The 71383-nt window shown below is 49.3% G+C and overlaps 1 protein-coding gene across 4 annotated transcripts; it reads right to left on the reverse strand.

Annotated features, from left to right (window-relative positions):
- Nucleotides 1–2219: 2219 nt before the first annotated feature.
- On the reverse strand, nt 2220–41333 carry SMOX (spermine oxidase). 4 transcript variants are annotated; one of them, XM_024239026.3, is made up of 8 exons: nt 41131–41333; nt 14861–15094; nt 12576–12802; nt 7679–7852; nt 6807–7566; nt 6001–6161; nt 3116–3205; nt 2220–2677 (listed from the first exon to the last, which is right to left on the reverse strand). In XM_024239026.3, exons 2-8 carry the CDS (start codon nt 15066–15068, stop codon nt 2540–2542), a joined length of 1758 nt encoding a protein of 585 aa, XP_024094794.1. In that variant the 5' UTR covers nt 15069–15094; nt 41131–41333; the 3' UTR covers nt 2220–2539. The 4 variants fall into 4 exon arrangements, with proteins under 4 accessions (XP_024094794.1, XP_054397669.1, XP_024094795.1 ...); XM_054541694.2 differs by lacking the exon at nt 41131–41333 and adding an exon at nt 23579–23695; XM_024239027.3 differs by lacking the exon at nt 3116–3205.
- Between the last annotated feature and the right edge of the window lie 30050 nt (nt 41334–71383).

Genomic DNA, 71383 nt, shown 5'->3' on the forward strand with positions numbered 1-71383 from the left:
CCAGCCTAAGCAACTGAGTGAAACTCCGTCTCAAAAAAAAAAAAAATTCATATATATATATTTAGACATTTTTCAGCTATGCCAGCAGGTGCGTATGAATCCCTTGATATAAGCTCCATGAAGATTTCTGGCGGATCAACCCTGGCAAAGCAAAATGTCTGAGGTAGGTGTGTGTGCATAAGTGGATGCAGGTAAGCATGTGTGTACGTGTGTCTGTGTGTTAGACATCTCCATCACAACCTACCAGCCTGGGCAGACACTCTCTCTACAAAAAAATAAAAATAAAAATTAGCCAGGCATGGTGGCACATGCCTATAGTCCCAGCTACTCCTGAGTAAGGAGGATCATTTAAGCCCAGGAGTCTGAGGCTGCAGTGAGCCATGATCACACCACTGTACTCCAGCCTGGGCAACAGAGTGAGATGCTATCTCAATCAATCAATCAATCACCTGGGAGGAGGAAGGGGATGTCATGTCCTGTCAAGGGCAGGGCCCTAAATGTCCATGAAGGGGACCTGACCTAAGCTCTTCATAACTTCTCCCCATCACCCCACCCCTTCAACTCTATAGAATTCAAATTTCATCACTAGAAATCTAGGATAACAAAATGACTAAGTGTTCTTTAAGATGACTGGAGACAGTGTGAATGGGGACATTTTAGTGTATTCTTATATAGCTTTTGGGCTTAAACCACATGGACAGATCCATGTGGATCTGAATTCAAATTTCATCACTAGAAATGTGGAGTAACAAAATGACCGTTCTTTAAGGTTCTGTGTGTGTGTGTATGCAGGTGGGTATATGTGTAGGGTGTAGAGGTGAGTGTATGTAGGTGTGTGTACCTGTATATGTCATGTGGGTTATGTGTAAGGTGTAGTGATGAGTATATGTAGGTATGTGTACCTATATATGTAGGTGAGTATACATAAGGGGGTAGGTGTGTCTTTTTACTCAGCAAAAACAGAAGAAAAAGAAGTTTTTCTTTTTTTTAGAGACATCTGTAGAGATGGGGTCTCCCTGTGTTGCCCAGGCTGGTTTCAAGCTCCCAGGCTCAAGCAATCCTCCTGCCTCAGCCTCCCAAAGTGGTGGGATTACAGGCATAAGCCACCATGTCCAGCCTAGCACCATTTTCTAGATGCCTAGTATGTAAAGGAAAGTCTTGATTGCTTTATATTTGGTGTGTGAATTATTCCTTAACACTGAGATGATTGACAGCTTACATGTAAAGGATTACAAATAACACCTTTTATTTTTCTGAGACAGGGTCTCACTCTGTCACCCAAGCTGGAGTGCAGTGGTGCAATCATGGCTCACTGCAGCCTCAGACTCCTGGGCTCAAGCGATCCTCCCACCTTAGCCTCCCAAAATGTTGGAAGCACTGAACCCAGCTGAAGAGAAGAAAAATCTATCCCCCAATAAATGGCAGGCCTTAGGATATTCCCCCTGCCAAAAAATAAAGCCCAGAATGACCATCTGCCCAGAGGTTCAAAAGGAGGCCACCCCAGGGGCCAGACCCACAGCCCAGTGGCAGGGTGACACTAATTAACAATGATGAGGCCAGGCGCAGTGGCTCACGCCTGTAATCCCAGCACTTTGGGAGGCCAAGGCAGGTGGATCACCTGAGGTCAGGAGTTCAAGACCAGCCTGGCCAAGATGGTAAAACTACAAAAATACTAAAAATACAAAAATTATCCAGGCGTGGTCGTGGGCGCCTGTAATCCCAGCTACTCAGGAGGCTGAGGCAGAGAATTGCTTGAACCCAGGAGGCAGAGGTTGCAGTGAGCCAAGACTGCGCTATTGCACTCCAGCCTGGGCGACAGAGCAAGACTCCGTCTCAAAAAAAAGCAATGAACATACCTAGGCTTGGCATGGAGCCACCACCACTGGGGTCCCCCCCCACAGAACTCCTTTACTCCAGGCAGCGTGTCACTCAATTAAACTCAGAGAAGTCCAGCAAAAAGGGCCAGCAGGCAGACTCAGGCCAGACCTGAAGGAGCAGGTGTACAATGAGAGGCCCGTATTCCTGAGGGGCCTTACTGGCAGGAAGGTAAACACCCCAACAGATGGGGGGAGGGGACACCCCTTCCAGTAAAAGCAGCACCTTCCCTCTGGGGACACAGCCAGGCCAGGGCTCCCCAACCTTCTCCCTCTCACTCAAAGGTGGTGTGACAGAAATAAACACACACACATACACAGAGGCTGAGAAAACCAGAGAGAAGCTGAGGGGCAGGGGAGGGAGCCTTTTTTATTATCCCAAAATGCAAAGTATTGAAGGCACTTACAATAACAAGGCGGGACAGAGGGTAGGCAAGGGGGGCGCACGATCCAGCACAGAGGTAACTCAACGGCCCACCTGCTCACGGCCCAGCCTGGAGAAAAAGAAAAGCTACAGGGCCAGGTCTGAAGGCAGTCAGGGCGGCTAGCTCTACAGAAGATTAAAAATCCTTTCTACAGAGGATCAGGAAGGCAGGAGCACACGGCAGCAAGGGGCAGGCTGGAGGTCACAAGTTAGTGGCTCTTCTCAGCAGCGAGGACAGCCCTCAGGTCCCCTGCTGGAAGAGGTCTCGGTACATCTCTATGAGGCGGGCAGCCTCACGCTGGCCGGAGAGCAGAGCACCGTGGGTGGTGGAATAGTACTTGCGGTGGGTGGCCTCACCGGAAAACAGCACCTGCATGGGCTGGGGGGCGGGGATAGGGAGGTCAGGGTGGAGGAGCAGCAAAGGCCAGAAGGCCACAAGGCCACCCCTCTCCACCAGAACCTCCCATCCCAATGACAAATTAGAAAGGCTCTGAGACGCAGGTGCTGCTGCTTCCACAGGATGAAGAGCTGCCCATCCTATCTGGCCACTTTCCCCTGCTTCTTCCCTCGGCTCTTTCTGTCTTGAGGCCATTAGGAGTCCCAGCTCTGTGGTCTCAAAGGCTCTTTGTGCCTCTTACTTGTGAACTTGAGGCAGGTGGTTTAACCCTCCCTAAGCCTTGCTTTTCTCATCTTCCAAATGGGTTTACACCACCTACTTCAGAGGGTGGTTGTAAGGATTAAGGGAAATCATGTATCTAAAGCACTTAGAACCTGGAAGAACAAAGCACTCAATAAAGTCGGTGGTAATTTGACAAACCTTTACGGCGCCCCTGTTAGCATCCAGGGGCTGTTCTGGGCACTTGGAAGAGAAAAGGTGACCAGGCTGCTGCTTTGTGGAGCTTCCATGCTGGTGAGGAAGCCAGACATGAAACCCAATTACTAAACAGCGTCATACGTGATGGAATGGGTGTTTGCACAAGGCGCCGAAAGCCCAGAAAAGAGGCCCAGTGTCAGGGGATCCCACAAAGCTTCCCAGAGGACAGGACCTTTGAACTGGTTCTCGGAAGATGCTGAGTGAACAGACAGAGGGAAAGGTGGGGGCAAAAATGTACCAAAGCAGGCCTTGCTCGGGGGACAGTGAGAATTTTGGTACAGCCAGGGCTCTGCCTTGAGAAAGCAGGCTGTCTAGGTGAGGTCTAGGCAAGGTACAAGTTCTTGCACCCCAAGTTTGCATTTGGACTTTATCCTAGTTCCTCTCAAATTCAATGTGCAAGGCACCAGCTGTGGATCCTGATAAAATGCAGTTTTTATTTATTATTTTTGAGACAGTGTCTCACTCTATTGCCCCAGTTGGAGTGCAGTAACACGATCACAGCTCACTGCAGCCTCAACTTCCTGGGCTCAAGCAATCCTCCCATCTAAGCCTCCTAAGTAATTGGGACTACAGACACATACCACCACACCTGGCTAATTTTTTTTTAAATTTTTTGTTGAGATGGGGGTCTTACTTTGTTGCCCAGGCTGATCTTGAACTCCTGAGCTCAAGCCATCCTCCCACTTCAGCCTCCCATAGTGCTGGGATTATGGGCAAGAGCCTGCATCCCTGGCCAGAATGCAGAGTTTTTAATCCAGCAGGTCTGGGGTGGGCCGAGAGTCTGCATTTCTTTTTATTTATTTATTTATTTGTGTGTGTGTGTGTGTGTGTGTGTGTGTTTAGAGCGGGAGGGGTTGTTGTTTTTTGGTTTTTGTTTTGAGACAGGGTCTCGCTCTGTCACCCAGGCTGGAGTGCAATGGCATGATCTCAGCTCACTGCAACCTCCGCCTCCCGGGTTCAAGCAATTCTCATGCCTCAGCCTCCCAAGTAGCTAGAACTACAGGTGTGTACCACTATGCCTGGCTAATTTTGTATTTTTAGTAGAGACAGGGTTTCGCCATATTGGCCAGGCTGAGAATCTGCATTTCTAACTAGCTCCCAGGTGAGGCTGGTACTATCTACCTACCCTGAGTAGTGAGGCTGTATCCCACCACCAAGGAGCCCACAGAGGCTGTTACACTGAAAGGGGAGTTGTATGCTGTGTCAGCCTTGACCTCCTGGGCTCAAGTGATCCTCCCACCTCAGCCTCCCAAGTAGCTGGGACCACTCCCACATCCACCCATTCTCCTCTTTCTCCTCAATAACAAAGTCCTGATTTTTAACTGGGTCCATTGCCATCCAGAATAAAAATGATACTGCCCAGCCTCTCTAGCAGCTAGGTACAGTCATGTGTCTATGTTCTGGCCAATAAGCATTAAAGTGCACTGTTGCTTAGAGACACAGCTGACTCAGCTCCAAGGGCTCCCTTCTTGCCATTCTGCCTTTCTTCTTCCTTCCAGCCTAAGATGCAGATGTGAGAACTGGAGCTCCTGCAGCCCTCTTGGATCAGAAGATGGTCTTAAAGATGAGAGCCAGGTGCTAATGATACGGGATCCTGCTGCCTGCCTCCAGATTTCCTTTTGATTTTCCTTGTTTAAGTCACAGTTGTGTTTGCTTTGCTTTGCTTTTTGTTACATGCGCTAGTCCTAACTGACGCAAGTGAAAAGAGAAGATTTGCTTTTTAGAAGGATGGCTGTGGCAGCAGAAAGGGCCTTTCTGAGGACCTCTCTCTCTCTTTAAACACCAGCCCTTTTCTCTCTCCCTCTGAGCACAGTTGGGCAGGCACAGTAGATGCTGGTTGACTGAACTCTTCTTCATCAATTATACCAAATAATTGTTTTAAATATAACTCTGTTGAGTTTTAACATTTACTGTGTGTGTCTACTTGATGGGGGAAATTCAAAATCCACTTTATGGGAGCAAAAATATATATTTCAGATTTTTTTTTAAGTGTACAGTGGCATAATTGTGGAGCATCAGTAATCTAAACTTTATTTTCTAAAATATTTTGGGAAAACATTTCCATTGAATCGGTGCTGTCCAATAGGACATTCCTATCACTATATAATTTACTAAGGTAACCTCTAGCCACATGTGGCTATTGAACTTGAAGTGTGACTAGTGCAACCAAGGAACAAAAACTTTACTGTATTGGCCAAGTGTGGTGGCTCATTCCTATAATCCTAGCACTTCAGGAGGTTGAGGCGGGAGGATAGCTTGAGCCCAGGAGTTCAAGACCAGCCTAGCAGTATGATGAAACCCCGTCTCTACCAAAAAAAAAAAAATACAAAAATTAGCTGGACATGGTGGCGTGCCGGCATGCCTGTGGTCCCAGCTACTTGGGAGGCTGAGGTGGGAGGATCACTTGAGCCCACGAGGTCAAGGCTGCAGTGAGCTGTGATCGCACCACTACACCCCAGCCTGAAGTATAGACAGAGCAAGACGCTGTCTCAAAAAAGAAAAAACAAACACTGTATTAATTTAAATTTTTATAAATTAATTGAAATTGAAAGCGGCCGATAGTTACCATGCTGGCCAGCACAGCACAGAATAGCTCAGTTTTCATAACATCAAGAAAACATTTTAAGTTTCCATTTGATTCCATTTTTTCTTCCAGATATTAAGTGCACAGTTTTCTCCTTGTGTTCTCTCTCATTCAGAAGCTACTCTATCCCTGCCTCACCTGAGCACCCCTTAGTGAACACTACCCTAGCCCTCCTCACCCTGGACCAGACACACATACAAAATACACCCACAGCTCCCCTCCTCACCCCAAACGCCCTGCTTACCGCTGTCTTTGAGCTCTCCGTGTACGGCAGGGGCTTGGCCAGCTTCTCCACATCTGCCCCGCTGGAGCCCACCTGCGTGTATGAATAGGAGCCGCGGAAGCAGGGGTTGCTGCCCCAGGCCGAGCGCAAGATTCGCCGAGGTTTTGGAATGTTGGGGTTCCCTGATGGGGAGTCAGAAAAGCCAAGAGGAGGGAGGATAAGAAATGCCTGCATATGGAAGATGACCCCAAAGGGACAACCCCCCCACCCCACCTCCAGGGCTCCGGGAGGACTAGACTGCCAGGGGTAGGCATGGAGGATAGAAGAGGAAGGAGGGAGGCTGGGGCTCGAGCTGTGTACCCACTCAGCACCTCCTGTGACCCCCAGCAAAACACTCCACCTTACTTTTCCTATCTATCTGAAAACACATGACACATAATCATGTTTCCCCGCCTAATGTCAGGGGTTCTTGTGAGGCCCTCCTGGAATAGTGGGTGAAAAAGGTTGAGCTGAAAGACTCAGAGAGTAAAAGGCATATCCAGCTCTTAGCAACAGAGCACAATGGGCGGTGATCTCTGAGTGTTTTACCATCAGCCCTTAGAAAGAGGGAAGAGACACAGCGCCCATAATTCTGAGTGTTTCAAGTTCTAAACTGTCAGCAATTGAAGAGCCTTTGGCTGAATGTGGCACCCTGCAGTGGCTCTCCCGTGGGGCACAGCATCCGAGCTTCTCCTCTGGGGAGGAGAGAGCTGCCATGGGTCCACCAGAGGAGGGCAGGTGAGGAAGAAGCAGGGTGGGGGAAGCGGGTCGTGGGGCACGTGGCGCACCTGTGAACTGACGCAGCATCTCCGTGCAGATCTCGGCCACTGCCTCGTCATCACACTTCTCCATGACGAGGGCCTCCTCCCCACAGATCCAGCCGCTCAGTACATGGCCATAGCGCTCAGGCGGGTAGAGGACATCAAAGCCACAGATTTTGCGGTACCAGAGCTCAGGTGGGTAGGTGAGGGTGTGGCTCTCCGCTTCGTCCTCCCACACAAACTGTAGGCTGTTGCACTCAGGGCCCCAGAAGGGCTCCTCGAATTCCAGAAAGATCTTGTCGGTGGTGCCAATGCCCAGGCGGTGGATGGCAGCCACCTTCTCTGTGGGCAGGCCTGGCCGGAAGAAACTGGTGTACTGCCTCTTCAGCACGCCCAGCGACACGGTCACAATCACATGGTCCACCGGGATCAGCTCACAGTCCTCGCACTCCACCACCACCGGCCACTGCTCATCCTCATCCCACCTGCCCCCCCGGGGCTCCTCTCCACCCTGGCCACCCTCCCCAGTGTCGTGATTGTGGTCACCCTCACCCCGGGGCTCAATCTCAGGGCCTCTGGGGCGGGCTGAGGCCTGGTCCCAATGAATGCAGCGGACAGGTTTCCCTAGCTGGATGACGTGGGCAGGGATGCCCTCCGCCAGCAGCTCCACAACCCGCATGAAGCCCGAGGGGATGATGTGGTGAGCGCCGGGGATCTCGGTCCACTCCCCGAAGGCGCTCAGGGACACCTCGTCCATGCTGTGTGAGCTGCTCTCACAGCTCTCCACCTGCGGGAAGACCCAAGGAGAAGCCAGGTGACCGCCAGGGTTGGGCAGGGGTAGGAGCAGCGCAGCCCTCCTCAGACCCAGACGCCCCCAGAATCCGTCTTCCTCAAGATACCTTCAGGTACTGCTGGATCATGGCGAGCTTCAGGCGCTTGGTAGCCTCTGGGTCATCAGGGTCATTCCTGATGCGGTTACGCACCTCCTCTCGGGTGAACACCCCCACGCTATTTTGACTTTCAGCATTGACTGGTTTATCGTGCCGGAAGAACTCCTGGGTCAAGTTATAGACCTGCCAGAGAGACCCCATGAGACTGAAAACACCTCATCACACCTCCATCTCAAACAGAAGGCCCCCAACCCAAACCCACCAGTTCCCAGGTGTCCCTTGGATGCACTGAGCCCCTGGTCTCTGTCCCTTAGGGATCTGATGTTGCACTCAATGCTGCACCAACAGTCAAGGCCCTGGGCAGCCACCTCCTCGCCTCCGGCCTGTCGGGGAGGTGGGATAAGCCCCGGAGGCTTTCCTGCTGGGCTCTCGCTTAGGACAATGTGAAACATTTGGTGCCCATACAGTCTGTGGGAAAGAAGCCACCCCTCATGGACTCTGCATGGGCCTCCACGGGCTCCACCTCCCACTGGAGGATGGGCATTTGCACACATTTACCTGTTCCAAGAACCATACACACACTTTCCCTGCCACCCCCGCCCAAGTGTGTCTGCTTTGCCTGCTCCCAAGAGGGCAGTCTGGAGCTGTGGCCTGGCCAGCAGAAGGGCCCCTGAAGACTGGAGACACCTCCCTGGGCCTGTACAGCTCCCTACAAAGCACCCCCTTTGCTTCAGGCCTCAGCCACGAGTAAGGAAGCTGAGATGCAGTGGGGAAGACAGGAACACAAAAGCCAGGGTCTCAGGAGGCCCCAGTGTGCCAAGGAAGGGAGATGCATTTCACGGGCACATTTCAGCAAGAACTCCAGCCCACACCTCATCAACAGATAACGATGATCAGTCGCTTGGAAAGGGGTCTGACTGCCCGCCCGACCCCTGTGCCTGCTTCATATACAGCCCCCACTAAGCACTGGGCAGAGCTCCCTGAAGGAAGTAAGCCAGTCCAGGGATCCCCAGAAGCAACATGTACTCAACATTTACTGGGCTCTGTGCAGGACACAGCTTGTAATGTGGGCGAAACAGTCCCTGCCCCTCCCCTCACTCCAGCTGGGGAGACAGTCCACGATTGGGCTGCCGTGATAGGAAAGAACCCGGGGCTGTGAGGTCAATGCAGACAACCCTGGGCAGCTGGGAGACAGCCAGGGTAGAGAGGAGAGGGAGAAGAAAAGCATTTCAGGCAGAGGGAACAGCAACCTCAAAGATGGAGAAGCAGTCAGGAATCCTGAAGGGGTTTAGTTTTGCTGGAGGGGGCAGCAAGGAGAGAGGATCTGAGAGCCGACTTTGGAAGGGCAGGCAGGGTCCAGGGCATAAAGGACTGAGAGTTATTCCAAGTACTCTGGATGTGATCCAAGGCCCTGGCATCGCTGGAGGGTTGTGAGCAAGAAGGCGGCAGGATCACATGCCCACAGCTGTCATTCTTCCCAGGACACCAGCTAATGGAGGCTCCTTGGCTGAGCCTCTGTGGCTGAGCTGATGAATGGTTTGTTTCCCTTCCTAAAGTGAGTGTGGTCAGCACACATGTCTGGGAATGGTGTCTGCCCTGTCCCCCAGCCCTGGGCTAGGCCCTGGGGCCACAGGGTGAAGGAAGATGGCAAAGCACAGTGATGTCCACCACCCGCCGCCACCACCATCTCACTCAAGGGGAAGGCCTCCACCTGAGACACAGACATGAATTAAACTTATCTCTGGAGACTAAATTATAAAGAAGAAAGTGAGGGAAATTGTTTTGTCTTGCCTCCCTGCAATCAGGAGATGCTGAGTGGTGAGCCTTAGCTGGAGTCCTCAGCAAATTCTTCACCCAGGACCACTGCCAAGGGTCAGGCTTTCAATTTGCCTCCTCCCTGGGTTTTTCCCTTGGGCGATAAGCAACATGGTAGCCAGTCCTTAGCTTATGTTAACTAGAGGCCAAAATGCCCAGCTGAGGAGTAACGAATTTAGTCCATCGACATGACTCTTTGTATCAGCCACCAACTAGGGCAGCCTTCACCGAACATGGGTGTATCACATGGCACAGTCTCCTCTCCTGGGTTATTCGACACCTTCCCAATGTGACCCAAGGAAAATGGGACAGGTCTGTGACAGCTAATAATACTCACCCCAATTCTCATTAAGCACTTATCATTGGCTCTCATTCAATCTTCATAATACTATGAGGTAGGTACCACCATGCCCATTTTACAGAAGAGGAAAGTAAGGCTCAGAGAGGCTCAATAACCTGCTCAAGATTCCACAGCTAATAAATGGGAGAACTGGTATTTGATCAAGGCAGTCTTACTCCAGAAACTAAGCTCTAGATGATACTATTGCACAAACTCATTTATTTGTTAATAAATAAAATACATTCAAATGAGTGGCTCTTCAACGTCATCATCTTTGGGGGCTGCATATTTATTATGAAGCTACACTGAGGCAAGGTTTCACGTGCTTAGAGCACACCTCCTCAGAATGGGCTCTAGGATTGGTTAAAAGCCACACAAAGAAATCTTGACATCATGGTTACGCCTTATCCTTTTGACTCAAAACATCACCACCGAGATAATCCACCATATCCACTCCATATCCACAATGCACACTCTTGACTTTCAAAAATCAAACCCACCAGCAGAATTTGATGTTGATCTACTTTTAAAGACATTTAAAAGAACAAACCATGGGCCCTGAAAGTCATTTTCAAGAGGCATCCATGTTTGAATCACTCACAATAACCTGGGAATCAGGCTGGGGCTGATTTCCAGCAGAACAGAAAGGTCTACTTTGAAGAATACTAGTTCTTATTTGACCCATTAACAATTCAGTCTCTTTGCACATGAGTGAGAATGCACATTACAATGGACTGCACACAACGTACCTTGTTGGTGCACACACACAAGACACTGAGTGTGCCTGTCCTCCATAGAGCAGGGACCACCCCAAAGCAAGGGTCATGTCTCCTTTCTCATGCCCAAGAGATTAGAAAATGCACAATAGGCTGGGCGCAGTGGCTCACGCTTGTAATCCCAGCACTTTGGGAGGCCGAGGTGGGCAGATCACCTGAGGTCAGCAGTTCGACACCAGCCTGACCAATATAGAGAAACCCCGTTTCTACTAAAAATACAAAATTAGCTGGGCATGGTGGTACATGCCTATAATCCCAGCTACTCAGGAGGCTGAGGCAGGAGAATCGCTTGAACCCGGGAGGCGGAGGTTGCGGTGAGCTGAGATCGTGCCATCATACTCTAGCCTGGACAACAAGAGCGAAACTCCGCCTCAAAAAAAAAAAAAAAGAAAGAAAAGAAAACGCACAATAGGTGTTTGCTGGCCAAATTACTGACCTGGAGTGAAGGATCATTACACCATAAATTACAAGCTATCAGATGACAGGGCCTACACATTACTTTGCTTGTTCAGTGCGGTTCACACAGCTAAAGAATACTAACAATATTAATAATTTTTTTAAAATCTGAATAAAACAAGGATGTGTGCCATTGCCACTTCTATCCAACACTGCACTGAGATACTAACCAGTGCAATAAGGCAAGAAAAAAAACTGTCTACAGCTGTGCTATCCAACACAGTAGCTACTAGACACCTGTAGCAATTTAAAATTAAGAAATTAGGCCGGGCATGGTGGCTCACGTCTGTAATCCCGGCACTTTGGGAGGCCAAGGTGGGCTGATCATGAAGTCAGGAGTTTGAGACCAACCTGAACAACATGGTGAAACCCTGTCTCTACTAAAAATACAAAAATTAGCTGGGCATGTCACGCGCCTGTAATCCCAGCTACTCAGAAGGCTGAGGCAGGAGAATCGCTTGAACCAGAGAGGTAGAGGTTGCAGTGAGCTGAGATTGCGCCACTGCATTCCAGTCTGGACGACAGAGCGAGACTCCATCTCAAAAACAAAAAACAAAAAAAAAAATTAAATATTCAGTTCCTCAGTTTTACTTGCATCATCTCAAGTGCTCAAGAGCCAAATGTGGCTAGTGACTACCACACTGCAGAGCACAGGTCTAAAACATCACCATCACTGTGGAAAGTTCTATCAGATAAATGCTGGTCTAATGACTAGAAAGGAAAAAAAGACAAAATTCTCATTTTTTGTGTAGAGTTATATACATAAATTCCAAAATATTATTAGAATATAAATTAATATAATTAACATAATAGATATATTATTAGAATTAAAAATAATTTAGCAAGGTAACAAATCAATATATAAAAATCAATTCTATTTCTATATATCAGAAACAATTAGAAAATAAAGTTTTTCAGAATTACTATTTATGGCCAGGCGTGGTGGCTCACACCTGTAATCCCAGCACTTTGGGAGGCTGAGGCAGGCAGATCACGAGGTCAGGAGTTCAAAACCAGTCTGGCCAACACAGTGAAACCTTGTCTCTATTAAAAATACAAAAATTAGCCAGGCATGGTGGCACGCGCCTGTAATCTCAGTTACTTGCTTGGGAGGTGGAGGCAGGAGAATTGCTTGAACCCAGGAGGCGGAGGTTGCAGTGAGCTGAGATCGCACCACAGCACTCCAGCCTGGGCGACAGATCGAGACTCCGTCTCAAAAAAAAAAAACTACTACTTATAAGAGTATCCAAAAACAACAGCAACAACCATCACCACCACCCCCACATACCTAGTAATAAATCTAACAGAAGATGTTTAAGGGCTTTTTAAAGGAATATTTAATCACACGTATCAATAATCTCTTGCCTAATACTTTCCCACTGAATATCTTCATTTTACCCTCACATTATCCTGGTTTTCCAAATGCAGGGCCCAGAGAGTGTGCAGAGACACGACCAGAATCACAGACCTCCCAGGTCTCCCCATGCCCTTATGCCCAGCTACTCTGCTCACACCTCACCTCGTTGTATAAATCGCTGAATTCCTCAACCACGTCCTTGGGGATCCTGCGGCCGTGGTTGGTAAGGTAGCAGGCCACGCCATTCTTGGAATAGAGGCTGATGCGGCCCACGCTGCGTTCCCCATCGGTTGTCTCTTCCAGGAGGCCGTTGGCTTCTGCTAGATGATAGATAGGATTCCCATGGGAGCCATGGATCCAGGTGGCTCCCAGCTCAAAGGTGGCGTGTCCTGAGGGTGACAACAGCAGGCCCTTAGAGGCTTAGGGACTTCTCCAGAGAGGGTCAGCACTGCTTCCCCCTTCTTCCTCCAAGAGGGTCTTTCCACCCCTACAACAGGGCAGGAAAGAGCTTGAACTTCCACTGCTGGCAACCAACGAAGGTCCTCAGTGAAAAGTTCCCACTGAAAACCACCTTATAGCTAAGATAACTGCCACCTTGGATGACTCTGTGATTTGTCCCAGAGTCGCCTTACTGGACCAGTTAGAAGGCTCTTCTTTTTCAGTCCCACCTTTTTCTCAGGTAACACCAGATATCAGACCCCACTTCCTCACTGGTGCCTCCTCACCCGGGAGAAGCACTGTGGGTACCTGAGGGTCCCCACCTGGCCTTTTTTCAATTCTCCAACATCCCCAGTGGCTCCAAGATCTAAAGCATTTCCCAGACAGAAAATGGCCCCCTCCAAATTCAGCATAGGGCAGGAGAGAAGTCCAAACATCCCAGTTTGCAAGATTCCCCCAAAATGCAATCTAAAGCACACTTTCAGGGAAAGTGAAGCCCTCTACATCCTTTGACACAGTACAAAAAACCCTGAGAGCCGGACTGGGGCAGGGGACATCTCGTGGGTCCAAGTTGGGATGGCCTGGGAACTAGGTCTACTACCCCATCCCCAGCCAAGGTATCATATACTCTGAGGCAAGTTGCCTCTGTGCCTGGGCCTCAGTTTCTTCTTCTGATGCTGCAGAAACTGTCTCCTTCTCCCATTCCTCTCCATCCCTACCTAGCTCCCAGGGAAGCTGAAACAGTGAAAGGAAAATAGAAATTTTGGGGGGTGTTTTGTTTTGTTTTTGCAGGCCTGCTTCAAGATATATGTGGTACATTTTTTGCCAAGATAGTCACAATGATTCCTCCTATCTTTGTACACACACCCCTTTGCAACGTGACTTTGCCATTCCTCCCATGAGAAGGTGGAGTTTGTTTCCCTGCAGACACTCTTGTGTGTGCCAGGGGAAAAGGGACAACTTTAGGTATGCCTTGGAGGAAATGCTGTAGGGGAAGACACTTAAGGTGATCCAAGTTTCTACAAGAGGCCCAGGCAGGCGGATCACCTGAGGTCAGGAGTTCAAGACCAGCCTGGCCAACATGGTGAAACGCTCGTCTCTACTAAGAATACAAAAATTAGCCAGGCGTGGTGGCACACACCTGTAATCCCAGCTACTTGGGAGGCTAAGGCAGGAGAATCTCTTGAATCCCGGAAGCGGAGGTTGCAGTGAACCAAGATCATGCCACCGCGCTCCAGCCTGGGCGACAGAGCAAGACTTTGTCTCAAAAAAAAAAAAAAAAATCCTCTAGAGGATCAATGTAGCCACACATTCCAGGCCATGTGTGGTCTCACTGGGTCATTTTCATGGTTTCTACCCACCCAACCCCTCAATGGTCAGACCTCCTCCCCCCGACCCCAGTTGGGAAGCTAGGGATTTCGGGCAATTTCCCCACTCTCTGAGATCCCTGGCAAAGTCTGCCCACCCCTAGGGCAAGTCTCTTACCTGGCTGCTTTCTCCAGGGTCCTCATTGCTCTGCAACCTAGACAGATCCACTTCCCAGATAATCCCAAGACCTGCCCATCACACACATGGAGGCCCAAAATCCTCTTTCATCTCTGCTAACCCAGGATCCTACTGCTCCAGGGCTAGCTCTCAGTCATGTTATACTAATTCACAATCAAAAGTTAACAACTACTAGGACCTTGCAGAAGAATTTCACTTCTTGTGAAATAGAAACTTGCCCACTCAGTACCAAGAGAGCTTGGGTGTCCACTCCCTCCTAAACACTGTGAACACTAGGTCAGAAGCAAGCCAGCATTCTCCACAAGTGAAAGTCAGGGCCCTACCATGCCCACCTCAGAGGGCTGCCACGAGGAGCGAAGGAAGCTTCTGGAAAACGCCCAGGCAGGATGCATGATGGAACATTTATCCCAGAAGCTAAAATAATGAGATTTCAGGCAGAGCCGGGAATTAGGAGACTAAAGGTGACCTGGGGAGGTGGCTAGGCTGGACTGGGTGGCACTTACCAAGTTTCACACTCTGCACACGGCCTCCGATGTGGCTGGAAGCCTCAAGCACAGTGACATCCGTGAAGCCCTGCTCAAGAAGCGCTTTGGCTGCAGCCAGGCCAGCCAAGCCGGCACCGATCACCACCACACGAGGCTGTCCCCTTCTCCGTAGGCCACGACTGAGAGGGTCATCCGCACTGTCTCCACTGGATTCACAACTTTGCATACCGTCCGTGCTCACCTTCTAGGAACCTGCAGGGGGAGGAGGTGTCACAGCTTAGTGGCTCTGCCTTCACTTCCCACCTGCCCCAAGGGACACTCAGGGCTTTCATCACACTCTGCCCTCTGTTGTGGGTGGGGGGACCTGGAGTCCTCTCCCTCCCTCTCTGAGGACCTGGACAAGAAGAGCCACCTCCAAAGGAGCAGGGAGGGAGGAAAGAATAAATAAGGGAAGGTGGCAGGAAGGGAGGAAAAAAGGAAGAAAGGGAGGGAAGGAGAAAGTAAGGGAGGGATGCATTTTGGGTCCCCACCAGCAGGCAGGAGACCTGGGAGCCCATCTTAAGCCCCTGAAATTCTCAATCCCACCCCCAAACTTGTTAGGCACTGCTTCTTCCCTGATCACAGGCCCCAAAGTGGAGATGAAAGGCAGCCAGTGAGGAGATGACCAAGAAGGCTACAGTCAGGAGAGACTAGGGCTTGGGGCTGCTGATTCTGGACCAGCTCAGCATGGCATAACTGCTGTGGTCCACCTGGTGCCAATACCAGGATGCTCACACAGACCCCGGATACTTGCCTGGACCCCAAGATACTCACACAGACCCCCCCAGGATACTCACACAGACCCCAGGATACTTGCCTGGACCCCAGGATACTTGCATGGACCCCAAGATATTCACACAAACCTCAGGATACTCACACAGACCCCAGGATACTTGCACACACAACCCTGGACCCTCTGCTCTCTCTCCTTTGCCTGGCTTTTCCCTGGCACTCTCTCTCTCTCTTTCCCTTGCCCCTTCTCTTGTCTCTGGCTTTCTGTTGGTCTTTCACAGCCTCAACGAAGTGGCAATTTGGTGGGCAGGACATAGTCCCGCCCTCCGCCAAGAAAGTGCCACGAGGCCTGCAACCAACAAGCCTGCTATTCCGGGTAGGTTGTTTTCCCAGCCACCCAGTCCCTCAGCCACCACAAAGCAGCAAGGAGCCCAGGAAACAGTGGACCAAGAGGACCCATGGCACCAGAGGCCAGACATGAAATTGACAGTTACACTAAGCCAGTTTGCTCAGAGACGCCAGACTAGGGGAGCTGATGGCTGGGAGGCCAAGGGGGTCCCCAAATCTGGCCCCAGGGCTAGGAGAGGCTGCTTTTCTCTTCCCAGAATGACCCGGGGGGTTTGGAGGTATCTGGGGGCCACCCTGAGGAACAACTCAGCTCAGATGCTGTCCCTATTCCTTCCCCGATTCAAGCAATTTAGATTCCAGTTGTCTTTGCTGAGGTTTAAGTGGCAGAAGTTGCAGAATCTAATAGTATCCAGGATCTAACAGGGAACAAATGTGGGTGGAAGGTGGCTGCCGGACAGCAAACAAGGGGCACTGTCACCCATACCTAATAAAGCTGCGCATAACTGTTCCCATGACATAGCAATCCCACTCTTAAGAATACACCCAACAGAAAGAGGGCACATTCCACCAAAGACACATGTTAAAGAGTGTGCACAGCAGCTATATTCATAACAGCCTGAAAATAAAAACATCCCACAGGTCTATCAGCAGGAGAACAGAGACATATACGGTGCTGTATGTAGCATGTCCATACCACGGACTATTCTTCAGCAATAGACAGAACCCAACTACTGATACTCCCAACCACACAGATGCACCTCAATCACACACTGAGCAAAAGAAGCCAGAGACAAGGGCACGGACTGTATGACTTCATTCACACGAAGCTCAGGAAGAGGCAAACCCAATCTGTGAAGCCAGAGGTCAGAAGAGAGGTTAGGAGGCAGGGAGATGACTGAAGGGGGCAGGAGGGGCCTTTCTGGGGTAGAGGGAATAAATATCTTAATCTGAAGGGTGGGTACCCAGTGCACGTATGAAGATTCGCTGAGCTGCACAGTTGAGATATGTGTAATTCACTGTATGTATCTACATAGACCTCACTAACAAGATAGTCATTCCTGCCCTCCAATCAATCCGTCAAAGGCTGCCACACTGACTTTCTTCTCCATGCATTTCAGGGTCTGACCACCGAGGTTTCTATACCGCTTGGAACCGCAGCGTCCTTAACATCACTTAAGTGACATGGGTGAGCAAAGGAGGCTTTTTTCGAAATACGCTTAGGCTGAGAAGCTGCTCTTTGTGCCTCCCCCGCCCATTCCACCTGCCCCTGCGATGCCTGGGCCTGGACGGGAATCCTCCCTCCACCCCCCCACCCACCCTCCAGCCCCTAAAAGTCCTCCAAGTCCCCCTGAGACCCAGGCCCGCCAACTCCGTGCAGAATCGGTTCCCAAAAGGGCCGGTAGGTGGCGCCCGAGACCCGGAGCCACATCCGGGCAGCCTCCAGTTCGGAGGCAAGGGCTCCCGCTCCCCTTCCCAGACAGCGGGTGTCGCGCTTTCGCTGGGGATGAGGCCACGCCGGGAGCAGGGCGGCTCTGGCCCTTTTCTCCTCCCTGCCTCTGTCCTCTGACTCCCGTCCCTCTCCTCCCTCGCCCCAGAGATGCTAGGTCCTGCCTCTCTCCCGGGAGGACACGGATCAGGGCTGGCTCCAGTCCTCCCACACCCTACCCCAGGTTCTCCTTCCTGCAAACTAAATTTAGAGGTGAGGATGTGGCCGCCTGCATGGGGCGGGCGGGGAGGGTCAGCGGTGATGCCGCCGGATGTCTGCCAGCCGGGCCGGGACGCTGCGTCAGGTCGGTAAACACGCGGCGTGCTCCGGAGGGGCCGCGCCAGCTGCGACGGGGACGCCGCCACCCTGGGCACCCTGGACTGACGTGGCGCCGCAACCCGCCCGGCGGGTCTGCCCCAGGCCACCCCACACACAGTCTCCTATCCACTACGGAAAGGGATGGCTGCAGTGGCTCTCACGCCTTACTGGTGGAACCCCTTCTTAAAAAGCTGCTATGGGGGTCAGGGTGTAGCAGGTAGTAAATTGGGGGTCCCCCTCACCCCAGGCTCCCTGGAGCACCACCTCTGAAAACCAGGGGACCAGATAAGCTCCAGCGTTGGGAATTCAGGATAAAGGAACAGCGCTCGGTGCCAGCAGGGCCGTCCCAGCCAGCTACCTGCCTTCCCTGCTCCCAGAGCCATGCATGGCCCGCTTGTCCTCACCGCTCCGTTGTGACCGTCAAATAAGGCCCTCCATGGATGTCACAAGACTGTCAACATTTTCAAGGGCCTCGTGCATGAAAATAATTTGTCAAGTGCAGAAGCTACATCATGAGCAGACTGTCTTTGGAACAAGCTGTGGAATGGACCGTGGAATGAATGCAGGCAGCCACTCTGCCTCCAGCACAGAAAGAACCCCCAGCTCCCTGCACCTGGTCTCAGAGACTTTGAACTCAAACAGACATCGCACACGGAATGCCACGCAAGTAAGCAGGGGCCATGTGAGTCCCCTGCATCCTGACCCTCACAGCTAATCCCACAGTCCTGTCCCTCCTCAGGCCCTGTCCCAGATAAGCCTGTCAATCCCCGATGCCTCCAGGAAGCCAGAGGAGCCCCCTACACAGCCCACAGAGGGCAGAGAAATGAGTCTGTCCTGTGGCCCTGATATCATCCCATGGAGCCAGCACACCCTGGCCAGCAGCGTCCTTAACATCACTTAATCATCCCGTGGAGCCAGCACACCCTGGGGTCCAACTGAAAGGGAGAGAGAGAACATAGTCAGGACACCTACTGTGTGCTAAATGCCTGGTGGGGAGTGGGGGCACTAAGGGGCAACTTGTTTTCTGATGGTTTGTGTCATCGTCTCCTTTCCCTTCTGGGTTTTGTTTTTTTATTGTTGTTGTTTTAATGTATGAGAAACTGCCTTATTGAGGAAGGAGAATCGCTTAAATGGTCCTCGGTGCCTGCCCTGTCCTTCTCTCGCCTTGGGGAAAGAAAGAAAGAAATAACATCCGCTCCTTGATCTGTATGCACAGGAGAAACAGAACACCCTGTACTTTTTGAGCAGATAAAGGAGAGAAGAAAAAAGTGCTGGCTCAGCCAGGCAGGGAAGAGGAGGAGGGCGGGCAACAGACACTTGCCTTCTTGCTCCTGCTTCCATGGCAAAGTGGGGGTGTGAGCCTCTTGCCCAGTGCCTGCATCCACGCCTTGAGTTTATTCTCCATGTCCCCAAGCAGGCAATGCCTGGGACTGCCAAGAAATCAGGCCAGCCAGGGCATGAGTGCACCCCCCGGTCCCCTGGCAATTTCATCCAAGATACCACGCAGCCAGTTCTCCAGCCTGCAGGCCACCGCCTCCCCCAGCTGTCCAGAGCCGCCACCACCCTGACTGAAGTGTCCCAAGACGCCACACTGGACACAGGAAGGCAGCAGGGTATGGAGAGAGGAAAAGAGGGAGGAAAAACCCCGTCCTGTGGCAGGGTTGCCAAAGACGGATGAATAGAATAAAGACTCAGCGGTCAGGTGACCAGAGTGGGCACGAGCCACCAAAGTTTGTGTGAACTGCCACTTCTTCATCCCATCCCTGGAACATCCTCCCCAATTTCATTTTGACACCCTCAGAAATTTACACTCTAGTTGCAGTGAGCTGAGATGGCACCACGGTGCTCCAGCCTGGGCAACAGAGTGAGACCCTGTCTCAGAAAACAAAAGTGAAGAAATTTACACTCCAGCAAGTACCTTCTAATGGCCAAATACTAGAGACACGTGTTAGTCCTGGTCTCCAACGTTTGACCCTGCCAAGCCCCGCTTGGAAATGCCCAGAACTAAACTGGGGGCACCGCCTAACTCCTGGCACTTTCCTCACTGAGGTCAAATTACAGGACCACCAAGCAGTCCCTAGGCTCAAATCTGGAGTCACCCTTAGTGGGAGACCCTCCTCATTCATTGGGTCAAGCCATGGCAACCCCACAGCCTGAATCATGTCACCTCTACCCCCAACTGCGCCAGAAGCACCCCACACCCCGCCTCCTTTATGTGAGCCTCATCCATGTGGGTCTCAATCTCCCAGCCCCACCCTCCAAGGACAAGCACAGCTGGGCATCTCGCTGGCCAGGGAATATAATTCAGCAATTCACTGAGCACCTACTATGTAGCAGGCCTGGGGAAGATCTCTGCATGTCAGCCTTGCCCTCTAGACCCAGCTGGCCTTTCTAGCTTCAGTTCTCATTCACAACTCCCCCCCAAAACATACACACAGACCCCCAACTTCACCAAAAGTCTGGAGCCTCCCCAGCCCAGCCCACCTGAAGGCCTGCAGGAAACAGCCTCCCTCATACACATCAGAGAAGCTGGTTGTGGGTTCTCTTAACATATGCACAGCCTTATGTGATTTCAGGGCTGGGTGTTGCTCGAACCACCAGCAAGGCCTGCTCCATTACTGTTTCCTGAAGCAACAGACACCCTTGAAATGTCAGTCCCTCGTACTGGTTCTGCACTGTCACCTGACCCCCAGCCTACCCCCAAAGCACAGGCATCTCACCCCAGGAAATTCTGTGGTCTGTTATCTCAAGAACGAGGCTGAAGCCCCACAGCCACGGAGCAGGGCTGACGTCCCTGGCTAGACTGGTGAGCCCCTGCCCAAGGTGAGCGCGGCCAAACCCTGTGAGTGAACCACAGTGGAATCAATCACCCAGCTGGGTGTGCGGTGCCCTTTCTTTAACATTGAAGCCCACCTCAGCATCGCCCAAAAATCAGCACATCACTCCCTTTCCAAGAGTGGCTACTGAAACAAAACAGTGCCAGGAGAGGCCAGCCTCCCGTACCCCACACCCTTCCAAGACGCCCCTCACAAGAGATAAAAATCTGGCCAGGTGTGGTCAGAGCCATTACAGGTAGTTCATGCCTGTAATCTCGGCACTTTGGGAGGCCAAGGTGGGAGGATCACTTGAGCCCAGGAGTTAAGAGACCAGCCTGGACAACATAGTGAGACCTAGTTTCTACTAAAAATTAAAAATTGCAAACATATTCAGACTATCTGAAACATAAACAATAAAAATAAAATTTAAAAAATTAGCCAGTTGTGGTGAAATGTACCTGTAGTCCCAGCTACACCGGAGACCAAGGAGGAAGGATGGCTTGAGCCTGGGAGTTCAAGGTTGCAATGAGCTATGATAGCGCCACAGCACTCTAGTCTGGGCGACAGAGCAAGACCCTGTCTCTAAAATAAAATAAAATAAAATAAAATAAAATAGAGCATTAATTTTAAAAAGAGAGAGACAGCCAGGCATGGTGGCTCATGCCTGTAATCCCAGCACTTGAGGAGGCCGAGGCAGGCGGATCACTTGAAATCAGGAGTTTGAGACCAACCTGGCCAACATGGTGAAACCCTGTCTCTACTAAAAATACAAAAATTAGCCAGATGTGGTGGCGGGTGCCTGTAATCCCAGCTACTCGGGAGGCTGAGGCAGGGGAATCACTTGAACCCAGGAGGTAGAGGATGCAGTGAGTCAAGATCGCGCCACTGCATTCCAGCCTGGGTGACAGAGCGAGACTCCGTCTCAAAAAAAAAAAAAAAAGAGAGAGAGAGAAACACAAAACTCCTACCCATCTCTGGCCCCCTCTGAACACAGGCTATTCCCAAGTGTGCCTGAGCCCTGCCTTTTTCTCAAGGTCACCCCAGGATGAATTTCCTAATCCATTTCCCAGAGAAGAAGAGTGAGGCTCCCAGGAAATTGGCCCACCTGGCTCACTTTGCCTGGCTCCCCTTGGGGCCCAGGACTCCACCAGCTGAAGTGCCCCAAAATAGACCCAGCCCTTCCACCAGCCTCCTCCCTCCTCCAATCCCACATCTGCTCATGAGACCTGTTCAGGGCTGTGGTGCCCTCGGCAGTAGGGGACAGCTCACTTGCCCCCTTCCCAACCAGCCTCGGGGACTTTAAACCTCTCTTCCCAATGGAGACTTCTGGTCCCTGAGGGCAGCAGCCCCACCTCAGTTTCCCCATGCCCCCTCCCCACCCCCCCCACCCCCTGCCCCGCTCTTTCTCAGGTTTCTAACAGGAGGAGAGGGAGTGGGAAGGAAGCTGGGGAGCTGATCCAGGGGCACATCTTTGGACTGCCTGGAAGTCTGGGGAGGGATTTGGATTCTTGAGGCCCCCCAGACAATGCAATTATTCTTCAAATGTAAAAACGCCCAGAAATCCCAGACCAGCTGCTTTGCACAACGGCCCAGACAAAGGGGCTCTGTGTCTGCGGTGAGGCTCCTCCCACCCCTCAACCAGGGAGGGGCTGGGCCCCAGCTCCTCCCAGCCAGACCCTCCCCAGCCTCCTCACTCAGGCCGGCCAGGAAGTAAAAGGACTGCTGGGCCAGGCTGGGCTGCCACGGAGGGAGAAGCGGGGTACAGGTGTAGGGAACACAGCAGGGGCAGCTCATGAACCCAGGAGACAGAAGAGGAGGGAGAGAACACTGGCCCAGACCTGGGAATCAGGCCCCAGCTCAATCTCTACTTTGCCAGGTGACCCCTGGGCCAGTGTCTTCCCTTCTCCAGGCCCCACTTGGCCAACACCTCTGAACTCACTGCAAGGACGCACCCTCTGTACCCCACCACCCAGGCACACTTGTCTAAGCCCTATCTGATATTTAAAGGCTTCCTTTGGTCTTCAAGCTTTCCCATCTGTAAAATGGGGATAGGTACAGCTGACTTGTAGGAAGATTAAATTAGCACAGGTAAAAGGTGTGGCCACTGCAAAGGTCATCTCGGAGAAGGCGGGAGAGGGAGGAAGATCCCCAAAGAGACCAGTATAGAAGTCACATTTCCTAGGGCCCAGAGCTCTGTCCCACTTATAGAAGAACCCCAATCTTCATCTGAGCTCAGAACCCAGCCTTCACCTTGGCCCCAACCCTACTATCAGGCTGGACCTTGACACTGACATCATGCAGGCACCTCACATCTGTATCTGACTGACCCCAACCCAATACTGACTCGGCCTGACCATCCTCCCCATTGTTGAGGGGAAGGGGGCATCAGAGGTGGTGGCCATTAGCCAGCTCCAAGCTCATGAAAGGGAAAAACTGTGGGAGCCTCTTTCAGCAGAGCCCCCGCCCCCAGCAATGTCCCTGGCCCTCACAGGCCAAAAACAGGGAAGGGCTCCATCATCCTGCCTGGCACCCAGACTTCTTTCCAATTACATTGTCATTGCTACCCACATTTCTTCCCTAAAATCATAAAGTCCCTAAAAGCACAACTTTAAAAAGGCTTTGTAAGCGAATTTCAGATGAGAAGAAGTGAGCCAGGGGGCCTTGGCAGGCATGTGTTGCAAGGAGAAGCAGCCATTGATTCAGTGCATGGAGGGACAGAGCCAAAGACACGGCCCCGACAGGCACTGAGAGGCAAGAGCGGGAGGCCCCCCGGAGAGGTGAGCACTCTGGGGCCGTCTCTGTTTCCCTTGGTGTCCTGCATACCACCGAGGTTCATTGTTTCAGAACCCTTTTGCCTGGGAGGCATAAGGTGATTTTATAGCTCCCTGTAGGGGCAGACCCAGGAGACTACTCAACTAGAAACCTAACTGGGGGTAGAGGAGGGGAAGAAAGCTCAGAAAGAAGCCAGAGAGGCAGGGAGGGCACAGTGGCTCACACCTGTAATTCCAGCACTTTGGGAGGCCAAGGCAGGAGGATTGCTTCAGTCTAGGAAGTCGAGGCTACGGTGAACCATGATCACACCACTGCACTCCAGCCTGGGAGACAGAGCAAGACCTTGTCTCAAAAAAAAGAAGTCAGACAAAGGGCAGGGTCTTTATGAAAGCTCACTGAGGGCCTTGATGACAGTGTCAGAGAAAGAAACAGGTAGAGATGAGCCAGAACAGAGCTTGGTACTGCAATTACTTCCCCAGGCCACACCCCTGCAGCTTTATCCCAAGCCCCACCCTATAGGTCCCACCTTCAGCAAAAATTAGCAACTCGATCACACTCTGACAATAGATTAGATCAGGCGCTGGGCACAATTGCTCTGAACACCTCCTGTGAACTTTACAAGCTCTGGGCCAGCCCCACCAACTAAGTTTCCACTTCCAGGCTCCTCACACCCCATGCCCTGCTTCCCATCTTTGTGTATGTCTATCTGCAGATGTCCCTGGCTTGCCAGATAGATAGTCACCTCTCAGCAGGCAGAACCCACATTCTTCCCCTCAGATTCCAGATCTTCCAGAGGTAGGCAAGCTCCATGCCCTCTCAGCAACCAGAGATCTGCTGGGAGGACTGTGCCACTCCAGATGCTCCTAGAGAAGATGAACTGCCCAGCAGCAGCCTCTGCCACTAACCAGTGTGGCCTTGGGAGAGTCTGTTAGCACTTGAACCTCATTTTCCCCATTTGTCAAATGGGGAAAATCACCCCTACCCTGAGAGAGGCCAGCCCTGACTCCCGAACCTATTCACCAGCCTCCTGTATCCCCAGCAGAGTCTACTGCAGCTCCCTTTAGTGGCTCTCAGGATAAAACCCCATGGTCTGGATTCCCTCCCTGTGAGCAGGACCTAACATCCCAACTCTGAATTCCCCTCCAGGAAGTCATCAACCACAAAGGTGTAAGAAAGACCAGGCCCAGAATGGTGGCTCACGCCTGTAATTCCAGTGCTTTAGGAAGCTGAGGTGGGAGGATTGCTTGAGGTCAGGAGGTTGAGACCAGCCTGGGCAACATAGCAAGACCCTGTCTCTGCAAAAATAAAAATTTAAAAGTTAGCTAGGGCCGGGCACGGTGGCTCAGGCCTGTAATCCCAGCACTTTGGGAGGCCGAGGCAGGCGGATCACAAAGTCAGGAGTTCGAGACCAGCCTGGCCAACATGGTGAAACCCTGTCTCTACTAAAAATACAAAAATTAGCCAGGTGTGGTGGCGCGTGCCTGTTAATCCCAGCTACTTAGGAGGCTGAGGCAGGAGAATCACTTGAACCTCAGAGGCGGAGGTTGCAGTGAGCCAAGATCACCCCACTGCACTCTAGCCTGGGCGACAGAGCAAGACTCTGTCTCAAAAAAAAAAAAAAACTTAGCTAGGGCATGGTGATGCACAACTGGAGTCCCAGCTACTCCAAAGGCTAAGGTGGGAGGATCACCTGAGCCCAGGTGTGTAAGGCTGCAATGAGCTATGATCATGCCACTGTACTCCACTATAGGCGACCTTGTCTCTAAAGAAAAAAAAACACCACAGAGCCGGTCACTGCCCTGGTGAATACGTTGGTGCAAGACTGCCCTTGGTAACAGCAGACCAGGCCACTGGCAGGGGAGGGCCAACAGGCGATGGTGCTCACAGCTGCTCGCTTCCTTATAAAAAAAAGTCTCCTGACACAGCGGAAACCCAGAGAGGGAATACTAGCTTCAAGACCAAGGTATCAGCCCTGTTTCGAGGCACCCAAGTCACCACAGCCTTCGGCGAACCCCAGGAAGAGACACTTCTCTTACACACACACACACAAATCATGAAAGCATATTTCCTTATGTTTCATTTGACGACCCAACTTAATAAATAGTCCCATCCTTTGGGAACACCTTATAGTACCACGGTTTTCACACAGGTCCTGGGGTCTGATACTGGCTTTGAATACCAGTCATTTGAATCCCCAGCACTTATTAGATGAGTGATCTAAGCCTCAGTTTCCTCATCAGTAAAATCAGGATAAAGTGTGCCTACCTCACAGGGGTGTGTGACAATGCATGCAGAGGGCTTATCCCAGAGCCAGGTGTGTAGCAGCAATAGCCCTTATGTTTTCCTACAGGCCCCAGTCTGCACACTAGTGGTAGTCACCGCAGGTAAGATCGGGCCGGGTGACAGGCAGGGGTGGGGATGAAGGAAGCCCAGCCAGTAGACAGATCACAGATCGCCCTGCAGAATGATTCCAGAGCAGGGCCCCAGGCCTCAGAGAGAGCCACCCTACCCCACAGAGGCACTGTTATGGAATGACAATGGGAAGAACAGGGGATCAGGATAGAAGGGTCACCCCACTATCCTACTTGGTAGGGGTGCTTGGACTCCCAGGCTAGGGCTGTGAAGCTGCAGGTGCAACAACAGGACAATTTGTGTGGCCACCAGCCTCTAAGATGCCCCTCAATGATCCCCATCTCCTGGGATTCATGCCTTGGTGTAGTTCTCTCCCAAGCTGACCACTGCAGCTAACAGGATATTGCAGAAATGATGGAATGTTACTTCTGAAACTAGACATAAAAGACACTGTGGCTTCCACCTTGCTCTCTTGGGCAGCTTACTCTGGGAGAAGCCAGTCACCATGTGGGGAGGACACTCAAACAACCCTGGGGCAGCCCACAGGGCACGGAACTGAGCCCTCCCATCAACAGCCAAACAATCCTGCCAAGCATGTGAGCACACCATCTTGGAAGCAAATCCTCCTGCTCCCTTCAGACGACTGCAGCGCTGGCTGACACTGTGACTGCAACCTCATTAGAGACCCCGAGCCAGAACCACCCAACTAAACTGCTACCAAATTCCCGACCTACAGAAACTGTGAGCATAATAAATGCTTACTGCCATTTTAAGCTACCGGTTTCGGGGTCATTGAACAATAGGTAACTAAGAGTTAGCATCTCTCTCTCTCCCCAGAGACTCCCCATAGTGGAAGTCCCCAGGTAAACACTCCCCCAACCAACCCCACTCAGGGCCTCAGACCCTGCTGTTCTGAAATGCAGAGCTAGGATGAAGCGGGCAGGGAGCCTGGCCCAGGCCCTACAGCTTACAAGGCCCAAGAGAGAGGAATTTCTCCCAACCAGTACATTAGACTCACCTGGAGATTTTTACAAATAACCCCTACCTATACCAGGTCATCTAAATTAGACTCTCTGGGGTGGGGCCCAACCATGGATTTTTTTTTTTTTTTTTTTTTTTTTTTTAGGGACCTACACAATGCTAATGTACAGCCAAGGCTCAGGTTCCAGTTGCAGCCTCCTGGCCAGCCCAGAGCCACTGAGGTCTGACAGTGCAGGAGAGGAGGAGGCAGAGAGAGCCACAAGGCCAGGAAGTGCCCAAGCTCCCTCCACCCTGGGCTTAGGCTTGGGTCTCCCTCCACCCCACTGCTTCCCAGCTCCCAAAGCCCTCTGCTCTCCAGGCATACAAAGCACCTCAGGCCGCACAGATGTCCTTGCCCAACCTTGCTCACACACCACCACACACAGCCACATCCTCCCCGTCTTTCTCTCTGCATCTCAACACCCTCTTCAGGTCCAACCTCTGCGCTGGGACTGCTCTCTTGGAAGACAGGAGCCAGGAAGCAGGAATGGGGTCTAGCTCTGAGTGATCTTGGAAAGACCGTTTCCTCATTCGCAAAATGGGAATGACCATCACATCTGTTCTGCTCTCTGCTGGGTCCAAGCCTCCTCATCAGAAGTCCTTAGAGAGACCTATATTTATATGTTTTGTCTCCCCCAAGATGCACCCTTGCCTGGCCCTGCATCAGCCCCTGGAGATTCCGCAGCAATGGATTAAAGAGACAGGGCCCTGCCCTGAGGCTCACAGCCAGTGAACTCAAAGGTACAGAAATAAGGATCATGAAGAATTCAAGAGACGATGGGAAGGAAGACCTAATGGAGGGTGGAAGAGGGGGTGGAAATTCCCAGGAGAGAGAAGTGAGCTCCACGCAGGGAAACCGCACGTGCAGAGGCTCAGAGGCACTGCTAACAGTATCATCTCTCAACGTGTGATTCCAGCGCTGTCCCTTTTCTCTCTCTCCGGGAACTCACCTGGACTGGCTTGGAATCCCCTGGTCCCACACTAGGCACTCTCCTGAGCTTCCTCCATGACTGCAGTAGCCGCCTCACCCCGCCCTGGGAGTTGGGAGTCGGGAGTGGGGAGTGGGGAAGGCTTCCAGCGTCAGGTGGGGAGAACACACCTCCCGCCTCCGCTCAGGGCCTGCCCCAGCGCCACCCGTGCCACCCTGCGCTTCCTGGGCAGGTCAGCCATGCAGGTTGGCTCCCCGAGGCACCCTGGGGAAGGGCAGGAGGCACACCTGCCAGGAGGCACACGACCTGCCGCCCAAGGCACCAGGAAGGGGGCGGGGCAGGCACAGGTGCTGGAGACACACAGGCCCTGCCACCCGGTGGCCGCCACCGTGAGTGGGAGTCTGGATGGGCTCCGGGCAGGCGGGGGGCACGTTCCCCGCCTAGGGTGGGACCAGTGCTAAGGAGACTAGAGAAAAGCACAGAGAGGGTTTGTGAGTGAGCCCTAAGGCAGGGACGGGAGTAGCAGGGGACAGATTTTTTGTTCATTCAAAAAGGTTTCTGGAGGGCTACCTGTGCCAGGCACTGTCCGAGGCACTGGGGATACTGCAACACCCAGACGCCTCCCCTTAAGGATCTGTCAGGTCAGAGAAAAGCAGGGCGGGGAGACAGGAAACTAACTGCTTGCACAGGGGCGTCAGAGAAGGCCTCCTGCCAAGGCAACTCTGCAGCAGAGGAGGTGCAGTGCTGTATCAACCTCCTGGGGACTTGCTGAATGGCAGGATGTGGGGTGAGGGCAAGGGCCACATCAGCATGACCTGGGTGACCAGGCATGACACCGCTGGGACAAACCCAGACCAGTTCTAACTGTGTCAACTGGTCATCATCTTTGCCCTTCACAACAAGCTGGTGGGGTCAGAAAAATGACAGAAGCCAAATACCTTGGTGCAGGACTGCAGTGGGGAGGTCAGCCCAGGGGTCTGATTACTAAGCCCAGTTCTCTCCTCCAGGCTATCAGCAGGGTTGGGAGAGCTTCTCCAAGCTGCCTGCCATCACAGGGCCAAGCACACCCCCAAACAGAGCCCGCTGCATCAGGCATCACCTGCAGGCATGGCCCCGACGTGAGTCAGTGTCCCCAGCGCCACCCAGCACAGAGATCCGCCCATTCTGCAGCCTGGGCACTTGACGCCTGGGAGGTGTGAGCTGGCAGCTGAGGGGGTGGCTTCCCGGTGGGGCTTCTCCCCTATCCCTGCCAGGAGCCGCAGCCTCACAATTCTGGGGTGAAGGAGAACAGCTCAGTCAGCACTTTCCGCTGACTCTTTCAAAACCACTTACAAGAACTGAGGCCTGTGAGCTCAGCCCGGGCGCAGTTCCCCCTCAGCGGCCCCTCGTGACTCTGCACAAAGCCCAACTGTGCTTCAGCTCCAGCCCCGGGGAGGGGGTGGGGTCTCCGGCAATCCCATCCTGTCTCCTGAGCCACAGGGTCCCACTCTACCCAGCCTGGGACCTGTGCTTTCTGCCCACAGAGAGACACGACAGCCCCAGTGTCAGAGCTGTCTGAGCTGTGCTGGATCCAGGCAGCCTTCCTCCCAGAAGGTGGAGACGGGCCTTCCTCCACTATAAACCCTTTTCCAGCACAAACACCTCTCTTATGGTGTCCACACAACATAATTTATCATAGAGCCAAGGTGGCATGCATAATCACGAAACGAAAAAAGGAAAATATCCAAAGAAAAATCTAGTCACCAGATGAACCTCACAGCAAACCTCTATTTTGCCCCTCCTGTGCCAGGCCCTTTGCCGGGCACTTTCCATTCACTGCATCCTTTAATACTCATAAACTCTCTGCTGCCCATTTTACAGACGAGGAAACAGGCCCCAAGAGGTTCCGAGGCATGACAGAGTTCACCCGGATGGAGTGAGGGGCAGGGCAGGGCAACACTGCTCAATCCCTGCTCCGACCTCAGGCCCCCCACTCAGCCTCCCCAGGGGTGCGGCAGGCCCGAGGACTGCCCCGGCTCGACAATTCTCCCATCTTACTCCTCCCCACGTACTGATATGCACACATTGTGCCAGGCACTTGGGGCTGGCAGGAGTCATCTCAAGGCCTGATGGTTCACTCCAGCTTCACTGCCAAAGACCGGGGCTGCCACCGGGAAGCTACCTGCTTTCTGGCCTGGGCGCTTAGTGGGGTCCCTGCAGGTCACCCTGGTCTCCCTGCCCCATGCAGCTGGATTAGGCTTGCCAGGCACTAAACTAGCCAGGCCGCAGTCCTTCACCCTCAATCTCCTCCTCCATAAATAGGGCCAGGGACAAGTTCTAATTGCTTTGGCCAGCACAAAAGAAAATTCAAAAAGCAGGTAACTCATAACTGCCTCTAGACAGTCCTCGATCACCGGCCCGAGACTTTCTCCTCCTGGTGACTTCAGGGTACATTAACTGTGCCCTCCTAAGAAGTCCACAGGATTAACCAATAAAGCACTTTCCATAGAATTCAACCATGAAGCACAGTCCCCCACCCAAGCGAGAGTTGGAACCAGGTCTCAAAAGCCACTGGGGTTCATTTCAAAATGCACACATGGGCCATGCGCCCATGATTTAATCCATAAAACCCCTATGGAGTTGAGACACTGAGTTTGAACATAAACATATTCTGTAGGCCCTTTTGTGGAGTTCAAAGAGAGAATAACTCACTAGCTTCTGAAGCATCAAGAAAGGTCGGTTCTTAAAATCCTATCATCATTGTTATCACTCTATTTTTAGCTGAATACATCTGAGATACAGAGTGCAGTGCCAAGCATTTTGTGTGGAATATCTCAATCCTCACATCAATACCCCCATACTACAGAGGAGGCAACTAAGATTCAGAGAGGTTCCACAGCCTGCTATTAGCCTGTCTCTAAATTTTACTTAGTAATATATTAAGCCTCAGGCCCTGCTCTTTTTAAAATCTAATGAAGAAGCAGCTGGGCGCAGTGGCTCACACCTGTAATCTCAGCACTTTGGGAGGCCGAAGTGGGCGGATCACTTGAAGTCAGGAGTTTGAGACCAGCCTGGCCAACATGGTGAAACCCCGTCTCCACTAAAAATACCAAAATTAGCCCGGCGTGGTGGCAGGCACCTGTAATCCTAGCTACTTGGGAGGCTAAGGCAGGAGAATTGCTTGAACCCAGGGGGCAGAGGTTGCAGTGAGCCAAGATCGCGCCATTGCACTCCAAGAGTGAAACTCTGTCTCAAAAAAAAAAAAAAAAAAATCTAATGAAGAAGCCAAGTTCATTGTCTTTCCTTGAGTTACTTTTTAAACTCCAAACCTTTTCAGATTAACTCTCCAGGTTTTGCATTGTGTATGATTTTTTTTTTAATTTTCCAAAATAAGAGAGAGTAAAAGGTCCCTGTGTGTTTAACATTTAAAGGCATCATTTAAAAATATTTCCTAAGAATATATGCCCCTCGGTGGTGCTGGGTGTCTCCTAATTGAGTCATCCTAAAATCTAGCCAACTCAGCCTGCAAGGAGTATCACCACCACCCGCCAGGATCAGAGGTGCGGTGGCTGAGCTGGGCTATCCCAGAGGTCTGGTTATGGGTGGGGAGCAGTTGAAGGTATGAGGACAGGCTCTGAGAGAGCCATGGGGTTGAGGAAACGGCATCGAGACAGATGTCCCAGAACCTGAGTGAGACCCATCATGCCTCACTCAGGCCCCATGGGGCTGTATGGGGAAGACAGGACCCATGTGTCTGCCAGGGCCTAGCACAGAGTTGGCAGGGGTGGCTAGATTCTTTGTTCTGTTTTCTAATAAATTGCAACTCATTTCCAAGTTCTTGTTCTTCTGGCTTTAAGTCACATCTTCCTTAATGCCGTCCCTCAAGAAGCAGGTGGAGAAGAAGGGAATCTGGCCTAAGGGGTGCTGCAATGGCCCCCAGCTAGGCCACCATGCTCCACCTGAACCCAGATGCTTTTCCTCATCCTCCAACCTCCCAGCCCCAGATTTAGAGAGCACTGGGCTCCTACATGCTTGAGGAAGAAAGACAAAGGGGCAAAGGAGGACGAGAGAGTGGAGCTAGGGCTGGGTAGGAAAATCCACTGAGCATGCCCCACCAGGGCCTCCGGGTCAGGTCGGAGGGCCAACGTTGCCCCATGCACCACCGTAGCTCCTCCTGGGTACTATTTAAAATACCACACCCCGGCCGGGCGCGGTGGCTCACACCTGTAATCCCAGCACTTTGGGAGGCCAAGGCAGGCATCACGAGGTCAGGAGATAGAGACAATCCTGGCTAACATGGTGAAATCCCGTCTCTACTAAAAATACAAAAAATTAGCCGGGCATGGTGGTGGGCACCTGTAGTCCCAGCTACTCGGGAGGCTGAGGCAGGAGAATGGCATGAACCTGGGAGGCGGAGCTTGCAGTGAGCCGAGATCACACCACTGCGCTCCAGCCTGGGCAACAGAGTGAGACTCCGTCTCAAAAAAAATAAAAAATAAAAAATACCACAGCCCGTCTCCCCAACCTGAGCTGCTGAACAAAGAGCCTCACACCGCAGAGGAAAGGAGGTATGGCAGAGGCAAGGCAGGGTAGCCTCACTGACTGCCCTGAGAGTCTGAGAATAAGGGTCAAGTCCGCAACCTGGCCCCTCCCCCAGCTTCATGTCCATGAAGGGGCACAGCACCACCCCCTCCCACAGCCCACCATCACTCACACCCTGCCTCACATCTCACTAATGCACTGCTCTGATCGCATCACTGCCCTGCTCAAAACCTTCTGTGGGCTGCCACAGCCCGGTGAACGAAGGTAGTTAGTGCCTGATGCCTCCTCCCTGCCCGCAGGCCACTTGTCTCCTACACACACCCACCAGGATCCTCTGACTCTCAGACTCAAACCTGTGACTTCTCATTCTGTCCAGATCTCCCCACACAACTGGCCATTCCTCCAGGAAGCCAGTCCTGCTAGCTACTCACACCCTCATTCTTCTCCTCTACAGGCTACTCTGGTCTAACCAGGACACCAACCTAAGCCTTGTGCTGCTTTCTGCTGGCTCTTGCTTTCTTTCCTCATGTCCATGATGACAGGGCCCTCCCCAGGGTCCCTCCTCCAGCCATGTCAATCCAGTAGTAAGAGTAGCCAACCGGTATTAGAGTGTCACAACAACCCAGCCACCCTAGGAGGGAGGTAATATTACCCTCATGGTACAAATGAGGGAACACAGGCACAGAGAGGCTTAGCTTATTGTCCAGAGTTCACAACCCTGCTGTGTTAACCTCTGAGATGAAAGGCTGGGGAGAACTTGCAAAGCGAGGAAATGCCCAGGAGGTATAAGGAAAAGGCCCTCTCAGAATCCAGAAGACGGCCGGGCACAGCGGCTCACATCTGTAATCCAAGCACTTTGGGAGGCCAAGGTGAGCAGATCGACTGAGGCCAGGAGTTCCAGACCAGCCTGGGCAACACGGTGAAACCCCGCCTCTACTAAAAATACAAAAATTAGCAGGGTGTGGTGGTGAGCGCCTGTAATCTCAGCTACTCGGGAGGCTAAGGCAAGAGAATTGCTTGAACCCAGGAGGTGGAGGTTGCAGTGAGCTGAGATTGCGCGACTGCACTCCAGCCTGGGCGACAGAGCGAGGCTCCATCTCAAAAAAAAGAAAAAGAATCCAGAAGACCCAGGCCCAGCTACCTGGGGATCCCAGGCACCAGACAGGTCCTTCCAGATCCTTCGTCACTCACCCAGTGAGGCAGAGCCATTGCCACAAGAACCCAGGGCTGGCTCTCGGCCCAGAAATACCAGGGAGAAAAGGAAGGATGGCAGGGAGCTTCCTGGTAGAGGTGGGATGGGCACCTCTGAGGGCCCTGGTCAGTTGAGGTTCCCCCACGCACTGGCAGGGGGGTGGCAGTCACTACACCCAAAGGAAGGTGGGGAGGCAGACATGGGGGGCAAAGATTTACAGATGAAGAAACTGAGGCCTCAGAGGGGACCTGGCATGTCTCTCTCTGCAGTGCCCTCTTCTTCTACTGATTGTCCAAATGTGCCCATCCCACCAAGTCTACCTCTACCAGGAAGTCCACCTGTGCTACCATGTTCGTGGCCTTCCAGTGAACAGCATCTTTCCACATCAGCTTTTCCCAGCAGGTGTTTTCCTGGTGAGTGGGACATTATTGGCAGTCGTTTAAAAAAAGATTTCCATGGTCAGATCAGGCTGGGAAACACTAAACAGTTTCTTTTCTACAGGATTTGTCAGGACCTTTAATTCTCTTAAATGTATTCTGAATCTCCCATAGGGTAGTGGAGTGAATTTGCCAGTTTCTACCCTTATTTGTCCCCTGAACCCTTGAGATTGCGCAGAACAGTCTTTGAGAAATGTTATCCCCTCCCATCCCGCAGGACCGCCTGGCCCAGGGGCAGGGATCAAAGTGGGGTGTGATTGGCTTGGCCTTGCCCTCCTTTGAGGAGGTGCGTGTGGGATATCTGGGGAGCTCAGACTGAGAGCCAGTCAACCCCTACCCTGCCAGCCCCTCATGGCACTGCCCAGGGCAGCGGAACCTTTGCCCTTTGTGTCTGCCCTCTGTATCTTCCTTTGGGTGTGGTGACTGCTACTCCCCTTCCAGCATCTGGGGGGACTCAACCAACCAGTGTCCTCAGATACCCACCTCAGGCCATGTAAAGCCTGAGGTGCAAGGGGCCTTGGGAGACCCCCAAAGCAACCTGGATGGTTTTTTCCAAGCAAATTGCTAATTCGACCCCATCATTAGCATGTAAGTTTTAATATTAACTTTAATATTTAATATTTAATATTAAACTAAAATGTGTTAAGCTGACTCTCTGGGAAGAGGCAATGCCCCACCCAACAAACCCTGTGATAACCCCCCTGGAGGGACCTGAACCCCTCAGTTTACAGATGAGGAGACTGACACCTCAGAGAGGAGCAGACACTTGCCTGTAGTGGCCCAGCCAGGGCAGAGCAGAGAGAAGCATCCAGGCCCCCCCCACTCCCACGTACGCCGCAGAGGTGGCCAGAGTGGGATAAGACCCCCGACAGCAGCTCACGTAACCATCAGTGACAGCAGCTCACGTAACCATCAGCGGCAGCAACAAGGACTTGGGCCAGGGTGACAGGCACTGCACACACTGGGGTGATGGCCCGGCAGCTGGGGAGACTACAGTCTTTTATGAGGACACGTCACAGCTGGAGCTAGAGGGCTGGATCAGCTGTTTCCCCAATCTCTCAGCCCCGCCCTGGCTGGAGGAAGGGTGCTCACCCCAGATTGGTTGCCCACAGTGCCAGGCTCGGCTGTGGACAGAGATAAGGTGCCCTCCGTGCTGTCTGCATGTCACCCTGCCCCGGGATACAGTTACCCAAGATAACCCCTCGTGGTCTTGGGAGCTCCTTACAGTCAGAGGCTCTGGAAATCAGACCTATGTTCCTGGTCTATGACCCAAGCACCCAGAGGCCCTCACACAGCCCCAGCTCCCAGCAGAGTGGCCCCTGCATCTGACATCTTCTACAGTCCCCTCTGTCCTGCCCCCAGCCCACCTGCACCATCCCCACCCCCTATCCTGGCAGCTCCCTACACATCCCGCAACATAGGAGCCGCAGGAGCCAAGGTAGTTCCCTGTTCCACCCACCTGAACTGCACTCGTCCCTCAAGACTCCAGTCTAAATCTTTGCTATACAAAGCGTGCTCCATGGAGCAGCAGCATTGCACTGCCAAGGAGCTTATTAGAAATGCAGTCTCAGGCCAGGCACAGTGGTTCATGCCTGTAATCCCAACACTTTGGGAGGCTGAGGCAGGTGGGTCACTTGAAGCCAGGAGTTCGAGACCAGCCTGACCAACATGGTGAAACCCTGTCTCTACTAAAGATGGTGGTGGGCACCTGTAATCCCAGCTACTGCTACTCAGAAGGCTGAGGCAGGAGAATTGTTTAAATCCAGGAGGCGAAGGTTGCAGTGAGCCGAGATCCTGTCACTGCACTCCAGCTTGGACAACAGAGCAAGACTCCATCTCAAAAAAAAAAAAAAAAAAAAGGAAAGAAAGAAAAGAAAGAAACGCGGAGTCACAGGCCTCACCCCAGACCTGCTGAATCAGACAGGACAGACCTGCATTTTAGCAAGCTGCCTAGGTGATTTATGTGCATTCAAGTTTGAAAAGCACTTTTACAGACCACTGCTCTAATCAAGTAATTGCCCCCATGCCCTATAACCTTCAAAGGCTCCCCAGGGCCTACTGAATCAAGGCCAGACTCAGCAGCTTGGCAGCCAAGCCCTTTCCCAACCTGGCTTCAACCCACTCCAGGCCTGGCTTCAACCCACTTCTCCTCCTCCACCTTAGGAATGCCATCCCCTCCTCTGTCGGCCAAAGCCGCCCAAGATTTCAGAACCCTCCCAAAGCCTCACCTCCTCTGGGAGGAGGACCTCATTATATCACACCTGGCATGGCTCACGTTTATTTCCTGGAGAGCAGGAACCATGTCCTGTGTTCCCAAAGGCTCTGAACACCAGGCTGGGGCACAGGAGATGCCAGGTGCTGACCACAGCTAACAAGGCCCAGTGTCTACTTGTCAGGAAGTCCACCTCAGCTCTAGCCTGCCCACCTCAGGCTTGGCCACAGCCTTCACTTCAACTCAGCAGACAAGGGCTTGGACACCGTGGACAGGCCTCCTCCATGCTCCCCTGCCAGAGAAGGGAGCCCTTCCTGACAACCATGAAGGCTGGTGAGCTTCCAACAGCAATGTTTTCCCTGTGCCTCAGTTTCCACTAACCCTGCCTCCCTCTCTTCCTAGGAGGCTGGCAGGATCTGTCCAGATAGATGAGCAGATCCCCTCAACTCTGGGGCTCAGAATCAGAGAAAACACACCCCATCCCTGTGTGGTCAGCAAACTGTTCCTCAGCCAGCCAGCCAGCCAGGTCCCTGGGAGGCCAGGTCACCTGCCTAGAGTCATCCTCGTGCCAAACAGGAAAGCCTCCCAGGGCAGAGCTGTCACACCCTCCTCTCTCCTTCCTGGCCCAGTTCCTCAGCCTGGCATCCCAGGGGAAGCCTTGCCTCCTTTCAGAGTCTACAAGGAGAAGGCACTCCAGCATGTGACCTCCAGGGAGCAAAGAAAAAAAGTCCCTCTAATCCCATTTTACAGGCAGATGACGAGGGCAATGCTAAACCCAAAAGGGTGACATTCTAATGATGGCATCTCGGGCAGAAAGTGGTAGCTGAACCAGAAGCAGTAGACCTTCCCAGCACCCCAAAATCACAGTGTACGTGATGCCCAACCCATTGGCCTGGGTCCGGAGCCTCTCCTGGAAGAAAAAGTGGGGCAAGAAGCAGAAAAATTCGGTCACCCACTCCAAGCGAGGACCCCTTCTACCTTCTTTCACACCTCCCCAGCCCCCAAGGCCAGGCACCTCTGGGAGGCAGGAAAAGCCTCTTCTTAGGAAGCCCTCGGCTGACACATAACTGAGAGGCATGAGAGAAGTGGCAGAGTGGACTGATTTCAAGCATGGATTCTAGAGTCAAGTTGCCTGGATTCAATCCTTACTCTGTTATTATTTAGTTGTATGACTATGACTCAGCCTTCCCATCTGTAAAATGTTTGGATTCAATCCTCATTCTGTCACTATTTAGCTGTATGACTGTGCCTCAGTCTTCCCATCTGTAAAACGGGAATAAGACCTACCTTATAGAGCTGTTAAGAGCATTAAAGGAGTTAGCATTTGCAAAGTGCTTAGAACAATGCACGGCATGCAGTGACTATGCCAGGGTCCTGCCCTGCCTCTTGGCCTCTGCTTGATTCTTCCCACTCAGGATGCCCTCCTCATCCCCACCTATCCCAGCTCAAGGCCTTTCCTAGGCATGCCAGCCCGATCCCAGATCTGGACCACTGCCCCTAGTTCTAGCACCCATGCCGTGGTGTTACCTCGGCCCACCCCTGTCCCCCTGTCCAGGGCTCAGCTCCCCTCCCTCCCAGATCTGAGGTCCCCTGGCTCTCAGCCTTCCATTCTGAGAGTACCAGCCACACAATTTAACATTCACCTGGCTTCTCTGTGCAAACAGGAGAGCTGTTGATAGAAAGGAAAGAGTCTAGAGATAGAGAGAGACCACCCCAGGGCTGGGCGCCCAGCAGTCACCCAAGAGAGTGGGCTGAAATCAATCCCAGACTGCCCAGGCTGCCTACATCTTGTGAGCTAGAGAATCTCCCTCCCACCCAACATGCACACATATCCCTCTGCTGACCCAGCTTGGATTTCTACCAAAGAAAGCAAAGGAAATCATTTACCCCAACCACAGTGACACACACACAGACTCACATCCCACCGGCTGCCCTCGGCATACAGGCCTGCCCTTGAGCCACCCGTACCTTCTCCACTTCCCTTTTTCACATCCCATTAGCACCCTTAGATTCTTGCAGCAATCTGCACAATTGCTTTTGTGGAAAGAAAATAAAAATCCTCAGGGTCACTTGAAGTTTAAAGGGGGCTCCTGTGCTCACCGCAATACCCACCTCTCTGCCCAACCCAGCCCCAACCTGCCCCCCTGGATGAAGATTTCCTGGGCATCAGCTACATGCCAGGCACTGTGCTAGATGCTCCAGATACAGCACTGGTCCATTCAGTCAAGGTTCCCGCCCTTAAGAAGCCAGATAAGTCAAGTATACAAACAATTGTAACAAATGGTTGTGAACTGTGATAAATATAATATAGAAAGTAAGTCAGGTGCTATGATTAATTACAGGGGACTTCCCAAGACTGGGAAGGCATTTGAGGAAGGTATAATTAAGTGAAGACCTTAAAAATAAGAAGGAGAAAAGCCAGGCCAGTAAAGGGCACTGGAAAAACACTCCTGGCAGAAAAGATAGCACAAGCAAAGGCCCTGGGGCAGGAGAAAGCTTAGGTTGTCGAAAGGGCAGAAATGATTCAGATGTGTCTGTCAGGGAGAATGCAAAGGGGACAGTGGTCCAGATAAGGCTGGGGAGGTCAGCTGTGGCCAGAATGGGAAGGGTCTGGTAGGCTGAGGGAAAGCTTTGAGATTTTAATCAAGTGTGATAGGGAGCTATCAAGAATTTTAGAGAAATGAGATGGTCCCATCAAAAGTTTCTATATCATTCTTGCGGCTCTACTAAAATAGATCAGAGAAGGGCAAGTGCAGACCTGGGGAGAGGGTTATGTGGCTTGGCTTGGCTTGGCTTGGGGCAGGTAGCCTGGGGCCGAAACAGTGGAGTCAGAGCACAGAGGGCAGGCTTGAGATCAATTTTGTGAAAAGAACCAAAAGGACTTGCTCTTGGTGGAGTTGTGCTCCTGCTTTCCCATCTTTAAAAGTGAGTAGATGGGCCTGGCGCAGTGGCTCACGCCTGTAATCCCAGCACTTTGGGAGGCCAAGATGGGTGGATCACCTGAGGTCAGGAGTTCAAGACCAGCCTGGGCAACATGGTGAAACCCCATCTCTACTAAAAATACAAAAAATTTTTTGTATTTTTATGTATTTTGCATGGGCATGGTGGCGCATGCCTGTAATCTCAGCTACTTGGGAGGCTGAGGCAGGAGAATCACTTGAACGCAGGAGGTGGAGGTTGCAGTGAGCCGAGATCACGTCATTGCACTCCAGCCTGGGCGAAAAGAGCGAAACTCCGTCTCAAAAAAAAAAAAAAAAAAAAGTGAGTAGATCATGGGCCATTCACTGAGATGGGAAGGCCTGGGGAGTGCCATCAGGGTTCTGTTTCATCCATATTAAGTTTTTTGTCATCCAGGACATCATAAATCATCAGATGGGGGGTTAGGTAGAGAGGCTAGGGCTGGAGATAAAATCTGCTGTTTAAAACCATGAGAATGATGTACATTTAAGATCTGTGTGTTTGCAAATTGATGCTTGATTTTTAAAATCATAAGAAAGAATGAAATGGGGAAGGGTTTGTAAATAGACTAGGGAGAGAAGCGGCTACGGACAAAGCCCTGGGGCCCTCCAACATTTGGAGCTGAGTGAAGAGTTGTCTGAAAAGAAGTCTAAGAAAAAGGGCAGCCAAGAAGGGAAGAAAACCAGAAGCCAAGGGAGGATACTGGTTCTTGAAGGAGAGTGTTCAAGGAGACAAGGAGAGGTGGAAGAAGGCTTGCTTTTGGGGGCGTGGAGCTCACTGGAGAGCTTGGCTGAGGCTGTTTCAGTGAAGGGGTGGGACCGAAGTCAGGGCAAGCCAGCAAAAGAACGGAAGAGCTGTGCTCTGAAGGAGCGAGTGCAGAAGGCTCTCCAGAGAAGTTTTGCTGTGAAGGGAAGAAGGTCCGAAGCTGGAGGGAATGAGGGATTAAGGCAAAAAGGGGGCTACAAAATTGGAGAGACAGGGTGCCAAAGCATATTTCTTATAATGCTGTGGACGATCCAGGGAGATAGAAGCCACTTCTAACACTGGAGAGAGGGGAGGTAACTGCAGAAAGGGGGACAGGGAGAGGACCTTGGAGCCCAAGCGGAGGCAGGGCCAGCGGCAGGAATTGGGATGCCCTCTCCGCCTAACAAGAGGCCAGGGGGAAGTGGTGGCCGAATGCAAATGTGGGGGCTTCACTGCACACACTTTCGGATGCATGGCACCCCGGCCCGCGCCGCTCCCGGTAACCCCAGGGCACCTACTGCTGGCTCCAATCACGGCCAAGTTGCCCCCACAGACTGGTACGTGATGTGCCACCAACAGCAGGTTCTGCAAACAACCTGTGGGCACCTCTCACTATACGTGCCGGGCAAGGAGCGTATCTCATCGGGCCAAGTCCCCCTGGCGCAAGCTCCGCGGACCCCTCAACTGCTCTAAAGGAGCCCTCGCCCCTACCCCAGGGCAGTGGCTTCCCTCAGCCCCTCCCACAAAATGAGCCCTCCAACACACCCGAACCCTTTGCGAGCCCGGCTCCCGCTAAGCTCGGGGCAACCCGTGAGCCCCTAGTTGGCCCTTAAGAGAAAGCTGCTCCTCACCCTGCCCGGGGCCCCAAGGGGACCACCCGGACGCCCGGAGCCCAGAGGGGGAAGTCAGCACAGCCTCTCCTGGCGTTCGGGCCATCACCCGGGAGCCTTCTGTCCTCTCCCCGGTGCCCACCCTCCCGGCAGCCCGAGTCGTCGCGGGGCGTCCGCGCCCGGCTTTGTCTGCGCCCACGGAACGCGCCTGCAGGGCGCCCGGGACGCTCCCCTCCCGCACGCAGCCCGGGGGTCCGTCCGGCCCTCTACCCCCGGCGCCCGGCCCGGGCCGCGCAGCCCTGGCGCCGGGATCGCCGCCACCCCGGCCCACACCACTGCTTACCCCGGCGGGAGCCAGGGGGGCGCGGCGCCCCCTGCTCCCCGCGAGCCTCCCGGAACGCCCCGCACCCCCGCCCGAGCGCCCGAGCGCCGCGCTGGCCGCCCAAGCCCCGGGCCGGCCGAGCCCTCGGGGACCGCTCCGGGCCCCTCACCCTCTCGCGGCGGCCGCAGCCCCTGCCTGCGCCCGGGGGAGGCTGAGAGCCGGGGCCCGGGGCCCGGGGCCGGAGAGCGGGCGCACCGTACCTTTCCCTGCTGAGCCGGGGAAGTAAGTCTGCGGCGAGCGGCGCTCCGGTCTCGGCCTCCTCCGTCTCTGCTCCTCCGCCAGCCGCCTAGCTTCCTCCTCCAGCCGCCGCCGGGACCGTAGGGGCCCGAGCCAGCCACCGCGGCCTGTGTGGGGCCCCGCTCCGCCTCGAGTCCCCTACCCACCCCGCTCCGGCCCGGCCCTCCGCCCCGCCTCTGGGCGGGGACCCGCCGAGCTCCTCCCCGGGCCCGCCCCGCTGGGAGCCGGGAAGCTAGAAGCCCCTGAAGCCGGAGACTGCTGGATCCCTGCCTCGGAAACCCGGGTCCCGCGCCCACATCGGGGCCTGCACCCCCTCCCTCCCTAGCAGGGGTCCCCCGTCCCTCAGGGGACCCACCGCGGGACAGGCCCCGGCGTGTAGCTTAGGGCGGCGGCAGAGGTCCAGAAGCCAGGAGGGTAGAGGTGGCCCTGGAGAAAGGGGGTTTGATGCTCCCCTCCAAAAGGGAACCGCTTGGGGACAGGCTTCAGGACTGGGGCAAGTGAATTTCAGGTGAGGTTTCCTCTCAGCAGAAAAGGCCTTGTCATTGCCCAAGCTATTCTATCCCTTGGAAGCCTCTTCTCCTCACCCCTCCCCACAAATCCCTATGCCCTCTTGGGGTTAAAAGTTAGTCTACATGTCGCAACCTCCTCTGTGAATCCTCCTGGGTCTCCAAGGAGAGCGGAGTATTTGTTAGGTCTCAGAATTATATCTCCTAGATTTGAATTCTGCCCCTAAGTAGCCTTAGGTAAGCTTAATCTCTTTGCTTCAGTTTCTTCATTTGTAAAACAGGGTTAATAAATAGTACCTACTCCAAAGAGTTTATTAAATAAGGCCGGGCGCGGTGGCTCACGCCTGTAATCCCCACACTTTGGGAGGCCGAGGCGGGTGGATCACCTGAGGTCAGGAGTTCAAGACCAGCCTGACCAATATGGTGAAACCCCGTTTCTACTAAAAATACAGAAATGAGCTGGGCGTGGTGGTGGGCGCCTGTAGCCCCAGCTAATCGGGAGGCTGAAATAGGAGAATCGCTTGAACCTGGGAGGCGGAGGTTGCAGTGAGCCAAGATCACACCACTGCACTCTAGCCTGGGTGACAGAGCAAGACACCATCTCAAAAAATAAAAAAAAAAAAGTTTATTAAATAAAAATATTAATATGGACTTGATGGATTACAAATGATGGGAAACTATGCAAATTGGCTTGGTGTAAGCAGACAGGTAATTTATATGCTCACATAAAAGGTGGTCTGACTGATTCAGGTACCAAGAAGCACAAAATACATCAGGATTTGGTCTTCCTTCCCCTATCTTTCATCTCTGTTCTTTGCAGTAGGAAGTTGGCTTCCAGCAGCTCTAGGCTTCACCCTCACAGCCCAAGTCCTCATTTATTTCAGCAAAAAGCCAAGGTGACACCTAGTTGCCTTGGACTGGTTCACATATCATTCCAAACTAATCACTGAGGTTCTGATATTCAGATTAGTTGGGTCTGAGTCACACACCCATCCCTAGAGTCAATTCATCCTAATTCATGTGGATGGAGAGTGAGGAAAGGTGATTTCAGGGCCCTGTTTACCTTTAGAAGATGAACGGACCCAGAGCTGTGTGCCAAGAACACATTAAGTTCCCAAAAAGTATTAGCCATGGTTGAAGACCTTCATTACATTTCAGGAGTGCCAGTACCTTTTGAACATCCTTCTATGTTAGGGGACCTTCCCATGTCATGAATCCCCAACCCCTCCCCACATGCCAAAGCCAGAAACACTCTTTCCCAGTCTCCTTTGCAGCTGAAGCACTGGCAGCAGCCAGGCCCTGCCAACAAGATGCACCACTGAAAATTAGTGTATAGGAGTGAGCAATGCTGGGAACATCAAACAGAATGCATCTTTAAAAAATAAAAATAAAAAAGAAGAGAAGCAAGCAATGTGAGGAGGCAGGAGTCACCCAGAATCCACCGGGAGGAGGGTGGAAGGATGGCACTGGAGGCTTTAAGGGCAACAGTGGCAGAGATGCTAGAGTACTTGCCCCACTGAACTGAAGATGCACATCTCAGTTGCCCATTGCTACATAACAAGCTGCCCAAAATGTAGTGGTTTAAAACAACGATTTTTTTTTTTTTTTTTTTGAGTCAGAATCTTGCTCTGTTGCCCAGGCTGGAATGCAGTGATGCGATCTCGGCTCACTGCAACCTCCGCCTCCTGGGTTAAAGTGATCCTCCTGCCTCAGCCTCCCAAGTAGCTGGGATTAAACTCAGCTAATTTTTTTGTATTTTTAGTAGAGACGGGGTTTCACCATGTTAGTCAGGCTGGTCTTGAACTCCTGACCTCAGGTGATCCGCCCACCTCGGCCTCCCAGGCACGAACCACTGTGCCCAGCTGAATGATTTCTAATTTCTCACAATTTTGGGGGTTTGCTGGACTCAGCTGGACAGTTCTGCTGCATGTGATGTTGACTAGAAGCTTGGCTGAAGCTGGAACAATCAAAATGGCCTCTTTCTCCGTGGGACCTCTCCAGCAGGATAGCCTAGACTTCCTTAGCATGTGGTGGCTTGGCTTCCCGGAGGGTGAATATGGAAGCAACCAAACATCTTACAACCTAGACTCAGAACTGCCAAGCCATGATTTCTACCACATTCTATGGCTGAAGAAAGTCATAAGGCCAGCCCATATTCAAGGGAAGGATAAATCAACTCCACCTCTTGATGGAAAGAGTGGAGTGTTGTACTCATTTGCTAGGGCTGCCATTACAAAATGCCACAGACTAGGGGCTTAAACAACTGAAATTTAGTTTCTCACAGTTCTAGAGGCATTAATCCAGATCAAAGTGTAGGTGGGTTCCCTCTAGAAGGGAGAATCTGTTCCAGCCTCTCTCCTATCTTCTGGTAGTTTTCTGGCACTCTGATGTTCACTGGCTTCATCACCTTCCCATGAGCTAGCTCTCAAATCTCCTCTTCTTTTGTTTTGTTTTGTTTTGTTTTGGGGTTTGTGTGTGTGTGTGTGTGTGTTGTTGTTGTTGTTGTTGTTGAGACGGAGTCTCACTCAGTCACCCAAGCTGGAGTGCAGTGGCGCGATCTCGGCTCATTGCAAGCTCCGCCTTCCGGGTTCACGCCATTCTCCTGCCTCAGCCTCCCAAGCAGCTGGGACTACAGGCGCCCACCATCGTGCCCGGCTAATTTTTTGTATTTTTAGTACAGACGGGGTTTCACTGTGTTATCCAGGATGGTCTGGATCTCCTGACCTCGTGATCCTCCCACCTCGGCCTCCCAAAGTGCTGGGATTACAGGCGTGAGCCACCGCGCCCGGCCTGTTTTGGGTGTTTTGTTTCGTTTTGTTTTGTTTTGTTTTTGAGACGGAGTCTTGCTCTGTTGCCCAGGCTGGAGTGCAGTGGCAGGATCTTGGCTCACTCCAACCTCCACCTCCTGAGTTCAAGTGATTCTTCTGCCTCAGCCTCCCAAGTAGCTGGGATTACAGGTGTGTGCCACCACGCCTGGCTAATTTTTGTATTTTTAGTAGAGATGGAGTTTCACCATATTGGCCAGGCTGGTCTCGAACTCATGACCTTGTGTCTCAGCCTCCCAAAGTGCTGGGATTACAGGCGTGAGCCACTGCGCCCAGCTCAAATCTCCCCTTCTTATAAGGACACCAGTCACATTGTATTAGGGCCCACTCTAATGACCTCATTTAGCTTGATTACCTCTGTAAAAACCCCAGGGGCTGAAAAACAAACTGTTTATCCTCTGCTGTCACACCCCAACAATCAATACAGAACACTTCTGTGACCAAACATGGGAGATTGCTCCCCAGTAAGTAAGCAAGCAAAGCAATTCTGCACTGGGCAATTTCTTTTTTCTTTTTTTTTTTGAGATGGAATTTCATTCTTGTTGCCCAGGTTGGAGTGCAGTGGTGCGATCTCAGCTCACCGCAACCTCTGCCTCCCGAGTTCAAACAATTCTACTGCCTCAGCCTTCCAAGTAGCTGAGATTACAGGCATGTGCCACCACACCCGACTAATTTTGTATTTTTAGTAGAGACGGGGTTTCTCCATGTTGGTCAGGCTGGTCTCAAACTCCCGACCTCAGGTAATCTGCCCACCTTGGCCTCCCAAAGTTCTGGGATTATAGGCGTGAGCCACTGCACCCAGCCAGCTGGGCATCTTCTAATGCAACTCAATTCTGACGCTATCTATCTAGAGATAGTGGCAGATCCCCCAGGTTGAGGGCTCGGTCCCGCAAGACTGCCCCAGCTTCAGATGCCTATTGCAAGACAAGGCCTCTGGAACTTCTGACCAACCAGCTTCAAGTTAGTGTTCCCATGATCCCTTCTTTGGGCTTGATTAATTTGCTAGAGTAGCTCATAAAACTCCAGGAAACATGTTTACCAGTTTATTAAAAAGGATATTTTAGGTCAGGTGTGGTGGCTCACACCTGTAATCGCAGCACTTTGGGAGGCCAAGGCGGGTGGATCACCTGACGTCGGGAGTTCAAGACCAGTCTGGCCAACATGGTGAAACTCTGTTTCTACTACTAATAAAAAATTGGCCAGGCATGGTGGCACATGCCTGTAATCCCAGCTACTTAGGAAGCTGACCAGGAGAATTGCTGGAACCTGGGAGGCAGAGGCTGCAGTGAGCCAAGATGGTATCACTGCACTCCAGCCTGGGCAACAGAGTGACTGTCTCAAAAAAAAAAAAAAGGATATTTTAAAGAATACAAATATTTCTAGCAGTGGAAGAAAAAAATAAATACATTAGTTAAGTAATTAATTTAATACCTTTATTTAAATAATACAAATAAATAGCCAGATGAAGGGATTATACAGGGCAAGGTCTGGAAGGATCCTGAGAACAGGAGCTTCTATTCTTATGGAGTTCTATTCTTATGGAGTTGGGGTACAACGCCCTCTGAGCACGTGGATGAGTTCTTGTTCCTATGAGTTCAGCTGTCCAGAAACTCCCCAAACCCCTCTTCTTAGGCCTTTTATGGAGACTTCATTGGATAGACATGATTGGTATAAGGACAACTGTGTAGAAATGTGATTAGACAAAAAGGGTATAATCTAATACTAACAGACTGAGTGGGGAAACCCAGCAAGGCCTGTCTGTTCAGATTCTTCTTAGCCTCCCCGTGCAGCAGTCCTTCCTCCAGGGAATGGGGCAAGACCCCTCTGAAATGAGGATTTTATGACCTGCAATTAGATAAGTCAGAGAATTTCTTTATGGCGAGCTCCAAGACAGAAAGATGGGGGGAAATTAGAATATATCTTTAATTTCTACGGCCTGCCTTGGGGAGAAAAAGAAGCAGGGGAAAGGTGGATGAAGGTCGGAGAGAGCAATTCTGTCTTCTGAGGCCTAAAGTCCCCCAACATTATAACAAAAGACTGCCTTTCACCTTCATGGCTCTGAAGCTGTTCTGAAGCTACTTCAGGAACCAAAGACAAAAGGACAAATAATTTTAACAAAAGATATGTTTTGGTCATTTAGGAAATAATAAGGGCTATGGGAGTTATGAACTAAGAACCATGGACAAAAACATATGTGTGTGTGTGTGTGTGTGTGTGTGTGTGTGTGTGTATACACATACACAATATAATCATGTATTTGCATGTGTATGTATATATATACGCAGTATATTGTGTGTGTAATATACACACACACACAATATATGGTGTATATATATACATACACACACACATACACACAAACAATATATCATGGCTTATCTTCAACTAAGGTTGTATCCTGTGGTACTCAGGGTTATGACCCCAGCATATTTGGAGGAACGCAATTCAATCCATAACCACTGTGCATCGGGAATTGAAGGACTCCTTGGCAGCCATCTTTGCAAGTAATCTACCACCAAGCTGAAGCCCCCAGGAATACCTTGCTGTTGTCTTCAAGAACAGATTCCTAGGGCAGGCAGGTTCAACTAAAGCCTGGGAACTGCAAATTCTCCTTACAAGTCACACCAGTAGCACCAGCAGCCTTGGGTAGAATCTGTTTTTCTACCTCACCAAGGAGGCCTTTGGAGCCTGATTGGTGTAAAATGGAGTGGAGCTGAGAAGTCTCATGGTTTCCTCACAGGACAACGAGAGGAAGGAGGTCGGGTGCCGGTATCTAATGACCAGCTGTGAAGCATTCAGCAAGTTTGGAAACCTCCATTTTTGTCTTCTGTAAAATGGAGGTAATGATAAAAGTCTGCCTCTCAGGGATGTAGTGAGGATTAAAAAGAATAAAGAGTATGAAAAGTGATGTCCAAGCCATCAGGTCCTCTCCAAATGTCAGTAATTATTAGCACCAGTCTCTGTCACATTAGTGCAGCTGACTTAGATTCCATTTTGTGTTGAAACATTAGTAAAGCATTGATCACAGTCAGATTTCACATGTGCGGAGCACTTCACACCCACCATCACAGGGCACTGGGTTACCATGTATGATGAAAGCTGAGTAACAAAGAAGGGCTTTAAGAAATATGTTAGCTACAGTAATGCTGGCTAGTGGAACACAGACCCAAGAATATAATGAGTCCAACATAATAGAAGTTTAGATCTTACGGACACAATAAAGGAATATTCCTGTTTCATAATGGCCTTCCTCCACACAGTGATTCAGGGATCTAGGCTCATTCTATCTTGTGCCTCCAAAAACCGTTAGCGTCTTGTAGTAATCTGCATAAAATCAGCAGCAGAGGAAAGTCTTAGCTTGAAAAATGACATAGTTCCACTCACATGCCATTGACCAAAACCAGTCACATAGTCACATCTAAGTACGAAGAAGGCTGGGAAATGTGTCCTAGCTGTATATCCAGGAAGGGTAGGAAAGTGATGTTTGGTGAACAGCCAGCACTCTTTGCCAAGAGAAATTTTATAAAGGAATGGGTCATGTATATCCACAGAAATGTAGTTTCCAGTTGGAAAATATAGTGGACTGACGTATTGGCCACGTTCCTCACTTCCTTACATAGTATTTTGCATCCACATTCTTGCCACGGACTCGGAAAAGAGGATTATATTTTCCTAACTACTGATATTGGGCTTGACAATGTGGCTTTCCCTGGCCAATGAAATAGGGAAGAAGTGGTAGTGTGTCCCTATTGAGCCTCAGCTTTAAGAGTTCTGGCATGTTTCCACTTCCTTGTGCTTTTATCATCTCTGTTAAAAGTCTTTTCCTAGACAGCCACTGCCCTTCAGCCTAGGGCCACAGAATGAACACAGGAGAAGACCCGAACTCAATCCAGCACCCAGAGGCAAACTCACCCAAAGAGTAATTTGAGGTAGAGCCGCCTATCTGATCCAAGCTTAGCTCAGCTTGTAACACCCAGCTAACTTATAGATACAGGAGATCAGTAGAGTCATCCCAGACACCCTACACACATGAGAAATAAATGGGAATTGTTGTGTGCCAATTTCATGGTTGTTTCACAGCACTGTCATGGTGACAACTGGCTGACACAGAGGACAAATAAAGAACACCCCTCACTTGCCCAGTCTTTTCATAACTTGTGTCAGTGTCGTATGATTGAAAAAAGAATTAGAAAACAAGAAGGTGCATGGCTTAAAACCAGGCCTGTATGGTCATGCAGTAAATGAATGTTGCATCTGAAGTCAAGGCCAAACTGTATGCCTTATCATCTCCTCTACACATATTCTGACTGGTTATCCTCAGGTTTTTCCTCCAAGACAGAAGTCCCTGATTTTCAGCCAACATTTTTGGTTACTGTATGGTTGTCCCAATGGAACAATGATGCATTGATGAAAAGACACTAATAGACCCAGGCAAAGGATGAATCCAAGTTCCATTCCTGTGGATAAAAGCTCCAATTTTGTACACCCATGGGTGGGAGATACTGCAGCAAGCTCTGATGGGAAGGCAAGCCTCCGTGGCCTTCAGGTCCCCATTGAAGAAGGCCAACTACTGCTGAGACCACCCGTCAACATGAAACTCCTGACAGCTCACTAAGGCAGACTGCATACAAATCACCTGGGGACTTTGTTAAAATGCAGGTTCAGATTCAGCAGGTCTGGGATGGGGCCTGAGGTTCTGTGTGTGTTTCTTTCTTTCTTTTTTTTTTTTTTTTGAGATGGAGTCTCACTCTGTCACCCAGGCTGGAGTGCAGTGGCGTAATCTCAGCTCACTGCAACCTCTGCCTCCCAGGTTGAAGCAATTCTCTTGCCTCAGCCTCCTGAGTAGCTGGTACTGCAGTCGTGTGCCACCACGCCTGGCTAATTTTTTGTATTTTTTAGTAGAGATGGGGTTTCACCATACTGGCCAGGGTGGTCTTGAACTCCATCTAAAAAAAAAAGTGACCTTTTAATTTTATTTTATTTTATTTTAGTACCTGACCAACTTGTTACCCACGCTAGAGTACAATGGTGAGATCTCAGCTCACTGCAACCTCCACCTCCCGGATTCAAGCGATTCTCCTGCTTCAGCCTTCTGAGTAGCTGGGATTACAGGCACTCGCCACCATGCCCAGCTAATTTTTATATTTTTAGTAGAGACAGGGTTTCACCATGTTGGCCAGGCTGGTCTCAAACTCCTGACCTCAGGTGATCCACTCACCTCGGCCTCCCAAAGTGCCGGGATTACAGGCGTGAGCCACGGCGCCCGGCCGAAACACTTGCTTTTTAACCAGGACGATTTAATACCTGTTTTATATCAAAACAAGGATAGAAACATGGAGATGAGCTTGACATTTATGTGAGTTTTTGAGGTGAAATCCCAGGCTTCAAAGTAATTCCAAGTTTGCTGCTGATGGCCTCAAGTTGGGGCTAGGATCTGTCCTTTGGAGGGTTCAGAGAGGTTGTCAGATTTGCAAGTGAAAATACAGGTTACCGCCCTCAGAAATAATACCACACATCCACAACCATCTGATCTTTGAGAAACCTGACAAAAACCAGAAATGGGGAAAGAATTCCTTATTTAATAAATGGTGCTGGGAAAACTGGCTAGCCATATGTAGAAAGCTGAAACTGGATCCCTCCCTTACACCTTATACAAAAATTAATTCAAGATGGATTAAAGACTTAAACGTTAGACCTAAAACCGTAAAAACCCTAGAAGAAAACCTAGGCAATACCATTCAGGACATAGGCATGGGCAAGGACTTCATGTCTAAAACATCAAAAGCAATGGCAACAACAAAAGCCAAAATGGACAAATGGGATCTAATTAAACTAAAGAGCTTCTGCACAGCAAAAGAAACTACCACTGGAGTGAACAGGCAACCTACAGAATGGGAGAAAATGTTTGCAATCTACTCATCTGACAAAGGACTAATATCCAGGATCTACAAAGAACTCAAACAAATTTACAAGAAAAAAACAACCCCATCAAAAAGTGGGCGAAGGATATAAACAGACACTTCTCAAAAGAAGACATTTATGCAGCCAACAGACACAATGAAAAAATGCTCATCATCACTGGCCATCAGAGAAATGCAAATCAAAACCACGATGAGATACCATCTCACACCAGTTAGAATGGCGATCATTCAAAAGTCAGGAAACAACAGGTGCTGGAGAGGGTGTGGAGAAATAGGAACACTTTTACACTGTTGGTGGGACTGTAAACTAGTTCAACCCTTGTGGAAGACAGTGTTGTGATTCCTCAAGGATCTAGAACTAGAAATACCATTTGACCCAGCCATCCCATTACTGGGCATATACCCAAAGGATTATAAATCATGCTGCTATAAAGACACATGCACATGTATGTTTATTGTGGCACTATTCACAATAGCAAAGACTTGGAACCAACCCAAATGTCCATCAATGATAGACTGGATTAAGAAAATGTGGCACATATACACCATGGAATGCTATGTAGCCATAAAAAAGGATGAGTTCATGTCCTTTGTAGGGACATGGATGAAGCTGGAAACCATCATTCTCAGCAAACTATCGCAAGGACAAAAAACCAAACACCGCATGTACTTACTCATAGGTGGGAATTGAACAATGAGAACACTTGGACACAGGAAGGGGAACATCACACACCAGGGCCTGTCATGGGGTGGGGGGAGGGGGGAGGGATAGCATTAGGAGATATACCTAATGTAAATGACGAGTTAATGGATGCAGCACACCAACATGGCACATGTATACATATGTAACAAACCTGCACGTTGTGCACATGTACCCTAGAACTTAAAGTATAATAAAAAATAAATAAATAAATAAATAAAATACAGGTTACCCAGTTATGTCTGAATTTCAGGCAGACAATGAATAATTTTTCACTAGAAGCACTGGCCCAGCCACACAGCAGTGAGTGGCAGATCTGGATCCCCCGAGCCCAGGACTACCTGGATTTTCACCATCATTCTTGGTGTGTAATCAGCCCAGGAGGCCAGATTCCTGGAGAGTTTCAGGTAACCTCAGTAATTCCACAAATCCCTTTAGAGCAGCCCAGGCCACACCTCTAGAATTGGCTTATGTGAGTTTTGTTTATTCCTTGATTTTTTCTTTGATAATCTTTGTATGCTTAGGCCCTTATCTCAGAGTTTAAGAGTCAGGTTATAGGCAAGTATCTTAAAATCAGAGCACCCATCTTTTTTTTCCTTTTTATTTTATTATCATTTTATTTATGTATTTATTTATTTTTTGAGACACAGTTTCGCTCTTGTCTCCCAGGCTGGAGTACAATGGTACTCTGCCTCTTGTGTTCAAGCAATTCTCCTGCAACCTCTGCCTCTTGGGTTCAAGTGATTCTCCTGCCTCAGCCTCCTGAGTAGCTGGGATTACAGGCACTCACTACCACACCTGACTAATTTTTATATTTTTGACAGAGACAGGGTTTCACCGTGTTGGCTAGGCTGGTCTTGAACTCCTGATCTTAGGTGATCCACCCACCTCAGCCTTCCAAAGTGCTGGGATTACAGGTGTGAGCCACCACACCCGGCCTAATATTATTTTTTTAATCAGCTTCTTCAGATTTAGTAGTAGTAGTAGTAGTAGTAGTATTTTGAGACAGAGTTTCATTCTTGTTGCCCAGGTTAGAGTGCAATGGCACAATCTCGGCTCAGCACAACCTCCACCTCCCAGGTTCAAGCGATTCTTCTGCCTCAGCCTCCTGAGTAGCTGGGATTACAAGCATGCGCCACCACGCTCAGCTAATTTTTTTGTATTTTTAGTAGAGACAGGGTTTCTCCATGTTGGTCAGGCTGGTCTCAAATTCCTGACCTCAGGTGATCCTACTGCCTCGGCCTCCCCAAATGCTGGGATTACAGACGTGAGTCACCGCGCACAGCCAATTTTTTTATTTTTATAGAGACGGGGTCTTGCAATGTTGCTCAGGCTGGTCTCGAACTCCTGGCCTCAAGCTATCTTCCCGCCTTGGTCTCCCAAAGGGCTAGGGTTACAGGTGTGAGGCACCATGCCCAGCCTTTCAAGCACTTTTTTTTTTTTTTTTTTTGCCTCAGGTTCCTCCAACTTTCTACTTAAATGCCATCGCCTCCACCATCTGTCCTCTCACAGGCCTGCCCCCTTCCCCAGCCCATACCACCGGCCCCTGGAAACCTTTGTCAGTTTCCAGCGTCACCCTGAACAGTAGCCACTGCACAGCATTTAGAGAAATCAAGAAAAACAAAGGAGTGCATCTCAAATCACATGAATTAAGGAAGGGCCCGGTCAGGGGAGGTGGAACAGGGAGGGGGTGTGGTGAAGGGCACCCATCCTGCAAGCCCTTTAACTTGTCTGGCTCTAACTCCTTCATGAGGAATCAGAGCACCACCGGACAAGGTGCCTACTAATGTCGCCCCTCTGGCATCTCCCTTTCTGCTTCTTACTCCTCCCCTGACCCTGTGAGCAGCTGCAGGCCACGTGCTCAGCCTCAGTCAGATCTTTTCCGAGCCCTGAGCCATGCCAGGCAGGCTGGGGCATCCGTGTCAACAGCACAGGAGATGACCTCGGCCCAGCTGCAAATCCCACAGCATCCCAAACATCAACTCCAGTGGGGCAGCCTGACCTGGTCGTGGCTATGTGTATGCCTGTGTATGTGTCAGCGTCCTGGTTCCCACCCCACCCTGTGGGGGTCCTGGTGGATGGCCTCGCTGGCCACAACCCACTGGGTCAGCAACAAGTAAACACGATGGACTGATGGCTGCTCCAAAAGCAGATGCCACTCACTATCTAAACAGGAAGGAAACGCTCAACCCATGGGAGGGCTGCCTCCATGCTCTCAGTGATGCAAGAGAGAGGGAAGGAGAGAAAAGAGAAGGGGGAGGAGAGGAATGGAGAAGAGCAAAGGCAAAGAAGTAGTGAAGGAGTCAGGGAGAAGAAAGCAAGGCAAAATTGAGGACATCACAAAACCAAGGTCTTGGGCTGCTGTTCCCACCAGGTGCCTTGCGCCCTCCAGGTCCTGCTCCTCGCCAAGCTTCCCTGCCTCCCACTTATCGCTCCAGCCCTGCCCCTGGCCAGCCCACCCCATATCTGACCTCCTGCCCCTCACCCCACCTTCCTCCACTCTCCTGCTAGCCCCTGCCCCTGCTACAGCTTGTCCTAGAAATCCTCAAGGATAAACCCACCCCCAGGGTTCCCTTCCTTTTGCACAGAAAAGTTCCAGAGGGCTGGGCTTATCTTCTCTCCTTTGGGGCAGCTATGATATCGTAGGATACACAATTTCTCCATTTTCAAATAGGGACACTGAGCCCTCCATTGGTCCACCCAAGGCCGCCAGCAAATGAGGAACAAATCTAGCCTTTCAGCTTCCGTCCTCTTTCCTGATCCACTTATTGCTGATCTTTCTTGGCTTGCCTCCCCTGGTCTCGGAGGTAACTGTGCCTTGATGGGAGCATCCCAGGGCTGGTGACTCAGGTAGGGGGAGGCTGGAGCCGCCAACTTCCTGGGAGGAGCTGTTAGTTACCCATTAAATAGACCATCCTCTGAGTCACTGGAAGGACTGGGAAATCCTGGAGGTTGGGAGAGGCTGAGTCATCTTTGTCTTTATTTCAGCAGAGAAGAAAAAGGCCTCCCACAGAGAATGGCCAAGCCAGTTCACTGCTATTTCCCAACAGAAATGAAAACTGGAATTGGGCCATGTGGAAAGTTGGACCAGGCCACAAGAAGGTCTTCGGGACCACCCTGAAAGAGGTGACCCAGGGAGAGAGAGTCCAGAGTCCTTTCAAATCACTGTGGGCAGGAGCAAAGGTCAAGATAGGTGAAACCTGATATTCAAATGCAGGCGTGGAAAAAGTATAGGTACATTGAAGTGTGTTGTTTGCCTTGATAAATAATCTTTCATTAGAAAGATTCAGAGTTCCTCTGAATGGCATTCTATGCTTGGAAATTTCCAGGGTTTACTTATAGTTCTGTCCCTGGCGAAGAGAGAAGGCACCCCTGGAGCTCATACCACAGGAACTTCTGCCTCCTCGAAGAACTGAAGCCATTCTCACCCAGACGTTGTGGGTCATCTGCATGCGCTGGGCTCCTTCGCCCTAGTTCAGTGCTTCTCAAACTTTCAGAATCACCTGGAGAGCTTGTGAAAAACAGATGGCTGAGCCCCGCCCGCGGAGTTTCGGATCCAGTAGGTTTGGGGTGGTGCCCCATGGTTTGCATTTCTTAGTTTCCTGGTGATGCCGATGCTGCTCGCCCATCAAGCTCACTTTGAGAATCACTGATGGAGTTAGACCCACCTACTACGCTCTCTGCGCACACCCCAGAGAGCTCTCAGAGAGAGAGCGCTGCTGGGGAAATCACTCAACCCTGTCCTAGGGGCTGTCTGTCCCACCCTGCTGTCCCTTCTGAGACACAGGAGGCATCCCGCTCCTAGCAAAAGCCATTCACCCCACTGTGCCCCTCCTCCTTCAGTTCTCCCTCCTCTCCTGTTTCTTCCATCTCTCCCTCTCTCATGGACTGTCCCCATAAACATACACACATTTTCCAGCCGCTCTCATCTAAACAAAACAAGGTTATCCTAACCTCCTTATCTGCCTCCAGCGACCATGCCCCTCCTCGGTGATATTCACAGCAAACCTTCTCCGAGGGTTGTGGGTCTTTCCCATCCCCAGCTTCTTCCTTCCCAGCCCACTGCAGGCCAGCTTCCTTTTCCAGCACCTCCCACGTGGCCAAATCCGATGGTCCCCACCACTCAATCTCTCAGAAATATCCAGTCCACTGACCGCTGCCTCCCTCTGGGAAGGCTTTCTGCTCTAGACGTCTCAGACCCTACACTCTCCCGGTTTTCCTCCTGCCTCACTGGACAATGCTCCTCTGAATGTGGGATGGCCCATCTTGGTCCTGACTGCCTCCCCTTCCCCACACTCTCGCTAGTCCCATGGCTTCAACGTGGTGTCTGCTGAATCTACATCTAGAGCCCTGGTTGCTCACTAGAGCTTGGATTTTTATCAAACTACCTCCTGAGCACCTCAAACTTAACATGGCCAAAATAAAATTCTTGATTTCTTCTGCCCAACGTGTGTGTGTGCATGTGGTAAAAGATACAAAGCACAACATTTATCATTTTAATCTTTCGTGAGACAGGGTCTCGCTCTGTTGCCCAGGCTGGGGTGCACTGGCGCAGTCATAGCCATCCTCCTGCCTGGGCTCAAGCCATCTTCCTGTCTCAGCTTCCTGAATAGCTGGGACTACAGGTGTGTGCCACCATACCTGGCTTTATTTATTTATTTGTTTATTCATTTATTTATTTATTTTTGTAAAGATGGGGTCTCCCTATATTGCCCAGGCTGGTCTCAAACTCTTGGCCTCAAGCTCCCTCCCAAAACATTGGGATTATAGACATGAGCCACTGCGCCCAGCTCATTTTAACCATTTTTAAGAGCGTAGTTCGGTGGCATTTAGTATATTCACAATTTGTGTGACATTACCACTATCCATTTCCAGAACTCTTTCAGTAACCCAAGCTAAAATTCTGTGCTCTTTACACAATAACACTCCCCTACCCCACCTCCAGCCCTGGTGACCACTATTCTGCTTTCTGTCTCTATGAATCTATGGTGGGCACCTCACATACACAGAATCACACGATATTTGTCCTTGGTGTCTGCCTGCCTGACTTTTCCTCCCTCAAGTTCTATCATTCTCCAATTGCCTAAGAATACTCCCCAGCAAATAGAATTGGTGATTGGCAGGCTGCTACAAGAAGGTTTCTGAGCTGTTGTTCTTCAGTATTATTATTATTTTTTCCTTTTTTAATGAGACAGGGTCTTGCTATGTTGCCCACACTGGTCTTGAACTCCTGGGCTCAAGCGATCCTCCTGCCTCCCAAAGTGCTAGGATTATAGGTGTGAGCCACCACACTCGGTCTCTTCAGTATTATTTTTTCAGGCATTTCTGTTTTGTTCCTTAAAATTTGTAAATACAGAAAATAAAATAAAAATAACCAAGAAAGACAAACACCATGCTCCTGCTTCTCAGATATGATTATTGTGAACATTATATGTCATTTGCCTTGTCATTCTTTTTTTGTAGTCAGGCACAGTGGTTCATACCTGTAATCTCAGAGCTTTGGGAGGCCGAGGCAGGAGGATCATTTGAGGCCAAGATTTCAAGGCTACAGTGAGCTATGATTGCACCACTGCACTCCAGCCTGGGTGACAGAGCAAGACTCAGTCTCAAAAAAAAAATCAGTAAAATCAAAAAAGCTAATAAATACAAGAAATGAAACACTACAAGTCAAATTGTAATCTCCTTTGGATCCCTACTGCCAGAGGCAACAACAGATAAATTAAGTATGTATCTATTTAATCGGCTTCTTTGGCTTAAACTTATATCATATTTTATCTAATTTGATCAATTTCATCAATTGTAAGACACACTTTTTTTTTTTTTTTTTTTTTTTTTTTCAGATGGAGTCTTGCACTGTCGCCCGGCCTGGAGTGAAATGGTGCTATCTCGGCTCGCTGCAACTTCCGCCTCCCGGGTTCAAGCAATTCTCCTGCCTCCACCTCCCGAGTAGCTGGGATTACAGGCGCCCGCCACTACACCTGGCTAATTTTTTGTATTTTTAGTAGAGATGGGGTTTCACTATGTTGGCCAGGCTGGTCTTGAACTCCTGACCTCGTGATCCACCCACCTTGGCCTCCCAAAGTGCTGGGATTACAGACGTGAGCCACCGCGCCTAAGATGCACTATTATTTTAACCCCCACTTAAAAGGAAAAATATTGCCAATTAATTTCTGACACAATCCTTTATCATTCTGACACAATACTTCATAATCTTAGATTTTTATTTTATGCTTATTGAAAGAAATCTTATATATATTTTATCATACTTTTTTATCATACCATATTTTATCAAATCTAAAATTCCATCTATTTTAAGATGCAATCTGATTTCAGAAAGATTTTTGGCCAGGTGCAGTGGCTCATACCTGTAATCCCAGCACTGTGGGAGACCGAGGCAGGCAGATACTTGAGCCAGGGAGTTCCAGACTAGCTTGGGCAACATGACAGAACCCCATCTCTACAAAAAATAGAAAAATTAGCTGGGCGTGGAGGTGTGTGCCTGTAATCCCAACTACACGAGAGGCTGAGGTGGGAGGATGGCCTGAGCCCAGAGAGGTCGAGGTTACAGTGAGCTGTGATTGTGCGGTTGCACTCCAGCTTGGGCAACAAAGTGACACCCTTTTGTCTCAGAAAAAAAGGAAGAAAGAATTTTTTTAATGTGTGTCTTAGAATCAATGAATTATGGCTTATCACTCTTGTGCATACATAAGAAGGAAATAAGCAAAATAAAATGGGTTAAGTATTCCTAAAACTTCACGTCTAAAGTTCAACTCTTCTATACCACTTTTTTTTTAATTAGTAAATTTGCGTTTTAGCGGTTTTAGGTTTACAGAAAAAATTGAGTAAAAAGTACAGAGAGATGTCATATACTCCTTCACCTTCCTCCCAATCTTCTCTATTTTTAACATCTTGCATTAGTGTGGTACATTTGTTACAGTTAATGAGCCCATATTGATGTATCATTATTAACTAAAGTCTCTATGGACATTAGGATTCAATCTTGGTATACATTGTATGAGTTTTTGACAAATGTATAATGATATGTATCCAACATTATGATATTGTACATATACAATTACATATCATATCATAATTACATATCATAATTTCACTGCTCTAAAAACCTCCTGTGCTCTACATATTCGTCCCTCCCTCCTCCAGAGCCTCTGGCAACCACTGATCTTTCTACCATCTTCATAGAATATCCTAGGGTTGCAATCGCACAATATGTAGCCTTTTCACATTGGCTTCTTCCACTTAACTGTAAATGGTTAAAGAGTCCTCAAATGGTCCTGAAATGTCAAGGTATGCCAGCGTCTGGTCATACTACCAAGTCACTATACTTTTTGGTGAGTTTATAGTACTTTTTAATAATTTTTAAAATTATTTCCCATACTAGAATGCAAACGTTTGGAGGTTCTTAGGGGTCATCTTGTATTTTCACATGAATAAGGAGAGGAAATTTGAGACAGAGGAGAGAAAGGTCAGATGTGTTCATCTGATCCAGTTCTTGGTAAAGTAGGTGGAAAAGTCATCTGTTAAAAAGTCAGAGAGGGCTAGAGGAAGTGGTTCTGGAAATCTGACTCAACAACAAACAGCGTTTTTGGTGTGGGAAGGGGGTGTGGGTATGTGTTTGCAGCAGTGTGTAATAAACAGCATTTACTTCCATGTTGAAGAGAGTGAGGTTATAAAATACCCTGAGGATGCCTCGATTTTTTTCTTCTTTTTTTAAAGGTATAACTTACATAGGGTAATGTTCACTCTTTCTAGTGCATACTTCTGCAAGTTTTGACACATTCATGCAGTTATGTTATCACCACCAGAATCAATATATAAAACAGTTGCATCACACCCAAAATATTCCTCCATGCCCCTGTGTGATCACCTCTTCCCTTCCCCCAGCCTCTGAAAACAACTGACCTATTTTCCCTCCCTATAGTTTTGCCTCTTCCAAAATATACAGTATGTGTAGACTTTTGAGTCTGGCTTCTTTCACTTAGCTTAATGTATTTGAGATTCATTCATGCCAATGTGTATATTAGTTGTTCATATTTTATTGCTGAGTAGTATTCCTTTATATGGTTATACCACAGTTTATCCATTCGCTAATTGAAGGACATTTGAGTTGTTTCCTCTTTGGAGAGATTATGACTGAAGCTGCCATATACATTTACATACAGATTTATGTGTGAACATAAGTCTTGTTGTTGTTTGTTTGTTTTTACAGATAGGGTCTCCCTGTTGCCCAGGTTAGAGTGCAGTGGCTATTCACAGATACAATCATAGTGCACTACAGCATTGAACTCCTGGGCTCAAGCGATCCTCCTGCCTCAGCCTCCCAAGTAGCTAGAACTACAGGCATGCACCACTGCACCTAGCTCAGAACATAAGTTTTTATTTCACTTGGATAAATACTAGAATTTGGATTGCTGGGTCATATAGTAGGTGTATAGTGACATTTCATTGTAGTTTTAATGTACATTTCCATAAAAATTAATGATGTTGGACATTTTCTTTTTTGAAACAGAGTCTGGCTCTGTTGCCCAGGCTGGAGTGCAGTGGCATTATCTCAGCTCACTGCAACCTCTGCCTCCCAGGTTCGAAGGATTTTCCTGCCATAGCCTCCCAAGTAGCTGGGATTATAGGTGCGCACCACCATGCCCAGCTAATTTTTGTATTTTTTTTTAGTAGAGACAAGGTTTCACCATGTTGGCCAGGCTGGTCTCGAACTCTTGATCTTAAGTGATCCACTGGCCTCGGCCTCCCAAAGTGCTGGGATTACAGGCAGGAGCCACCGTGCCCAGCCCAGCATTCTTTCATGTGCTTTATTGTCATCTGTATCTTTTTCAGTGAAGTGTCTGTTAAATCCTTTGCCCATTTTTATTGGGTTGTCTTCTTATCAGTAAATTTTGAGAGTTATTCTTATATTCCAGAGTTTTTAAAATAGAAGAACCTCAAAATGATTCTATCATGCGTTTCCTTTAAACCATATTTCTCTCTTAGGTTTCCATCACATATTTCAAAATAAAGGTAGTCATAGTCTTTCTGATGGCAGCAAATGTTCTAGCCTTGAAATTACTGTTTTCTCAACCCCCCAAAACATTTGGTGGCAGTGGTTTTGTTTCCACTTCAGATGCTCCTTTCTGAAAGTTGGGCAAGAGGCAGAGTCATTAGAAAAGGCCGTGTCTAGGTTAGGCACGGTGACTCATCCCTGTAATCCGGCACTTTGGGAGGCCAAGGCGGGCAGATCACCTGAGGTCAGGAGTTCGAGACCCGCCTGACCAACATGGAGAAACCCCATCTCTACTAAAAATACAAAATTAGCTGGGCATGGTGGTGCATGCCTGTAATCCCAGCTACTCGGGAGGCTGAGGCAAAAGAATCACTTGAACCTGGGAGGTGGAGGTTGCAGTGAGCTGAGATCACGCCATTGCACTCCAGCCTGGGCAACAAGAGCAAAACTCCATCTCAAAAAAAAAAAAAAAAACAGAAGAGGTCATGTCTGGTGCTATGAAGTAAATATGATGGAAAAACATATTTGCCTTTATTTTTTCTCTTTATCTCTTGTTTGCATCTGAGACTTTCCATCTGAGTTTATTTTATTTCTATCTAAAGTACTTGCTGAACAATCTTTTGTAACATTCTGCTGGGGGTAAACCCATATTTTAGATACTTTGTTTTATGAAAATGCCTTCTTCACCTCTTTCTTAAAAGATGTTTTAGCTGGGCATAAAATTCTATGAATTTTTTTCCCAACACATTGAAAATATTATTCCCAGTTTCTCCTCATTTCTACTGCCATCTAACTAAAAGTAATCTGACATTTCTTTTCTAGGGGCTACTCCTAAGAATTGATGAAATATAGGTCAAACAAAATTTGATAAAATTATAAGCAGAAATTGACAAATCCATGATCTTGGTGTAAATTTTTAGCAAACTTCTTTCAATAATTGAGAACTAAGTAGATTAAATATTTTTAAGGAATACAGGTGACTTGAACAATTGTATTAGTAAGCTTGATCTAAAAGGCATATATAGAACCTTGCACCCAGCAAAACAAACAAAAAAAAAGCATTATTCTTCTCAAGTGCGTACACAATATTTCCAAAAATTGACCACATAATAGACCATAGAGCAATCAATAGCTAACCAATAGCAAAGAATGAGTATCATAAATGTTCTCTTGGCCGGGCACAGTGGCTCATGCCTATAATCTCAGCACTTTGGGAGGCAGAGGCAGACAGATCACAAGGTAAGGATATTGACACCATCCTGGCTAACATAGTGAAACCCCGTCTCTACCAAAAATACAAAAAATTAGCCAGGCGTGGTGGCACGTGCCTGTAATCCCAGCTACTCAGGAGGCTGAGGCAGGAGAATCGCTTGAACCTGGGAGGCGGAGGTTGCAGTGAGCCGAGATTGCACCATTGCACTCCAGCCCAGGTGACAGAGCGAGACTCCATCTCAAAACATAAATAAATATAAATAAATAAATAAATAAATAAAAGTTCTCTTGATGCAAATAAATTGATTTATAAATCTCACAAAAAATAACTAAGAAACACATTTATAAATTACTTTCAAACACATTTCTAAGTGTTACAGATAAAATAATAAATCTATAATAAATAATGAAATATTACAAATATGAAATTATAAAGATACTGTATCTTTTTTTTCTTTGACACATTATAGTATTATAGTATTATATAAGTACTATATCTTTTTTCTTTCTTTTTTCTTTGTTGCCAAGGCTGGTCTCAAACTCCTGGGCTCGAGCAATCCCCCTGCCTCGACCTCCCAAAGTGCTCGGATTACAGTAGCTGTGAGCCACTGTGCTCTGCCAAAATACTATATCTTACTGGATGTAATAGCTGCTATTGGTGCCCCAACCGTATCCCCTATAACAGGTCAATGTGCCCTTCCTCTGGCTGCTGCGAGCGTTGCCTGCCAGTAGCTCCGTGACTGCTCTGTTTCCATAGAATTGCCCTCAGTTGATGAGAGCCACTTCACCTGGACTTTATGTGCCAGCCACCACTTCCACAGTGGTCTGCAGCCAATCACTGACTCAAATAGGGATACAAAAGTCCAGCCCACTTGCCTCAAGGAAGGACCAATTCCACGGCCATTCATACTCCAGAATCTTGGGCTCAAGCCAAGGCTAGACTCCAGATGAACACACATCCTTGCTTAACTCCTTCCTCTTCTTCATCCATCTCCCCTCTGCTCCCTTATTCTGAGTGCCCTCCCTAAATAAATCACACATACAAGAATACCTATAGCAGGTGCTGCCTCTAGGAAGGAGGACATAAGACTGATGTATAACCATACATGGTAATGTTAAAAAAAAAAAGAAAGGCTGAAAATTATTGAGCGATGTAGCCAACATTAAACATGAAAGAATGAATAATAGAACAAATCCAAAGAAAGTAGAAAAAATAAAACAATAAGATTTAGATATTAAATACCTAAATTATTAAATAAAATTGTTGGGTGAGGTGGCTCGAGCCTGAAATCTCAGCACTTTGGGAGGCCAAGGCGGGAGGATCACTTGAGGTTCGAGACCAGCCTTGGCAACATGGAGAAACCTTGTCTCTACTAAAAATACAAATATTAGCCGGGTGTGGTGCACACATCTATAATCCCAGCTATTTGGGAGGCTGAGGCAGGAGAATCCCTTGAACCCAGGAGGCAGAGGTTGCTGTGAGGTGAGATTGGGCCACTGCACTCCAGATTGAGCAACAGAGCAACATCTCGAAAATAAAGAAATATCTACGAAACATATAAGAAAGAAGGTACAGCTTAACAATATGAAAAATGAAAAAGCAATGCATAATGGTGAAAAAAACAGAAATTTAAACTATAAACCATTATAAATTACAAATAAATTTTTATCACTAAACTTAAAAACTTAGATGAAAATGGGTAACTCCCTGGAAAATATATCTATGCAAAACTGACTCAAGAAGAAGTAGAAAAGCCAAATAATTTTATAATCATCTGGGAAATGTAATCAGGAGTTTAAAAATCTACCTTGTAAAAAAAAAAAAAATAGGCTCTGATGTTTTCACAGGCAGTTTCTTCAAAGTATTTAAGCAACAGATCATTCTCATCTCATAAAACTCTTCCAGAAAATGAGAAGAGAACATGCCTCAATGCACTTAATGGAGTTAGAAAAACCTTGATACCCAAACCAAACAGGAACAAAATGAGAAAGAAAATTCTGACCTATATCATTAATAAATATAGATACAAAAATTCAAAATAAAATTCTGCAAGCTGTATTCAGTAATGTATTCAAAGCAATAATGCATTATATCCTAGTTAGATTTACCTCCAGAATTCAGAAATGGTCTAACATTTAAATGTATTAACTAGTCACCTAATTATTAAAATTTAAAACTATACAAGACTATCTCAAATGAAGAAAAATTAAATTAAATTCACACCAAGTAAGGATAAAAAATCCTAGATATCTACAAAAGAATGAAATTCCCCCAACCTGGTGAAAGAGATCCACCAAAATCCTTTGTAAAAAAGCCATACTTAATGGAGAAACATTATATTTTGACCCTCCAAATTCTGGAATAAGGCAAAGATACCCACTGTCACTTGCTGTCTCCATCTTTACTAGAAGTCCTGGTCAGCCTTCTTCTAAAAGTTGAGGAAAACTAACTTCACATAGAAATAAACAATAGAGTCCCAGTGTAGTGGGTCATGCCCAGCACTTTGGGAGGCCAAAGCGGGCAGATCACAAGGTCAGGAGATCAAGACTATCCTGGCCAACCTGGTGAAACCCCATCTCTACCAAAAATACAAAAATTAGCTTGACGTGGTGGCACGTACCCATAATCCCAGCTACTCAGGAGGCTGAGGCAGGAGAATTGCTTGAACCAGGGAGTCGGAGGTTGCAGTGAGCCAAGATGGTGCCACTGCACTCCAGCCTGGCAACAGAGTGAGACTCCATCTCAAAAAAAAAGGGAGAAATAAGCAATAGAGGCTGGGCGTGGTGGCTCATACCTGTAATCCCAGCACTTTGGGAGACCAAGGCGGGTGGATCATTCGAGGTCAGGGGTTCAAGACCAGCCTGGCCAACTTGGGGTGAAACCTCATCTCTACTGAAAATACAAAAATTAGCCAGGCATGATGGTGGGTGCTTGTAATCCCAGCTACTCGGGAAGGCTGAGACGGGAGAATCCCTTAAACCCTAGAGACGGTGGTTGCAGTGAGCCGAGATCACGCCATTGTTCTCCAACCTGGGCAGCTGAGCGAGACTCTGCCTCAAAAAATAAATAAATAAATAAATAAATAAATAAACAAACAAACAATAGACCTGGGCACAGGGGCTCACACCTGTAATCCCAGCACTTTGGGAGGCCAAGGAAGGAGGACTTGAGCCTAGTTGTTCAATACTAGCCTGGGCAACATAGTGAGACCCCGTCTTTACAAAAAATCAAAAAGTTAGCTGGATGTGATGGCACACACCTGTGGTTCTGGCTGCACAAGTGACTGAGGCAGGAGGATCACTTGAGCCCAGAAGGTCAAGGCTGCAGTGAGCCGTGTTTACACCACTGTGCTCCAGTCTGGGTGACAGAGTGAGGCCCAAGAAAGAAAGAGAGAAAGAGAGAGAGAGGAAGGAAGGGAGGAAGGAAGGAAGGAAGGAAGGAAGGAAGGAAGGAAGGAAGGAAGGAAAGAAGGAAGGAAGGAATTAAGGAAGGAAGGAAGGAGAAGGGAAAGGGAAAGGGAAGGGAAATAATCAATAGAAAATCATCAAGGCAAAAACTCATACAGGCCAGGATCACGCCTGTAATCACAGCACTTTGGGACGCCGAGGTGGGTGGATCACTTGAGGTCAGGAGTTTGAGACGAGCCTGGCCAACATGATGAAACACCGTCTCTACTAAAAATACCAAAAAAATAATTAGCTGGGCATGGTGGTACATGCCTGTAATCTCCGCTACTCAGGAGGCTGAGGCAGGAGAATCACTTGAACCCAGGAGTGTGAGGCAGAGGTTGCCGTAAGCCAAGATCGTTCCACTGCACTCCAGCCTGGTCAACAGAGCAAGACTCCGTCTCAGAAAACAAAACAAAACAACAGCAACAAAAAACCCCACCCATACAATGTTATTATAAGAAAAAAGAGAGGGGGGCGGGGAAAGCTGGGCACAGTGTCTCACACCTTCAATCCCAGCACTTTGGGAGGCCAAAGCAGGAGGATCACTTGAGGCCAGGAGTTGGAGATCAGCCTTGGCAACAAAGTGAGACCCCCTCTCTACAGAAAAATAAAGAAAAGAAAAAAGAGAATACATAGCAAAATAACATTCCTACAGACAATGAACACACCAGAAAGATATGCCCACAAAACAGATTTTAAAAAGTAATCTACTATATCAAAATGAGCTGAATGATATTGAGAAATTATATAAGATATAAAATAGCAATACATATCAGAATAGAAAAATTTAGAAATAAGGTGATAGCACTCAAGAAAATTTGAAATAAAGTAACCTACTGCAGAAATGAAGACTAAATTAGAATGAACAAAAATTAACTTCCTTTTAATGATAAAACCAGGGAATTGTACATATCACTTCCACTCACACCCCACTGACCTGGCTACATGGCCACATCTAGCTGCCAGAGAAGCCAGGAAACAGGATTATAGCTGAACAAACACCTAGTAAAAGTTTCTATTTATTACTGTAGAATAAAAGACAAATGGAGAAGACAGGGTACAATTTAGTAATCTTTCTGTAAGTCCACCACTTTGGCTATACAAACACTTCTGTTCATCCATAGAAGGTAGATGATCCTAAAGTTTTATCCAATTAATGATTCCAGCTCAAAGTCAAGGATTTTTTTTTAGATTGAGACAGGGTCTTGCTCTGTTGCCCAGGCTAAAGTGCAGTGGCACAGTCATAGCTCACTGCAGCCTCAATCTCCCCAGGCTCAGATAATCCTCCCACCTCAGCCTCCCTAAGTAGCTGGGACCACAAGCACATGCCACGACACCCAGCTAATTTTTTGCATGTTTTTTGTTCTGTTTTGTTTTTTGTTTTTATAGTCTGGGTTTCACCATGATGCTCAGGCTGGTCTCAAACTCCTAGGCTCAAACAATCCACCCACCTCAGTCTCCCAAAGTGCTGGGATTGCAGGCATGAGCCACTGCACCTAGCCAAGTCCAGGATTTATGGGAGATGTGAAGCTCTCTCCATCGGGGCTGGATAAACTTCTCTGTGTTCAATGGTCTATAAAATAAAGGACAAGTTATCTGGTCCCCACCACACGTGGGGATGTGTACAATGCTGGAGTGAAAACAGATAACTACAACAAAAAAGCTCTAATTTGAAAAATGGGGGAAGGGAAATCTGCGCAGCAGCCAGTGGTCCACAACTATTGTTAAGTCCCACTAGATGGGCAAGAATCATGAAACTCCCTCCCTGACCATGGAGTGAATCCTTGGCTGGTCCATTTAACTCTGCTCATTTCCTCTTTGACCTTGGCATTGACTACTTGGAGATTAATTATTCTCAATTTCAAGCGGGCTTTGGAATGTATGCACTTCCTACATTCTGCAGAGCCTTCACAGCTGGCTTCCTATGGTGCAGGTCTGGGGGACCAGGAGTTACTTTCAGGGTTGCAGACCAGGCTTGGAGTTTCTTTAGCAATCCAGCCTTCTCAAATACTTAGAAGGTTACAGGTTTATTTGTTCATGCTTAATTTGATGTTTCAGTAACTCCACCCAAAGAATGTCTTTTTTTTTTTTTTTTTTAACATTTGAAAACTCTTGATTTTTCATCATTGGTCTTTGAACTGTGACATCTTTCTTTCTTTTTTTTATTTTTTTGAGATGGAATCTTGCTCTGTCGCCAGGCTGGAGTGCAGTGGCACGATCGCAGCTCACTGCAACCCCCACCTCCCAGGCTCAAGCAATTCCCCTGCCTCAGCCTCCCAAGTAGCTGGGACTACAGGCACATGCCACCACACCCAGCTACTTTTTTGTATTTTAGTAGAGACAGGGCTTCGCCATGTTGGCCAGGATGGTCTTGATCTCCTGACCTCATGATCTGCCTGCCTCAGCCTCCCAAAGTGCTGGGATTACAGGCATGAGCCACCACACTCAGCCTGTGACATCTGTCTTTATTCAGCTTAATGATAACTCCCTTGAGGGCATATAAAATAATAGGCATAGAGATGAAGGCAACAGCTGTATTCTAATCATTGTGTAGCCAAGAACCCTTCCTGTAAGTCTTGAGGTCCCAGTCTATCTCTTGCTTAGAATGTCTTTACAAAGCCATCTCTTTTTCTTTTCTTTTCTTTTTTCTTTTTTTTTTTTTTTTTTTTTTTTTTTTGAGACAGTGTCTCGCCATATTGCCCAGGCTGGTCTCAAACTCCTGGACAATCCTCCTACCTTGGATTCCCAAAGTGCTGGGATTAGAGGCATGAACCATTGCACCTGGCTAGTTTTTTATTTTTAATTTTTTTTATTTTCAGAGACAGGGTCTCTCTCTGTTGCTCAGGCTGGAGTGCAGTGGTGTGATCATAGCTCACTGCAGCCTTGAACTCCTGGGCTCAAGGGATCCTCCTGCCTCAGCCTCCCAAGTAGCTGGGGCTACAGGTGCTTACTACCAAGTCCAGCCTTAAAGCCATCTCTTGTCTGGAATAAGCCACCTCTTCCCAGGTATTAAGGATGGTTTACCTCAAGGTTCCTTGTGCTGGGATCACCACCTTACACCAGGTAGCCCTTTTGGGAAGGATGTAAACAATCCTCTTTATCTGTTGTGTATGGCCACATCTGCTACGAGATTAGCCCTTTGACCCACCACCCCAGAGGCTGCAGTTACTTCCCAAACACAGTCATACTTCTTTTTAGGCCCCTGGCCGTCAGTTCTATTCATAGCCTATCACAAATCAAATTTCTTGAGTGAATCAGATACCAGTCTGCTATGTCTTGCAAGCTACAAATGCTCACATCAAGCTTTCTGAGTGGTGCTATAGAAGCCCCTCTCATTTGACCCCAAATGTGGGGGAAGCACCCTCTCTATCTCATCCCAAGGGAGACAGACCCATAGCGCAAGTGCGTAGGAAATTATCTAAAGAAATTCCTCTGATTTTCAACTCGCTCTCTTTGCCTTAAGGGCCAGGGTGGGGGTCCTCCAAGGCTCCCAAAGCTGGCTTTCAACGCCTTTCCATATCCGCCCTAGGTGGTCTAAGAGGACTTCCTCTTGGCACTGAGGTTGGGATGGTGCTCCTTGGCTGAAATCAAGACGCAGAGAGGTCTGGTTTTCACATCCTGCCATGTTGGAGGGTGACAAACAACCCAGCAGAAGCCTTCAAACCTCAGGGATATTTTCTAACTGGGAACATAAGGCTAAATTAAGCGCTTCCTCTGTGGGAGGGAGTGTTTCAGGGGAGGGGGGTCACTTCATTCCAACTCTCTCTTCATGAATGAAAAAATAAATAAATAAAAAAGCATTCACCACGAACATCCTCCAAGCTCGGAAATTCCACGGTCAACTCAGCTTCCAACTCCACTTCCTGCTGCAAAAGGAAGATGGGTTCCATTCCAGATATTCTGGGCTCAGCCTTGGCCGTCTTCCCTGGTTGGTGTGTTTTTTTGGCAGTTGCCACGTTTCTCCTCCACTCCTGCACCCCATCACAGGTTTCCTCCTCGTCAGCTGGATCCTGAGGGACAATGGAGAATGGGAGACTCCATTTCAAAGGGTGCTTCCGGCCAGGCACAGTGGCTCACCCCTGTAATCCCAGCACTTTGGGAGGCCGAGGTGCAAGGATCATCTGAGGTCAGGAGTTTGAGTCCAGCCTGATCAACATAGGGAAACTCCATCTCTACTAAAAATACAAAAATTAACCAGGCATGGTGGCGGATGCCTGTACTCCCAGCTACTCAGGAGGCTGAGGAAGGAGAATCGCTGGAACCCAGGAGCCAGAGGTTGCAGTGAGCCGAGATTGCACCATTGCATTCCAGCCTGTGCGACAGAGAGAGATTCATCTCAAAAAAAATAAAAAATTAAATTAGAAATCAAAAAAACAAAGGATGCTTCCTTCCTCCATCCATCCATCTCCCATTCTCAACTCCTTCTACGGCTTATGGAGCAAACCCTTCTTGGTGTCTCTGCCTCGTGATCTGCTTATCACCCAAGCCCCTGGAATCTGGCTGGCTTCTGCTCTCCTCACTCCACAGAAACTGTTGTTTTGTTTTGTTTTGTTTTGTTTTGTTTTGTTTTGTTTTGTTTTAGACGGAGTCTCGCTCTGTCGCCAGGCTGGAGTGCAGTGGCGTGATCTCGGCTCACTGCAACCTCTGCCTCCCGCTCTCAGGTTCAAGCGATTCTCCTGCCTCAGCCTCCCGAGTAGCTGGGATTTCAGGTGCCCACCACCATGCCCGGCTAATTTTTGTATTTTTAGTAGAGACGGGGTTTCACTATGTTGGCCAGGATGGTCTCGGTCTCTTGACCTCGTGATCCGCCCGCCTCGGCCTCCCAAAATGCTGGGATTACAGGCGGGAGCCACCATGCCCGGCCGGAAACTGTTCTTTAATAGCTTCCTCGGTGGACCTTTGTACCGCCTCATCTCACTTACTCTCTTGGGCATATTTTGACTCACTGACCATTTCCTCCTTCCTTAGAAGTGTACTCGCTTTCTTTGGCACCTGCTCTTGGCTTTCACCTCTCTTGACCCTCCTTCTCTGTCTCTTTCTTCCAGTTAACATAAATGTGACCATTCCTCCGGCTCTGGAGCTCAGACCACTACTCTCAAGCCACACTCTCTTCCTAGATGTGGCCTCATTGCCATCCATATGTTAATCACCCACAGATTTCTATCTTCAGACTAGATGAGTCCCCTGACCTTTCATAAAAACTCCCGACTATTGTCTCTGCTTGGGTGAACCTCAAGCACGTCAAACAAAAACGTGTGTAAAAGGAAGCCCATTTCCCCACCCATAAAATCCTATATTTCTTTTTTAAAATTATCTGACTCACTGAAGGCACTCACGTCAATCCAGTTGCTCAAGTCAGAAGTTGGATGTTTTACCCGGTTTTCTCTCCCTGCTCACACTCCCATATCTGGTCAAAAGCCAAACCCTCAAATTCATCTACTCAAATTTCAGCTGCAGTGGCCGGGCGAGGTGGCTCATGCCTGTAATCCCAGCACTTTGGAAGGCTGAGGCAGGTGGATCACCTGAGGTCAGGACTTTGAGAACAGCCTGGCCAACATGGTGAAATCCCATCTCTACTGATAATACAAAAATTAGCCAAGTATGGGGGCGCATGCCTGGAATCCCAGCTACTCAGTAGGCTGAGGCAGGAGAATCCCTTGAACCCAAGAGGCAGAGTTTACATGAAGCCAAGATCGTGCCATTGCACCCCAGCCTGGGCAACAAGAGCGAAACTCTGTCTCCAAAAAATAAAAATAAAAATAAAAATAAAAAATGTAAGCTGCAGTGATCTCCTAGGTGACTGCAATAGCTTCTACGTGGTCCTTGGACCTTCAGTTCTGCCCTTCTCCAACCCATTCTCCATTCAGTGCTTCATTCACTTAAACAATATTTATAAGCACAAGGGCAAAGAAATTTGTCTAATATGAAAAAAACTAATTCTGGCCAGCTGCGGTCGCTCTGCCTGTAATCCCAGCACTTTGGGAGGCTGAGGCAGGTGGATCACCTGAGGTCAGGAGTTCGATACCAGCCTGGCCAACATGGTGAAACCCCATCTCTGCTAAAAATACAAAAATTAGCTGGGTGTAGTGGCAGGTGCCTGTAATCCCAGCTACTAGAGAGGCTAAGGCAGGAAAATCACTTGAACCCGGGAGGCAGAGGTTGCAAATCACGCCATTCCACTCCAGCCTGGGCAGTAAGAGCAAGACTCCGTCTCAAAAAAAGAAAAAAAAAAAATAAGAAGAAAACCTAATTCTGAGGCATCTTCCACCAACCCTGATCTGCCCTTGCTCTGCACCCTCCCGTGTAGGCTTCAGGTCTCAGCTCACACACTATCTGCCTCTCTGAAATGCCCCCCACAGCCTTGGGAAGGACCTCTCCTCTTCTTCCGTGAGTACCAAGTCCTTGTGCCTCCTGCAGCACTCACAACAGTGTAGGCTCCTGGAGAGCAGCAATGGGTCGTGGTCTCTGAGTTGTTCTACTCAGGAAATGTTGAATGAAACATTAAATAACAAAACAGAATATTATTTGATAATTTTAGGGAAGGCTCCATGAAGGAGATGAGGCTTGCAATTGACTCAGAATCTGGATG

Source organism: Pongo abelii, chromosome 21 (assembly GCF_028885655.2).
Source record: "Pongo abelii isolate AG06213 chromosome 21, NHGRI_mPonAbe1-v2.0_pri, whole genome shotgun sequence".
Taxonomy (NCBI): Eukaryota; Metazoa; Chordata; class Mammalia; order Primates; family Hominidae; genus Pongo; species Pongo abelii.

Coding starts and splice junctions, on each gene's coding strand:
- SMOX (XM_024239026.3), bottom strand. CDS start 15,068: ATGCAAAGTTGTGAATCCAGTGGAGACAGTGCGGATGACCCTCTCAGT. Junction 7,853..12,575: donor TCAGCGATTTATACAACGAG/GTGAGGTGTGAG, acceptor TCTCTCTGGCAG/GTCTATAACTTGACCCAGGA. Junction 6,162..6,806: donor GATGCTGCGTCAGTTCACAG/GTGCGCCACGTG, acceptor ACTCCCCATCAG/GGAACCCCAACATTCCAAAA.